The 72,089-nt window shown below is 45.1% G+C and overlaps 3 long non-coding RNA genes across 7 annotated transcripts; 2 read left to right on the forward strand and 1 right to left on the reverse strand.

Moving 5' to 3' along the window:
• Window positions 1-5,394: 5,394 nt before the first annotated feature.
• Window positions 5,395-8,066, forward strand: LOC125965453 (uncharacterized). Its single transcript, XR_007479327.1, has 2 exons — window positions 5,395-5,724; window positions 6,190-8,066. It is a non-coding gene; the product is annotated as an uncharacterized LOC125965453 (long non-coding RNA).
• A 7,088-nt stretch (window positions 8,067-15,154) lies between these two features.
• On the reverse strand, window positions 15,155-52,947 carry LOC117202381 (uncharacterized). Of its 4 annotated transcripts, XR_007479296.1 has the most exons (4): window positions 32,937-33,183; window positions 32,158-32,395; window positions 21,351-21,424; window positions 15,155-20,425 (listed from the first exon to the last, which is right to left on the reverse strand). It is a non-coding gene; the product is annotated as an uncharacterized LOC117202381 (long non-coding RNA). The 4 variants fall into 4 exon arrangements; XR_007479304.1 differs by lacking the exons at window positions 32,158-32,395; window positions 32,937-33,183 and adding an exon at window positions 52,762-52,947; XR_004484722.2 differs by lacking the exon at window positions 32,158-32,395 and having other exon boundaries at window positions 32,937-33,174.
• LOC117202382 (uncharacterized) lies at window positions 33,272-37,765 on the forward strand. 2 transcript variants are annotated; one of them, XR_007479293.1, is made up of 3 exons: window positions 33,272-33,738; window positions 34,521-34,664; window positions 35,068-37,765. It is a non-coding gene; the product is annotated as an uncharacterized LOC117202382 (long non-coding RNA). The 2 variants fall into 2 exon arrangements; XR_004484723.2 differs by having other exon boundaries at window positions 33,293-33,738; window positions 35,088-37,765.
• Window positions 52,948-72,089: the final 19,142 nt, after the last annotated feature.

The following is a 72,089-nucleotide window of genomic DNA, read 5'->3' on the forward strand; positions in this document are numbered from 1 at the left end:
TGATGCAAAGCCAGAGGAAGACTGGAGACCCAGGGCAAAGGAGAAAGGATTACTGTACTGAAGAATTCTGCCTGCTGGTGGTGGAACTGCTCTGGGAGAGAGCCAGGCTACAGGGGAAGGTGCTGGTTATCTCCAGGCTTACACAGTGCAGAGTGCACTGCTTTAGGGGCAGACACTCCTCAGATTCCAGCAGGGCTGCCCTGAAGATGCTGGGACAAACTGGTTGAGTTCGTCCAGTATGTGCCATGCGCACAACACCCAAAGAATCCCACCTTATCCTTTAAGACTCATCAAGGTTGGCTCAAATACCCATTCCAAGACCGGTGGAAAGTACAAGTCACCCCCAAAGATATCTGCAAATTCTAAAGGAGGCTTGTTCATGGGCAGCCTTGGCTCTGAGCTCCTGCTTCCCCTGAACTAATTCCATGTCTGACTCTGCTCCCTGTTCTGTAGCTGCTGTCCTGGTTTTACATCACAGTGACCCTGTGGAACGCAGCCCCTTCCCTTGGTTTCCCCTAAGAAAGCTACTCCTACCAACCTGTGTGAATGCTTGTGAAACAGACTCTCCTGAAGGCACAAGGAAGCTGTGGAGGGGATTCCATCCGAGCAGAACAACCGACTTCAGATTCTGAAGTAGACTTCCTTGTTTGTAAGGGTTTGTTGGCCTCTCAGTAATGTGGCCTGTCATCTTCCTTCTCCCTCCACAACTAGTGAAGACCAAGATGCTGATGTCAAAGGTGCGTTGGAAGAGTTTGATCAAAAGTACTGCATTGTGGGCTTCCCTGGTGGTGCAGTGGTTGAGAGTCCGCCTGCTGATGCAGGGGACACGGGTTCGTGCCCCGGTCCGGGAAGATCCCACATGCCGCGGAGCGGCTGGGCCCGTGAGCCATGGCCGCTGAGCCTGCACGTCTGGAGCCTGTGCTCCGCAACGGGAGAGGCCACAGCAGTGAGAGGCCCGCATACCACAAAAAAAAAAAAAAAAAAAGTACTGCATTGTGAGTCGGTAGAAGCAATATTTCTACATTATAACCCGGTTGTGATTTTTTAATATATGATTTAAACTATTAACCTCTTAATCGCTATTTATAAGTTAGCACATATTATGTGATTTTAAGTATGTATATGTAATTAAAACAACGCATGAACTGTTATACACAGACGTGTCTATTTCATTTATATTCTGACACATTTTTGTATTCTCATAAACCAAATCTTATCTTAAATGCTCACTGGGTAAATAGGGATACTCCAATATTCAGAGTTACCTCACCCTCAGCACTCACCCAGTGTTTTGTGTCCACTACTTCACTCTCCTTGAAGTGATAGCTATATCTTCTTTTTTTTTAACATCTCTATTGGAGTATCCAATAGAGATTTACTATGGAGTATCCAATAGAGATTTAGAGATTTACTAAACTGCTTTACTTTGGTGTATTAGTTTCTGCTTTCTAACAAAGTGAATCAGCTATACATATACATATATCCCCATATCTCCGCCCTCTTGCATCTCCCTCCCACCCTCCCTATCCCACCCCTCTAGGTGGACACAAAGCACCGAGCTGATCTCCCTGTGCTATGTGGCTGCTTCCCACTAGCTATCTATTTTACATTTGGTAGTGTACATATGTTCATGCCACTCTCTCACTTCCTCCCAGCTTACCCTTCCCCCTCCCCATGTCATCAAGTCCATTCTCTACATCTACGTCTTTATTCCTGTCCTGCCCCTAGGTTCTTCAGAACTTTTTTTTTTATATTCCATGTATATGTGTTAGCATGTGGTATTTGTTTTTCTCTTTCTGACTTATTTCACTCTGTATGACAGAATCTAGGTCCATCCACCTCACTACAAATAACTCAATTTCATTTCTTTTTATGGCTGAGTAATATTCCATTGTATATATGTGCCACATCTTCTTTATCCGTTCATCTGTCGATGGACACTTAGGTTGCTTCCATGTCCTGGCTATTGTAAATAGAGCTGCAATGAACATTGTAGTACATGACTGTTTTTGACTTATGGTTTTCTCAGGGTATATGCCCAGTAGTGGGATTGCTGGGTCGTATGGGAGTTCTATTTTTAGTTTTTTAAGGAACCTCCATGCTGTTCTCCATAGTGGCTGTATCAATTTACATTCCCACCAACAGTGCAAGAGGGTTCCCTTTTCTCCACACCTTCTCCAGCATTTATTGTTTGTAGATTTTTTGATGATGGCCATTCTGACCGGTGTGAGGTGATACCTCATTGTAGTTTTGATTTGCATTTTTCCAATGATTAGTGATGTTGAGCATCTTTTCATGTGTTTGTTGGCAATCTGTATATCTTCTTTGGGGAAATGTCTATTTAGGTCTCCTGCCCATTTTTGGATTGGGTTGTTTGTTTTTTTAATATCGGATAGCTATATCTTAACACATACCGTCCAGCCCAACATACAGTCTGTCCTCAGTCAAAGGTTGTTGAGTTGTTGCTGTCATTTTAGAGATAAGAAATAGCAACTCCAAAGGGTTAGGAGACTGGGCCAAAGCACACAGCTATTAATGAGCAGAGTTGGCTGGACTAGAACAGTTTCCTAATGTTCCAGCCAGGGCACAAGCCACTCTACCAGACAAGGAAACGTTTCCTCCTACTCCTTTGGCAACAGGGCCCCATCAGGAGGCAGAGATTCTACAAAGCTTTGGACTGGAAGCCACAGAGCTGGAGATATCTGGAGACGTGTTTTTCTTGGATGTGGCGATTGCCCAGGCCGCACATAATTATGGCCTTTTGATAATTTGTTATCAATCATGATAGCTGGCAAGCAGAGTTGGCAACATTTGATTACATGGTTTAGAAATTCCCACTTTTTTTTCATTTCAGACATTATCTCCTTTATTCTCACATTCTTTTCAATGCGTGATAGTAGCACTACACACTGCCAACAGTACACTTGTATAAAGAACACTTCCCCGGAACTCCCCACTTTTCAGAGAGGACAAGGTTAGTGGAAAATTTGCAGAGGTATGGTAATGTACAAAATCCTAGGAAAAGGGCTTTGACACAACACGCATGGCAACCAGGCTGCTAATACTGCAAGTTGCTGTGTTTTGATTGCTAACAGTCAATTTGGTTATGGTATGAAGAAGGTTTTTTTTAAAAACAAATCACAATTTATTGAGATTTTGGAGATATATTCTCACAAGTTGAAAAAATGTGGTCTCCAAATATAATTTTAAGAAAAACACTTTAAAGGAATGTTAACATTCCCCTAAAGGGGAAACGTATGGAATGTGTGTGTGTGCATGTGCACCTGTGCGCACATGTACATGTGTTTAAATCTTCGTGACTTCTGAACAAGTGGACAAGTCAAGCTCTCAAAGGCAGAACCGTCTCTGGGTAGAATCGTACTGTTGCCATAGGTTGCGTCCCGTCTTGCTGCCTTCCCACCAATCGATTGATGAAAAAGTCCTTGTCGATATCCCACCTCTCCCCCTTTTCCTTCCGTCCCTCTCTGGGTCCCAGCTAGCTCTCAGAGTTGTCCCCCATGAAACACTGTCCTAGGGAGGCAGCTGGGGAAGACATGTCTCTATTAAGTGATTAGATCACAGACTATGAGGGTGAGAAGAAACCTCAGTGGATCCTCTGGGGCAAGGCTTCATTGTACACATGGAAAAAGGCTTAAGGACCAAAGACCTCGGTCTTCAGTGTGGACATCAGGGCAGACTTTGAGAATGCTGTCTGGGGGGTCCCTCAGTGCTTTCCCAGAACCCAGGAGAGCAACCCCACATGGACAGCCTTGATGGAGGGGATCATCCTTGAGATCCCAGAACCAATCTACTCTTTGCCTTGTCTCTCTCCCCCAACCCCCTGCCCCCAAATCCACCCCTCTGAATAGGCCTTGAGGAGCCTACCTCCAAATGCAGCTATGCAGGATGACCCTTCCAGATTCAGACTGCTGGCAGAGGTGGATGAATACATCCTCTTGAGAGGATTGCTTGGGCTTAAATCATCATATTGTCAAGAAGAAACACTTGCCACGAGTCCTTTAATTGACAGTCTTTGACTTACGACAAATTTACTGTTTTAGAAAAACCAAGAGCCAAAAAGGCAGTTGTTAGTTCTCAACTTGATTTATAAAATTTGTGGGCATAGGTGTCATTCCCTTCTTCCCTGACTTATAGACACACCACCTACGCCCTACAAAGGCGTCTCATCGTTCCGAAGATAGTCCAGATCTAAAAAGGGCCCTCAAGATGGGACCTTGTTCACCTCTCTGGCCTCATACTGTACCTCTGGCCCTTTCTCTGCATCCAGCCGTCTTGTCTTCTTCCTGGGGGAAGCATTTTCTGATTCCGCATTTCCGGTCAGGACCCCCAACCCCGACCCAGGTACGCCCTGTCTCAGCAACTTTGCAATCTTTGCAGAATTGGAGGTAAGCAAGTCATTGAGTAACTACTTGGTTATTGACTCCACATTCCTGAATGCCAGCTCCCAGAGGGCAGGGACATCTCTGTCTTATCCCCCAAGACCTTAGGGCTGTGCTTGGATATAAAATGGGTATGAAACATTTGTTTGAATGAATAATAGGGGTGGGGGGTCAGAATGTCTGGGCAGCCTCCCTAAATATGGGATGAATTTGGCCAGCTGATTAGCTCTGGGAGCCAGAGAGACAGAGCCTGGGTGCGTGGGGAGGGCAGCCAGAGGCTGGGGAGAAGGAGGCCCAGCCTGGGAGCATCTCACACAAAGGCCTGCACCACCCTGCTGGCCTGGCTCTTCCAGTGTTGAGCAGAAACAGCACCCAGGGATTTGACTTAGGTTCCTTGTTTTTCTGAGTGAAACAGTATGGGAACGAAAAGCAACACACATTCAAGTATTCCTTGAAGGTCTGGGAAATCCTCACGAGGAACAGGACAAGTTGGAGTGACCAAACTCCTTCACACTTCAAAGCCCAGAGGGCCCTGGTCTTCCATGGGCATTAGACGTTTATGACTCCCGTTGAAAGAACTCCGTGGGCTCTGGAGTCAGCAAGATTCGGGTTCAAATCTCCCTGCTTCCACCTGCTAGCTGTGTGAACTCAGGCGAGTGACGTAACCTCTCCTCCAGCTTCAACATCCTGGATTACTATAGGAACTAACATCATAAATGAAGCATTTGACGTAGAGGAGACATTGTAAGTAAAGAATAGCTAAAATTATGATGGTCTGGGCTTCCCTGGTGGCGCAGTGGTTGGGAGTCCGCCTGCCGATGCAGGGGACGCGGGTTCATGCCCCGGTCCGGGAAGATCCCACATGCCGCGGAGCGGCTGGGCCCGTGAGCCATGGCCGCTGAGCCTGTGCGTCCGGAGCCTGTGCTCCGCAACGGGAGAGGCCACAACAGTGAGAGGCCCGCGTACCGCAAAAAAAAAAAAAAAAAAGAAAAATGATGTTTTGATTACTCTGTTAGCTCCTGGAGGAATGTGGACTTTGAGCTATGCAGATTTTGACTCTTCTTTTACTAGGGGTTAAATAATAACCCACTGTGAGGCAGGTGTTTATATAGCTGTTAGGAAGTTTGTTTCTCAATTAGTAAAAAAATTTTTTTTTCTTTAAACAACTCATTAGCCCCATTAAATCCAAGTATAGCGCTGACTCAGAAGCTTTATAGTTAGGATTATCTCTAGCAATTAGTACTCTCCTGACTTGGTGAGAAGAGAGAACCCCTGTTCTGCTGTCCCGGAAATGCTGCGCTCGGATGTGGAGCCCCATCGCCAGGTAACCTGAGGAAGAACACACGCGGAGGCCGCATTCCTGAACGAGGAGCTGGGCTCTATGTTGGCTCCTTATAAGGAGCGAGTTATCATCAGTCCCGCAGAGAGGTCACCGCTAGTTTTTTTCTCTCTCTCCTCAAGGGGCTGAAATCAGCTTTTTTCCTCGGAGGGTTGGGGCGGTGATTAAACAGGGTAAATATGCCAGCGCCTCAGCTGTCCAACTATGGGATGTTGACAGACACTGTAGCCTTGTTGGGGTTTTTTTTGTTTGTTTTGTTTTTTTGCCTGATCCTAGGGACTCTAAAAAGACATACTTGGAAGCCTCCCCTTCCCCTAAAGGCAAGTCAGCCTGCAGAGCCTGTTTTGCAACTGGGGCCCAGACACCAACGGTGGCCGGTGGGAGGGGCTGGAGTGTGTTTTGACTCTCCCACTGCTGTCAGTTCCTTTCTTCCCTTTCCCTTCACGGTAGCCCTTGAACCTTGATGCTGGAGCAGGCAGCGGCTGGGAGGAACAGGGGATCCAGAAAGTGCCAGATGATGCTTTTCCTCCTCTCAGAAGGATCACAGGAGCAAGGACGTAAGGTGGCCACCCTGGGATTGCCGAAGCTCGAGCCTCACCTCCTCTCTGAAGCCCTCTGTCCTGCCGACCCCTCCTCTGTCCTCGGGACGCCCATTGCACCGCCTCGCTCCCAGTGCACAGTCTGATGCTCGCTTGCCACGGTCTTTGGAGTGGATTGTGGTGCTTTCCTGGTCACGTTGGTCTTGCCTCCCCACCAAGACCGCAAGTTCCTCACAGGCAGGTGTACTGCTTCCACTTCATCTGTGACCCTGCATTAGTGCTGGGCTGTGTTCAACGGCTGCTCAGTGAAAGCTGGTTGATGGCTTGATGGAAAGCGGATTAGGTGACACGCTCCGGAAGGTCTGGATTATCACCTTTCTATGCTTCGTTGAGAATGATCCCAAGGTTGCTGAGGGCTGGCTGGTTATCTGCAGGCATCTAGGATTCCTCCACCCGACACTTCTCCTAGCTGCCCCTGGAGCTGACCAGGCCCAACAGTTTCACTTTCCCTTCCTCTTGCAGGTGTCCATTTTTAAAATCCACTCTCCAGATGCTCCTCCAGTCCCATGTGAGTGAGCCCCACTGTGTGCTAAGATATCAGTGCAAAGGAAGCAGAGCTACTGACCTGCCCCGGGAGCCTTCTGTTTAGTTCAGGAGTCAAAACACGCACTGGGGGGTACCTCCATGGGTCCCCCCAACATTTGCCTTTCTTCCATCCCTCAGGGTGTTTTTAAAGCTTTTATCGTCTATCCAATTTCCTGTTGTTCCTTTCCACAGCCTGGGAACATGGACCAACTTCTCAATGTCCTCTTTGTGGTTCCCTGACATCCTTCATGGACCTCCTTGTCTTTTTATGGGTTTTATTGTTAATCACCATAGGAGCAAATAAGAATAACAGGCATGGGAAAGTTACAAAGGTCCCCAAATCTTTACTTTTAACTCCTGCTTATGGAAGGTAAATTTGGTGCAACTTTTCTGGACAGAAAATTGGCAGTATTGCCTTTAAAAGTTCGTGTACCACCAAACATAAAAATAAACTCCAAATGAATTAAAGACTTAAATGTAAGACCTGAAACCATAAAGCTCCTAGAAGAAAACATAGGCAGTAAGCTCTTTGACATTTGTCTTCGTCATATTTTTTTGGATATGTTTCCTCAGGCAAGGGAAACAGGAAGCAAAAATAAACAAATGGGACTAGATCAAACTAAAAAGCATTTGCACAGCAAAGGAAACTACCAACAAAAACGGAAAGGCAGCCTACTGAATGGGAGAAGATATTTGCAAATGATACATCTGATAGGGGGTTAATGTTCAAAATACGCAAAAAACTCATACAACTCAACATCAGAAACACAATCAACCCAATTAAAAAGTGGGCAGAGGACCTGAACAGACATTTTTCCAAAGAAGAGTACAGATGGCCGACAGACACATGGAAAGATTCTCAACATTGCTGATCATCAGGGAAATGCAAAAACCACGAGGCAATATCACCTCACACCTGTTGGAATGGCTATCATCAAAAAGACAAGAGATAACAAGTGTTGGTAAGGATGTGCAGAAAGGGGAACCCTCATGCACTTTTGGTGGGAATGTAAATTGGTGCAGCCACTATGGAAAACAGTAAGGAGGCCCCTAAAAAAGGGTGTGCCTCTCAATTCCCACTTCCTGCCTCCTTCAGGCTAAGCCCACCCTGGGTCTAGAGGGACACTGCCTCCCTGAAAGCTCACCACTCACAGGAGGCCAAGTGCTGCTTTTTTGGGCAAATAAATATGAATTGTGGACATGCACATGCCCCAGCCTAATACTGCAAAGCCCCCATCTCCATCTCCTGTGGCCCCTCCTCCCAGTCAGCCCCTCTCCGGTCTTTCCCATGTGATGTACAGGTCACAAGGGCATGAACTCCTGTATCCTTTCTCCATCTATGGTCAGGTCCTTTGGCTTTGCAAGCTGTGAACTGACAAATTGCTGGGGGAACTCTCTTCCCCACCACTCGTACTGTGCAGGGGAGGGGGTGGAGTAGCTCGGAGGCTCCCTGGTGCCCCTCTAGCGCTGTGACCCTTGTCTAGTTGTTTAAGAAGAAAGTGCAGAAGACCTGCAAGGGCACTGCTGCACTGCTGTCAGAAGAGCTGGATCAGAATCCCAGCTTTGCATGTGCCTGCAGGTAACACACCTAGCCTCTCTGACGATGGCTGTGAAGGTCTTAGGAGCCGGTACAGGAAAGCACATTGTAAACTGTTAAGCTCTAAGTAAATGCCAGGTGTTATTACCCAGAAAGGGATAAGAGTCAAAGAACAAGACTAGGATAGCCGTGGGATTCTTCTCTGCTTTATTCACTGCTGCATCCCCATAACTGAGAACGGTGCCTGACTCACAGCTGGCACTCAGTAAAAGTTTTTAAATGAATGAACAAATGAATGCACTATCTATGGGTCCTTGATGGTTTCTCCATTCTCTCTTTTAACCTGTGACATTTCAGACTTATCTCCCAAGAAAACACGTCCTGTATGAAAGTGGGAAAAGGCAATGGAAGGGGATGGTTTGTTTCTTGCTGTGTGAATTTGGACCAGTTCTTCATCATTCTGGGCCTCAGTTTCCACATCTGGCAAGTGGGAATAATAACATGATCCACAATCTTCATCCCTGGGGTAGTGCAAACAGCTAATGGGAACACCTAGGTTTAAAGGCTTTCCTGTGTATGTGGTGCCTTTTTTTTTTTTAATGTGGTGCTTTTTTTTTTTTTTTTTTTTTGCGGTACGCGGGCCTCTCACTGTCGTGGCTTCTCCCGTTGCGGAGCACAGGCTCTGGACGCGCAGGCTCAGCGGCCATGGCTCACGGGCCCAGCCGCTCTGGGCATGTGGGATCTTCCCGGACCGGGGCACGAACCCGTGTCCCCTGCATCGGCAGGCGGACTCTCAACCACTGCGCCACCAGGGAAGCCCTAATGTGGTGCCTTTTAAAAGTACCTTGGATTACAGCAGCCCAGACAGGGACACTTAAAGGACCCATGTAGACCCTCACCTATGTTCCAATGACAAATCAGTCTCGAAGATGAAGAAAATATTTTATTTGTTAGATGTTGCCTGTACTAAAATGAGTTGAGCTGTCTGCGTGGGCAGAAATTTGTTTGGTTAGGAATTGAATTCATGATGTGTGTCCAGTCTTCCCTAATGATCTATATAAGGAAAGGGAAATACTCCCACACAGGATCAGTTTACAAAGTCTTGAGAAATCAATAACTCTCTGGGTTTACCTAACACACGTGCCCACTCCTGACTCAGCCTGCTCAAGTCAGGAGCTTTTCGGAAATGCAGCGAGCTCCCTAAACAGATATGACAGCTCTTATTTCATCACCGGAACATGTTTTCTGAAAGGCGGTGCTGAGCCCCAGCACACAGACCAGCTTGGACACAATCTCAGCGTCCAAGGCTGCTTGCAGAGATGGCCTCCCTATTATGCATATCAGATTTTCCCAGCAACCCTCCTCCCTCCTCCTCTCGCAACGCCCCGTGCCTGCTTGCTGGCTGGGCCTGCAGTCTCTCTGACGAAGACAAAGTTTTTCACTGATGGCTGGAGAGAGAGCCTGAATGAACATACGTACCCCAGGATACAGCTTACATGACTACCAAGCTGTCACCTGTCAGTACCTGGAGGAGAGCAAAGGGCCCAGAAAGGGAAACTTAGGGATAAGAACAAGGTTGACCTACTTTAGAATTCGGTCAAGCATCAGCTCTGGACCACAGTAACCGAGGCCCTTTTTTGCCCGTGTCCTCCCCCATCCATGCAGGGCACCTTCCATCATTGTCTGCTTCTTGAGCCCGGAGAGACTCGAAGAAGGTCTTCAAGAAAACACATGCCCTAATTTGCCTTTTGTCCCTGAAGCCATGGACATAAGGTTCACGGTATGCTGTGCTGAATAGGGCCATGAACTGTGTAGGCACATGGAATTTTGGACAAACCACTTAACCCCTCCAGGCCTCAGTTTCTTCATCTGTAAAATGAGTGGTTAAACTGGAAATTTTCCAAGTTCTTTTCTAGTGCTCAAAGACTGCTAAACTCTTTGGATTCAGTAGAATGTCGGGGATTCTGTATGTTGCCCTCTTGAGTGAATATATACTTGGGGCATACCCAATACAGTCCTTTGAGGTTCTTCCTGCCTACAGTTGATTATGCTTGAGTCCTAGAGAGCGTCTGAACTATCTGGGTTCTTGGTCTTTGCTGCCTCCTAGCTGTGTGTGACCTTGGAAAACCTTTGCATCTCTGCTTCTTTATTGCTAGAACAAAGTGAAAGCTCCTGCTTGGCCAGGTCAGTGGGAGGTTAGAATTGATGTAGCCAAGGAGCTGTTGGCTCCCTTCCTTCCTTCTTGCTGATGGAGTCATACTGGGCTGGATGTGTTCAGAGGAGGTAAGCTCAAGAACTGTTCCACAGATGTATTGGTTAGGCTTATTGGCTAAGCTGCTGTAACAAAGAGACCCCAAAATACAGTGGCCCAAATGTGTTCAAATTTAATTTCTCTCTTATTAACAGAGGTCATAAGCTAGAGGTAGGAGGCTAGTGAGCAGCTCTGCTCTGTGAAACCTTAATTTTCCACATCCTGCTCTTCTTTAAGACCAGCTCAGAGCCCACCTTTCTTGGAGGCCCCAGATCCCTCTTGTCCACAGGGATCACACACGGTCAGTTCTCCTCAGTGGACACTGCACGCACTGCCTTGCAGGGCTGGATAACTTTGCAGGTGAGAAAGTTGTGACTCCCCCACCAGGTTGGGAGCCCCTTGAGGTCAAGGGTCATGTGTTCTTGACATTTATTCCCATGGAGTTGGCACATGGTAGGCTCTCCGGGAGGGTTTGCCCCAAGTGCATGCATTACTGGAAACTTCAGCCAGCCACAATCATGAAAGCTGAGGTGTTTGCTTAGTCATCACCGCTACATATTTTTCAGCTTAATTACCATGCAGTTTCTTCATATCTTCCAATAAATGAAAGAAAAAATGTGTATTGGGGGTTGTGTGAAAATTAACTCTCATAAAAATCCTTGACTCACCACAAAAATTCAAGAAATGTGCTTCTTACACATGGACACAGAAATGTGGATTCTCCTGTCCTGTGCAAGTTAAGAGCCTTGGGTGCAAGAGCTGACTGGGCTGCGCAGTGGAGCAAATATTTCTATTCTGTGTTAAGTTTATAGAATCAGATTTCGTAGTGGAAAAACTTGCTCCCGTGGTTAGTTGTGGTAACTGCCCCTATTTAGCTAGTTTATGGCTAATCCCAATCTCAAATAGCAGTGTAATTCACTCATCTACCATGGTGTTGATTTTACAGTTTGTGCATTGAAGGGAAAACCACACTGCTCAAGTGAGCTGGTCAATGGGAGGCCTGTTGAGCTATTTCACAGTAGGTATGGGTTGGCGAGGGAGGATATATTTTGTTTCACCTGCTTTAAACATTTTCAGACTAACATTCTCTGTGGCTGTTCTCTGTGTTAGATCAAACTTCAAGTTCTTTCTCACTGAGCATCTTGGTCCTGCCCACTGCTGCTCCTTTAGTCTATTTCTGCAGTGAGTGAGATGTTATGTGTCCTTTTCTGGCACTGGAACCTTCATAAACATGGCAAACCTTCCTCTGCTTTGGCTGCTGGCTAAAACCTATGGCTACACATAAGCAGCCTCATAAACAGGGATGCCTCATACGGTTGTGCAGGCTGTACACTGCATGACTCCAAGGAGTGCCATTTACATGGACCACAGTGGAACCTCCAAAGCTGTATTGGTACAGCCTCCGCAATATTCCAGGAAAGCCCCATCTCCTAGATTACCTGAAAATTTCTCTATATGCCAAAAGCACTCTTCTAGATACCACCCTGAATAAAACAGACAAAAGGTCCTACACCCAGGAAGCTTACATTCCAGTGAGAGGAATACATGATAAACAAATTACATACGGGCACATATGTAATGTTATATCTGCATTACATATATGTAATATTATATTAGATGGTGATAAAGAAGTAGAAAGTAAATCAGGGAAGGCGAAGAGAGTGGGAGGAGGTGAATGTTAAATAGAGTAGGGATCTGGGAAGGATTTTCTGAGAAGATGCCACTTGAGCAAAGCCTGAGGAGACAAGGGAGTGTGCTGTGTGGATCCCTGGGGGAAGAAGGTTCCACACGGAAGGAATAGTAAGTGCAAAATCCCCGAGGCAGGAGTGTGCCTGGCATATTGAAGAAACAGCAAGAAGGCTGGTGTGGCTGCAGTGGGGCCAGTGAGTGCGGTAGTGACGTGGTCAGACAGATCCGGAAGCAGGACCATGTTGGGCTTTGGAAGGCTGTGATGTACTTGGACCTTACACTGCATCAGATGAAAAACCATGTGACGGTTTTGAGCAGAGGAGAGACAAAAGTTAAACAAAAGTCACTCTAACTAATGAGATCAGACAAAGGAGACAAGAGTAGAATCAGGAGACCAATTAGGAGACAATTACAAGGATTCAGAGGTGATGGTGCCTTGAGCCAGCTTGGTAGTAGGAGCAGATGAGAAAGGGTCGTATTCTGGATATATTTTGTAGGTAGAGCTAATAGGACTTGTTGACAGATGCAATGAGGGTATGAAAGAAAGGGAGGAGTTAAGGGTGACTCTGACGTCGTTGGAAGGCTGGAGCTGTCTTGCGCTCCATGCCCTCCCAGGTAGTAGAACATGGGGCAGCAGATTTGGACATGCCAGGATTGAGGGGCTGGTTAGACACCAAGTGAGGATGAGCGAGCTTGAGTTCTGGCTGGATGTAAACAATCTGACGGTGTTTGGAGCCAGGACACTGGAGGAGACGCCCACTGGGGTGAATGCAGGTAGAGCAGGGGCAGTCAGGGACAGAGCCCTGGGGCACTGCAAAGCTAAGAATTCACCAAAGCGTCCCACCCTCCTTTTTTAAACCTAATTTCCTAGGCCGTATTTAACAAATCTTGTTATTTTCAGTTCTATAAACCTCCTATATTCTTCTTAGAACAAGTCAAATACATTGAAACCAGTGCTGTAGCAGGGACATCATGTCATCCATTTAAGAAATCCTTATTGAGAGCCCGTTATGTGTGGGCTTTAGGAGCTGGGGATAACCAGCCAGCCTCTGGCCCCGAGAAGCTTCTGTTACCGTTGAGGAAAATGACACAACTTGACATGGAAGTAAACACACCAGATAAATTCAAATTGCAGCAGGGGCTGTGAAGAAACTAGCACGGATAAAGGAGGAGAGGGTAATTCAGGACAGGAACGGTGGTTTCACTGAGGACATGTTCTTTGAACTGAAACCAAGGTGATGAGAAGGAGGCACTCCATGTTTGGAGGAGGAAGGAGAGTTCCAGGCCGAGGGAGCAGCCAGTGTCAAGACCTGAGATGGGAACGAGCTAGGCTACCTTGGGATGACAGAAAGTAGAGAGCTGGTGTGGCGGGGATGCAGTGAAAGGGGGAGCCGTGTAGGGGACAAGGTTAGAGAGGTGGGCAAGGGGCTGGGCGGTCCAGGTTGAGTCTCGCTGGCCTGGCAAGAACATTGGGTTTTATTTCCCAGCAGGCAAGTGGTTATGGGCTGTGGTTCATCCTGACTACTGAGTGCAGCACAGCCTGTAGAGAAGCAGGGAGACTGGCATGGCCGGGGGCGGGGTGATGGGGCGTGTCACAGGGAATGAGGACAGAAATGGTACAAGTCGGGGAGGGGTTCTGGTGTCGTTTGAAGGCATGGCTGACAGACGGCGTGAAGGAGGAGGAAAGTCAAGGATGACTCCTAGATTTTGGCTTGAGCAACTGAATGGATGTTGGCACAGGTTACAAGATGGGGCAAACTGGAAGAGGGCCAGGCTGGGGGGAGAAATGAAGAGTTCCACTATGACTCTGACTGTGAGATGACGTTAAATTTGAGATGCCTGTTAGCCGCTTTGCAATTCTGCACGTTGTCTACAAAGGAAGTCACACATTCATTCAGTTAATATTTGTTGAATGAGTGAGTGGACGCCAACCCTTTTTGGATGAGGGAGGCCAGGCTGGGAGTTAAAGATTGGCGATTAGCGTCAGTGATGATGCTAACATAACACCTTAGGAAGCAGTGTCACCGATGTCATTGTGACCAGTCATCTGGGAACGATGATCTCTCTTCATAGGTGAAGGATCTATGTCAGAGTCTGCAGGACCAATGTGCCCACCCCAGGGGCAGATCCAGACCCTGTACCTGTGCTTTTTCCACTATCCCACACCGCAGGCCCCCGAGAGAGCTGTCACAGAACGTCCCACATGATGTGGAAACAGCCGTGGCCCTTGGGCACATGGTGGGTAACTCTGGCCAGTCAGAAGCTGCGGACCCAGTTCCAGCCTGAAGTGGTCAGGGCCATCAGTAGGCAGCACAAAGCCGGCCAGGGCTTCCAAACAGGCCTGACCCAGCTCTGTGACAAGAGCAATGTGTCACCCTCAGGCAATTCCTCTCCTTGTCTCTGAGTCAGAAACAAGGGGGGGGAAGGTTGGCTCAGGCTTCGGGAATGGAATCCAGGCCAGGTTTCTTCTGCAGGAGCCAGGCCTCTTTTCTGGGCAGTTGGCTTCACTGGAGTTAATTAATGAGGGGGCAGGAGGGGTGGGCATGGCACCTTGTCCAAGACTATAGCCTCTCATGTCCCCGTTTCCAAATTTACAATCTCACAACCCAGTTTGGCATTCCCTTTAAGAAAATTTATTTTTGTAAATGCTCACGTCAAAGGTAGAAATATAGATATTTACTTTGCAGATGAAAGTGATATATATTAAATAATAACTGTAACGGTGAGTCTCAAATTTAAGCATAACAATCAGTGGGGAGAAGAGGTGGTATCTTAGTTCACTTGGGCTGCAATAACAAAATACCACATATCTGGTAGCTTCTAAACACCATAAATTTATTTCTCATGGTTCTGGAGGCTGGGAAGGGAAGTCCAAGATCAAGGTGTCAGCATGGTCATGTTCTATTGAGTGCTCTCTTCCTGGTTCATAGCTGGTACCTTCTCTCTGTCTTCACATGGTAGAAGGGGCTAGGGATCCCTCTGGAACCTCTTTTATAAAGGCACTAATCCCAGTCATGAGGCTCCACCCTCATGACCTAAGCACCTCCCAAAGGCCCCACCTACCATCACATTTGGGGGTTAGGATTTCAACATATGAATTTGGGGGGACACAAACATTCTAACCATAGCAGACAGTATTGTGAAGTGATTAAGAGCTTGAAATCTGAAGCCAGACTGCCTGCATTTGACTCCAGACTCTATTACTTACTAGTTATGTGCCTTTGGGAAAGTTTCTTCATCTCTTTGTACCTCAGTTTATTCATCTGTAAGATGGGGGTAATAAGAGTACCCAATCATAGATTGTACTGAGGAATAAATGAGTTAATTAATGTCAAGTACTTGGAATAGTGCCTGCACATAGTATTCTATAGGTAAAAGCTATTATTAATAATAGTATTGTTTTTATAGCTAGACGACTTGTTAAAAATGCCAAGTCCAGAGTCATACACATAGAGTTTCTGTTTCAGTGAACCCCACTGAATTTTTGTGAATTTTTCACAAGCACTACAAGAGATTTTTGATGCAACGGGAACAAAGTGACACTTTGAGAAACCCTGGACTATAAGACAAACATGGGCATCCAGGAACAGGGCAAGGTGTGATGTACTACAGAGAGAAAAATAGGAGTAAAGAATAATGTACTCTTCCCTGATTCATAATTTCATACTCTTCAGTGTGCTGTGTTTAGAAAAGAATCCACTGAGCTCTTGCAATGGACACAAAGAGAGTAATTTAACAGTACTATTGATTTTTCCCTATTACTTTCTTTTGATATATCTCCCACCACCAGATTCTTTAATTGAGATATAATTCACATACCATAAAATTCAAATTTTAAAGTGTGCAATTCAGTGTTGTTCAGTATATTGGCAAAGTTGTGCAATCGTCTCCACTACCTAATTCCAGAATATTTTCATCACTATCCACCGAGAAAGAAAAATATACCCATTACAGTCACTCCCCAGTCTCTTCTCCTCCCAGCCCCTGGCAACCACTAATCTCCTTTTTGTTTCTATGGATTTGCATCTTCTGGACATTTCATGTAGATGGAATCTCCCAATATATGGCCTATAGGCTTCTTTCCTTTAGCTTGCTTTCAAGGTTCATCCATTTTGTAGCATGTATCGGTAGTTTTGTGGTTTCTTTCCTAGCTAAGTAACCGTCTGTTGTACGGGTATATCACATTGAGTTTACCCGTTCATCAGTCGATAGGCATTTAGGCTGTTTCACTTTTCTGGCTATTATGAACCATGCCGCAATGAAATTTGTGTACACATATTTGTGTAGACTGATGCTTTCATTTCTCTCGAGTATATACCTAGGAGTAGAGTTGCCTGGTCCATATGGTAACTCAATGTCAAATTTTTTTAAGAAGTGTTTTCCGAAGCAACTTCACCATTTTACACTCCCACTAGCAATGTGTGAGAGTTTCAATTTCTCCACATCTTCACCAACACTTTTCTGTATAATGTCTCTTTTATTTTAGCCATCCTACTGTGTGTGAAGTGGTATCTCGTTGTGGTGTTGATTTGTATTTTCCTGATGATGTTGAGCACCTTTTCATCTGTCACTTTCTGGTCCTGCCAGGTTTTGGGTCCCCAGGCTGGGGCTATCAGGACATGATGGCATTTACAACAGTGCTGTTGACTCCTTCCTATCAAGCCTAAAGAGGGGCATATTTTATCAGAGTATGAGCAAAATCTAGGCTCTTTCTGCAACAGATGTGGGTTTTGCCTGAGAGCATAGCAAAGGAAATTAACAGCAAAAAAAGTTTTAAAATGATTGATATTTCACAAACTGAGTAGCTAAAGAAAATAAACTAACATAAATAAGGTATAGGAGAAACTCTATTGGAAGAAATTTTATTATTTAAATACTTTCTAGAAAGATATTTACTTGCAGTGAAACCCACTGGCCTGCCTTACCCTCCTGTACATGATGAGTGGCACCACTGTCCCTGTGGACAAATGTCACCTGCCATTTCAGTAAACAAAGGATGTTGCGGCCATAAAGGCATCAGCCACTGCAGCTGACCCAACAGTGCATTCTGAGGGGAATTTCAGATGGAGAAAAACTGGATACTGGCCCTAGTTAAGATGCATATGGAAGGAATCATTTCAATGAGCCCAGACTTTTGTATCTTCTCATACACAGAAAAGCACTAAAATCATTAACTTGAGATGTCTGGGGTTTTTTGTGATTAGCAGTAATCTTTTTTTTTTTTTTTTTTTGCGGTACGCGGGCCTCTCACTGTTGTGGCCTCTCCCATTGCGGAGCACAGGCTCCGGACGCGCAGGCTCAGCGGCCATGGCTCACGGGCCCAGCCGCTCCGCGGCATTTGGGATCTTCCCGGACCGCGGTACGAACCCGTGACCCCTGCATCGGCAGGCAGACGCTCAACCACTGCGCCACCAGGGAAGCCCAGCGGTAATCTTTTGATGTTCGACTACACAGGGATTTTGTTTGTTTGTTTGTTTTTGTTTTTGTTTCTAGCAAAAACTCCTATATATCCTGGCTCCTCCCTTACCTCTTTGGAACAGTCCCTCAGGGCTATCTGAGAGGCTGCCATCCCGGGCTATAGTTCTCAGTAATGCCCCAGATAGAACATAATTGTCAACTTTTAGGTCGAACATTATTTTTCAGTTGACACCCCGGACATCCAGTGACCCCGTAATATGAAAAAATAAACAGGCATTTTCTTGGAACTAGGAGTTAAACTTCCTTCAGGGAGATCTCATGATCTAACCCACCCACAGGATGTTTCCTGACTGCTGAGGGGTTTATGTAGAGTCCTCAGTTTCTCAATCATAAGAATTTCTAAGTGTTCCCAGTCTGCAGTCTGGGGATTAGAAGGCTAAATTCCTGGGGGCCTGGAAAGGGGAGTATATCACTAAGAATCTCTAAGCCTAAACTTGCCGGGAAATGGATTCGATTTTCACTTATGGTGCAAACCAAGAATTCCCTAAAAATGAGATGGCAAATCCAGTGGGACTCCTACCGAGAATATTCTGGGAGGTTCCAGAACCTTTGTCGTTGCTTGGGAAATTCGGTTCTAAACTTAAATGTCCCCTCTCCAGGCACATTCTGTCATCCCGTGAGTGTCATGATGCATCACTCTGCTTTTTAGAGCTTATAGTCGTAGAAATCTCAAACCAAGGCAGATTTTTAAAAAAAGAAGTTTGCAGTTGTTTACACAAAATTCTGTTCTCTGAGGGAGTTGTGTCAAAACCTGAGTGTTAGAACATCTTTGCCACTCTGGAAAGCAGCTAACTGGAGAGACAATAAGAGAAGAAAGGAGGGCCAGTGACAGCTGCTGTAGGCGGCATTTGTATATTTTTTAAAAGGTCCAGCCTTTACCACTTAGTGGCTATGTGGTTTGGGAAAATTACTTTCTATGAACCTCCATTTCTTCCTCTGAGAAACCAAGATAAGGCTACTTACCTCAAAAGGGTGATTTGAGACATACATAAACAATGAAGAGAGCACTTGCATTGTTTTGTTTTTCTCCTCAAACTTTTCCCAGACCCCACCCCCAAACCAGGGAATAATTCCAGGCATTCAGAAGGTATTCTATAAAAATTTTCTTAGATGAAACAAATCCAGTTTTCTGGTTGAATAAAATATGGAATAGATGAGTGCATTTGGTCATTTAACAAATATTTACTGGGTGCCTCTTATGTTCCAGAGACTGTTCTACGTACTGAAGAGATAGCTGTGAACAAAACAGACAAAAATCCATGCCCTCATGGAGCTTCCATGCTAGAAAGGAGAGAGAGACTCTAAATAATGAATCATGAAAACGAAATGGATGTTAACTAGAGGTGAATGTTATAGACAAAAATAAACCAGGGGAGGAGAATGCAGAGTGGCAGGAGTGAGGTGAGGCTAGAGATGGGTCAGGGTATTCTCTCTCTCTCTTTTTTTTTTTTTTAGATACTTAAAAGTTATTGAAGTGTAGCATACACATAGAAAAGTCATGAGTGTACAATTCAGTGAGTTATTGCAAGGTGAAAATGTAAGTGTGCCCAACATATACAATATAACCAGAACCTCAGAAGGCTTCCTTAAGATACTTCTCAATCACTCCTCCTTCCCTCTTCCCTAAAGGTCAGTACTATTCTGATCTCTAATAAAATAGATTAGCTTTGCCTGTCTTTAAACTCTATATAGTGGAATCGTCAGAGGGTCGGGGTATTCTTGAGGGCTCCACTTTACAGTTCCAAAGGCTGGATTCTTTGGGGGTGAGTTAGCCTTCCAGGGCTCATTTCTAAAGAGGCGTCATCTTCCAGCTCAGTGGTCACTCTGGCCCCAGGCGCCCAGCAGACAGGCTCAGGATCGAAAGCTAGGCAGCAGTTGTGAGGATGAGTACCGACCAGATGGGCACATGGAAGGAGACTCTGGGGCAGTGCTCATTGCCCCAGGGAATTAGATCACATTGGGAAAGATTCTCCACCTTGGCTCTGTCTAAAATGTCCTGCGCTGTGTTTCCTTAAACAGCACTGGACAGAGACCAGTTTCTCACACTTCAAAGCCCTTCCCTGTTTGCATTGCACAAGTGACACATTCCTGTCCAAAATCATCCAGACAAACAGCTGCTAATTTCCTAGCAACACTGCCCTAGCCATTCTTGTATGGAATGGAATTAATCCTGGCATAGAAATAGAAGTTTATATTCCAGAAAAAAAACCTTTCAAAATTCCTTCTCCCTGTCTGCCCTAATCCATCCCCAGGGACCATCTTGGACCAAGCTCAGCAGGGAGTTCCCTCAGCAGCTTGAAAGCCCTGACTGTGTGATAGCTTTGTCGGGAGGACTCACAGAAATGCTAGTATTCACAACACTCGCATTTGTGTAGAGCCACCATGGGCTGTTTCTTGACTTCACGGAATCATCAGTTTCTCCCTTATGACAAGTTTAATAGGAAGTCTGAGCAAGCCTACAGAAAGTGATTTAGAATCACATAATGTCAGGGTAGAAAGGCCTTACCCAACTGTCTGGTGGAGGACGGAAAGTAGGTTGTATCCTGCACTTGTTCCAATGCTTGGTGTTGGCTCCCTGTAGCATGTCTGTGAAGGAGTCTCAGGCAGCTGGGTGGGAAAGGAAGTGATGGTGGGTGATCGATTAGCAATGTCTGGTGTGGATGAGATGCAGTAAAGGAGCATGCCTCTTGGGTATTTACCATGCCTGATCTAGGGCCGACTTCTCATTTTACAAATGAGGGAACTGAAATTCAGAGAGTTGAGGTGCCCCCATCAAGACTGTACCCCAGTGAGAAGCAGAACTGGACTCCGAATCCAGCCCTTTAGCTTTCCATCTGGGTATGTTTTTCAACACCAACTCTTTTGCTTTCTTTCATAAGGTCTGAAGAGGGCTGGTTTAGTGAGGCAAGGAGAGACCAGGGAGCTGGCTGGCTCTATCTAATGCGTGACACACGGCTCACGGGAATCAGCTGCTCTGGTGGTCTCTGCCTGGTTCCTGCTCCCTCTCCCCTCTCCCAGCAGGACTGCATGCCTCAAGCTATTGTGGACCCAGAAGGAAGAACGAGGGGTTCTCCCAATGCAGAAATCTACAGTGATGCCCACGGGCCTGAATTCCTGATCCAGAGCCTGAAGTTATTCCCTTCTCCCTGTAATTACAGTATATTGCCCTCATCGTTCTTACCATCCCAGTTTGGGTGGGCTTAAACTTCTAATGGTATGCACAGAAATGCTTTTATTTTTCGCTCAGAGTAATATTGACATAAATTGCATTTACTTCTATTTTAAAACTTAGCCTTGCTGGCTAAGAATAACTGATTTATTTGTTGAGAAAAGACATTTGTATGTGGATGTCACTAGAAGGGAAAAGGGACCAGAGAGGTTTTTTTGTTGTTGTTTGTTTTCATTTTAACTTATCAAGAGAAAAGCTTTCTTTTAAAAATAAAATAAAATAATCCCTGGCTCAACTGATAATATTTGCCTTTTCTTTTGGCCCAGGACCTGGTCTTACGCCAAGCTCCATGTTGGTCGTTACCTCCTCCTGAAATGCTCTGCCTTCTCGCCTGGCAAACGTTGTTCTCCCCTTTTGTGTCTAAAGTTCTCCTTTTCCTAGGGGTAAGAAGAAAAAAAATTATTTATTTCAATAAACACTTACCGAGCACCTTCAGTGTATCAGGTACTGTACTCGGCACTCAGGACTCAAAAATGAAGACACTAAGCCCCCTGCCCTTGGGAAATTTAACTGGAACTTGGAATGAGACAGAGAAACACAATGCTGAGCCTTGTGCCCTGTTATCTCGTTTCATCTTCACCCTAAATCTACTCTTCTGGTGGTCACGGGCTGTGTCTCTTGTTCTCCACTCTGTCCTCGGCACCAAGCACAGAGCCTGGCACATGGTGCTGGGAAAGACTATAACTCATTGAATAATTGTCCTTAAAACCACCCTAAAATGCAGGCATTTTTCCCCTTTTACAGAGAAAGAACTGAAGTTGACAGAGGCTAAGTAACCCCTCCTAAGGTCTCCTAGGAGTGATGACTTTGGTCATTTGTTTCCAAACCCTTGGCTTTTTCCTCCCTTATACTACCCCACACTACACTTTTCTAGACCCAGTTTTCTCATCTGTAAATTCAGAGGAGCAGACTGGATGATTCTACGATCCCTCCAAGCTCTAAATTCCATAGCCAATGACCAAAGCTGGTACTAGAATGCATATACTCATTTTCTCCGAGAGGGTTTTTATGTGTTGTTGTTTTTAACATGCATTTCTTTTGCCCTTATTATACCACCAGCTCTTGGATCTTAATATTTCATTTTATAACCTATTTGTAGCACCCTCAGATCTATGTTTGATGCTCAAAGACTTCTCATTTTTTAAAGTTCGTGACTCCCTATAAACCTGCCTTATCTATGCTAAGGAAACCATACACGCTTCACTTCCCAACACCAGATGTTTTTGTCGCCTGTTTTGTCTCAGAAACAGCAGCAAGCTTTGAGTGCTCTGTAACAGGCCTCAAAGAATCTCATGCCTTAGGATGCAGAAAATATTTATTGAAAATGATGATTCCTGATTTTGTAGGGAAAAACAGAGACTTTAAAATTTTGTGGGATCATAAAAAATCCATTGCATTTTTATACACTAACAATGAAAAATCAAAAATGAAATTAAGAAACAATTCTAGTTATAATAACACCAAAAAGAATAAAATACTCAGGAACAAGTTTGCAAAAGAAGTGCAAGACTGACAATTTTAAAACATTGTTGAAGAAAATTGAAGATCTAAATACGTGGAAAGATATCCCATGTTTGTGAACTGGATTAATACTGTTAAGATGGTCACACTTCCCAAATTGATTTACAGATCCAACACAATCCCTAGCAACAACCCACCTGGCTTTTTTTTACAGAAATTGATGAACATACTAAAACTAATATGGAAATGCAAGGGACCCAGGATACCCAAAACAATCTTGAAAAAGAAGGGCAAAGTTAGAAGACCTACTTCATGATTTCAAAACTGCAAAGCTACAGTAATAAAGACAGTGTAGTACTAGAATAAGGATAGACATATAGATTCGTGGAATAGAATTGAAGGTATAGAAGTAAACTCTTACATTTACGGCCAATTGATTTGGACAAGGATGTCAAGACAATTCAATAGGGGAAAGAGTAGTCTTTTTTTTTTAATTTTAGAATTTTATTTTATTTATTTGTTTATACAGCAGGTCCTTGTTAGTCATCAATTTTATACACATCAGTGTATACATGTCAATCCCAATCGCCCAATTCATCACACCACCATCCCCACCCCCCACTGCTTTCCCCGCTTCGTGTCCATACGTTTGTTCTCTATTTCTGCCCTGCAAACCGGTTCATCCGTACCATTTTTCTAGGTTCCACATATATGCCTTAATATACGATATTTGTTTTTCTCTTTCTGACTTACTTCACTCTGTATGACAGTCTCTAGATCCATCCACATCTCTACAAATGACCCAATTTCATTCCTTTTTATGGCTGAGTAATACTCCATTGTATAAATGTACCACTTCTTCTATATCCATTCGTCTGTCAATGGGCATTTAGGTTGCTTCCATGACCTGGCTATTGTAAATAGTGCTGCAATGAACATTGGGGTGCATGTGTCTTTTTGATTTATGGTTTTCTCAGGGTATATGCCCAGTAGTGGGATTGCTGGGTCATATGGTAGTTCTATTTTTAGTTTTTTAAGGAACGTCCATACTGTTCTCCATAGTGGCTGTATCAATATACATTCCCAACAATAGTGAAAGAGGGATCCCTTTCCTCCACACCCTCTGCAGCATTTGTTGTTTGTAGATTTTCTGATGATGCCCATTCTAATTGGTGTGAGGTGATACCTCATCGTAGTTTTGATTTGCATTGCTCTAATAATTAGTGATGCTGAGCAAGTTTTCATGTGCTTCTTGGCCATCTGTATATCTTCTTTGGAGAAATGTCTATTTAGGTCTTCTGCCCATTATTGGATTGGGTTTTTTTCTTTTTTTTTTTTTATTGAGCTGCATGAGCTGTTTATATATTTTGGAGTTTAATCCTTTGTCCGTTGATTCATTTGCAAATATTTTCTCCCATTCTGAAGGTTGTCTTTTCATCTTGTTCATAGTTTCCTTTGCTTTGCAAAAGCTTTGAAGTTTCATTAGGTCCCATTTGTTTATTTTTGTTTTTATTTCCATTACTCTAGGAGGTGGATCAAAAAAGATCTTGCTGTGATTTATGTCAGAGTGTTCTTCCTATGTTTTCCTCTAAGAGTTTTATAGTGTCCGGTCTTACATTTAGGTCTCGAATCCATTTTGAGTTTATTTTTGTGTATGGTGTTAGGGAGTGTTCTAATTTCATTCTTTTACATGTAGCTGTCCAGTTTTCCCAGCACCACTTATTGAAGAGACTGTCTTTTCTCCCTTGTATATCCTTGCCTCCTTTTTCATAGGTTAGTTGACCATAGGTGAGTGGGTTTATCTCTGGGCTTTCTATCCTGTTTCATTGATCTATATTTCTGTTTTTGTGCCAGTACCATATTGTCTTGATCACTGCCACTTTGTAGTATAGTCTGAAGTCAGGGAGTCTGATTCCTCCAGCTCCATTTTTTTCCCTCAAGACTGCATTGGCTATTCGGGGTCTTTTGTGTCTCCATACAAATTTTAAGACTTTTTGTTCTCGTTCTCTAAAAAATGCCATTGGTAATTTGATAGGGATTGCATTGAATCTGTAGATTGCTTTGGGTGGTATAGTCATTTTCACAATATTGATTCTTCCAATCCAAGAACATGGTATATCTCTCCATCTGTTGGTATCATCTTTAATTTCTTTCATCAGTGTCTTATAGTTTTCTGCATACAGGTCTTTTGTCTCCCTAGGTAGGTTTATTCCTAGGTATTTTTTTCTTCTTGTTGCAATGATAAATGGGAATGTTAAAGAATAGTCTTTTAACAAATGGTACTAGGACAAGTGTATATCCACATGCAAGAGAATGAAATTGGACTCCTAGCTCATACCATGTACAAAAATTAACTCAAAATGACCAAAAACCTAAATATAAGAACTAACATTATAAAACTCTTAGAAGGAAACATAGGTGTAAATTTTCATGACCCTGGATTGGGTAATGGTTTCTTATATGTGACACCAATAACACAAGCAACCAAAGGCAAAAAATCGACAAGTCGGACTTCATCAAAATTGAAAACTTTTATGCTTCAAAGACACTATGAATAAAGTAAAAAGACAAGCCAAAGAATGGGAGAAAATATTTGCAAATCATATATCTGATAAGGGTCTAATATCCAGAACATATAAAACCACAATTTAAAAATAGGCCAAGGATTTGAATAGACATGTCTCATAAGACTATACATAAATGTTCAATACGCACATGAAAAGATCTTCAACATCATTAGTCATTAGGGAAATATAATCAAAACTATAATAAGATGCCACTTCATGCACATTAGGATGACAGTAATAAAAATGACAATAACAAGAATAATGAGGACGAGGGAGATTGGAACCCTCCTTCATTGATGGTGGGAATGTAAAATAGTGCAGTTCCTTTGAAAAACAGTTTAGCAGTTCCTCAGAAAGTTCAACACAGAGCTACCATATGACCCAGCAATTCCACTCCTAGGTGTATATATATGAAAATATTTGATCACACAAACTCTTACACAGGAATGTTCAGAGCAGTATTATAGCCAGAAAGTGGAAATAGCCCAAATTTCAATCAACTGACGAATGGATAAGCCAAATATGGTACATCCATGCAATGGAATACTATTTGGCAATAAAAAAGGTGAAATACTGATTCATGCTACAACATAGATGAACCTTGAAAACATTATGGCAAGTGAAAGAAGCCAGTCACAAAAGAGCACATGTTATATGATTTCATTTATAATTACTGTACAGAAGAGACAAATCTACAGAAACAGAAAAGAGAATAGTGTTTGCCAGGGGCTGGGGAAGTGAGGAATGGGGGTGACTGGTAACGGGTACACGTTTTTGCAGGGGAGTGGTGAAGAAAAGATTCTGGAAATGAATCGTGGTAATAGTCGTACAACTTTGTGAATACACTAAAAACTACTGAATTTTAAACTTTAAAGGGGGTGAATATTATAAAATATAAATTATATCTCAATAAAGCTGTTTAAATTTTATGGGACCAAAGAAATTCAATAGGGAAATGAGAGGCTAATGGAGAAACCCAGGCTAGCCCCCATTCTTAGCACCCAGAAGGCTCCCCCCACCACTGTGGCAGCAGTCACAGCCACAGAAATAAATCTGCATGGATCCTTAAAGGTTGTCTTGTCTACTTAGCTATTGATTCTTCAACCGCCTCTATAATATTCCCACCAGGTGATCATCTAGCCTATGCTTGACTAGGCTCTTTTTCTTCCTCTCCAAGCATTTGTTGAGTACGTACTATGTGCCCAGCTCTGAGCTAAGCACTGCGAATATACTTTGCAATGTTGTCTCTTTAATGTAATAAACATTTATTTGAATATTGTAATGTGTAAGACATTTTACTGGTTTATATTCCTTTGTGTTTATTGATACCTGTTTTAGTTTGGGTTCTCCCAGAAGAAGACCCTGAGGCAAAGATTCAAGTGGAAATAGTTTATTTGGGAAGTAGAGGTAGCACTCAAAGGGAAGTGGGAAAGAGATCCAGGGAAGGAAAGGAAGCCAAGGAGTCAGCTACCACAGTGAGCCACTAAAGCTTAATCCTGAGGGGAAACTCTGAGACAAGGTGTAAAACACATGCCTGGAAACGTATTCCACCCAAGGGCCAGGGAGCTGGGATATTCATGTGCTAAATTCAGAGACCCTGGTTGAGCGCTCACGCTGGAGATGTGTTACTTCTTAGCATCCCTGGCTGCTGAAGGAAGCACGGATTATGCAGCCTTCCCCAGATCTAAATTGGGACGGGGGAGAACCCTCAGGCACAAATGCAGATTCTAGCAATTGGTGTTTGGCAGGACCTGTGGTCCCTGGGGATCCAGGTGGGACACTGACAGCATCAGCTACAATACCTTCCTCTTTCCACACCCTGGGGATGGTGTACACAAAATGCCACGAATTAGGTAAATGTGAAGAGAAAAAAGATGTAAAGGAAAAGAAGCCTTTCTGGTAAGGGCACGAATATCCTAGTAGACTCAGAAAACAGGTGATATTTCTCAGCGTATCCTTTGTTAAACTCTGGCTCTCCAAAAATACAGCCAAAACTACCTTTGGAAAGGCAAAACTGAGTTGCCTGCTTATCACAAACTTGACAGAGTCTCAGTAGCATCTCAAAGGTGAGAAGTTTGGTGGGTCTGAGGTCTAGTTTAAAGCAAGTCTTTCCGTGCAGGAGCCTGATTAGAACTAAGGATCTCAATGTAATAAAGATTAGCGAACACGGAAAGGCGAGGGTTTTGAAGTGAGAGTTCCAGAGTCTTGTTATTGAAAAGTCATGTGTTTGTTTAATGGTTTTGAGGGGGAAGTTCCTGAGGTAAGCAGAGTGATTTGCAACATTAATCCTCCTGAGTGAGTGTTTTGTGGGATGGGAATTCCCTGCTAATGTTGCAGTAAAACTGTGTGGGCTTCCCTGGTGGCGTAGTAGTTGGGAGTCCGCCTGCCGATGCAGGGGACATGGGTTCGTGCCCTGGTCCGGGAAGATCCCACATGCCGCGGACAGGCTGGGCCCGTGAGCCATGGCCACTGAGCCTGCACGTCCGGAGGCTGTGCTCTGCAACAGAAGAGGCCACAACAGTGAGAGGCCTGCGTACCGCAAAAAATAAAAAATTAAAAAAGCAAAACTGTGTGGGCCAAAATGGTTTCTGCTCACACCTTCAGTGTGAGCGTATGATGTCACACAGTAAAGCATGATGTAGTGAAAGTAGTTCTCTAGGAAGTCAGTCACATGCAGCCCAGGTGCCGGTAATTCTTACCGAATAGGGAAAAAATGTGCACAGGTTCCATCTTCGAGGAGGAGCAGGATTAGAGGGGGAGTCTTGGCGAGCAGGGGTGTGACAGCTTCTGTGGCTGTCCCCGGGCATGCGGCCCTGGAGCCCCGCCCTTGGGCCCAACGGGCAGGCTGAGAGCCAGGAGTCCCTGCAGAGACATTTCCTAAATGACTCCTCTGCTGGAAATGTACCCCTGCAGCGGATCCTGCCTGCCTGGCTGCCAGGTTGGGCAGCTCTCTCACTGTTGCCAGAAAGGAAGTCACAGCAGGTCTGGCCTCCTGCTCGGCGCCCCCTCCCAGCCTCTGCTTCTCCCTGACTCACCCTGCCGTTGTGGCTGCTGTCCTATTCTCTGTGGATCTGGGCAGGATGCTCTCTGTTAACTTAGCCTGGCGGGATCGCCAAAACCTCAGGGCTGCTCCGCCGCTTCTCTCCAGGGCCACTAATGCCAACGCGTGATGCAGGGCACTGTGTAGCCTCCAGCGTGCTTGTGCCACTGGCCTCATCAGGGGTTCGCTGCGCCCCTAGCTGGCAGGCGGGCGGGATCATGCTGTTCTCCCTCCTGACAGAAGGAACTGAGGCTCAAGGTCAAATCAGTGAAAGAACTAGGCTAGCAACCGGGTCTTCTGACCTAGTGCAGAGTTCTTTCTGGGGTGGGAAACGTCCACGTATACTCATCTCTAAAACAATTGTGACAAAATCGTCACGTAGGGCTATGGTTCCACATCCAAATGAGAGAAACGGGTCTCTCTAGTCGGAAACACAGTTGCATTTGACTGCTATCCACACAGCCTTGCTATTCAAGCATTTACAAATACAGGTGATTATTTTTTCCAGGATGATAGTAATAGTGCTCATTACAGAAAATGTGCTTAGAGAGTGGATTTCTGTGCTTCAGGAGGAAAACCTTTGGTCCATTTTTTGGAGAAGATGACCTCATCTTAAATGAATGAATGCTCCTGGGGGAAGGCTGGGTCACGGTCCCGATGGTTTTGTATTTCTAACGGAGGACTGGGCCCTTCTTACTCTCCAGGAGAGTAAATAAGTCCTTATGTTCCTAAGGGCTTAACGGAACATTGTGTCCTTTCCAACAAGCTGCTAAGGCTTATTGTGCAAGAAAAGAAAAAGAACAAGAACTTTTGTGTAAAAGACCTGGGGATGGTGGGCACTGCTCCAGGGGGAAGGGGGTCACTAATGGATGGCTCAGCGGACAGACTCCATAGATGAGGGTGGTCTGAATCTGGGCTCGTGTCCTCAAAGTGCCTGATGACAGGACAGGGGAAAGAGCATTAGCGGGAAAGTTCTGATGTCCAGGGGCTGCGCTGGACCAGAAGGGCCAACCTAAGCTGCTGGGTCCATTAATAAGAGAAGGGCCCCCTGACCTTAGAGTGCCTGACTGATAGATCGACATGTGAGGGAGTGAAGCTTTACAAAGCCTGCTCTTCACACCTCCCCCAGCCCAGGACACCTGTAAGTCTCGGGAACCTGGTCCTGGCTTGGGGTGGATTCCCATTTCTGTATTTGGAGGCCAGACAAGAATGGCTAGTGGAGCCTGAGCAGGGAGGGGAGGGGAACAGACGCCGGTGTTGAAACATATGGAAAGTCGTAAGGATTTCGCACCCTTCCCCATCCCAGCAGGTGGAGTTAATAGTGCTGGGCTCTGGAGAGCCTTCCACCCTAAGCCCTCCCTGAACATCAGGAGGAGTTGACTCCAACTCTTTCTCCAACACTGTCTGTGGCACCTGTGCAAATGCAGGTTTTAGCCAGAACATTCCACCCTAAGAGAAAGGTAAGCCTCAGCACTCAGGAGTGCCGGTGACAGCGCCCTTCACCACCTTTCTTCTTCCCTAAGTCAGCAGCATCTTGCAGCTCCTGAAACTGGTGAAGGACGCCTGGGATTTTGCAGTCCAGAACCTTGCAACAGAAGATGCTTATCAGTGGAAAGGGTAAGTCCAGGTGTCAGTAGAGCAGCGAGTGCAGCAAGGGGTGCCGAGCCCCTTACCGCCGGGGTGCATGCGGGGCACGTGTTCCTGCTGTTGCCCCTGCTTGGGGTCTCATTGGGATGGGACGGCTTTGGTGTGACCCTCCAGACATGATGAAAGTCCGGCCATCTCTTGGCTACTGCCTCTCTAGTTCACAGAACCCCTGTGAGGCAGGTGATGGAATGTGATTGAATCTTGGCTTGTGTATTGTGAGGATTACAAGCATTTTTGTTTAATTAAATTGAATTCAATAATGTGTAAGCTACATGTGGGAGGGGAATAAAGGCCACCAAAGCTGTCCACATCCTGATCCCCAGAACCTGTGACTGTGTTAGGTTGCATGGCAAAGGGGAATCAGGATTACAGATGAAATTACTATGGTTGCTAACCAAATGCCTTTAAGATCAGGAGATAATCCTGGATTATCCAGGTGAGCCCGATATGATAACAAGGTCCTCAAAAGTGGAGGAGGGAGGCAAGAGAGGAGGTTGAAGTGGTGCGTTGTGGGCACTCAGTGTACCCCTGCCGAAACCTTGATTGCAGCCCAAGGAGACCCATGTTGGACCTCTTACCTACAGAACTGTAAGGTGATAAAGTTGTGTTGTATTAGCCTCTAAGTCTGTGGTAATTTGTTACAGCAGCCATAGGAAACTAATACACTGTGTAGTGACACATCTTCAAGAAATAGCTCTCCAGGCATTGAGGGATGTTTCAGAGTTTTCAGATCTCTGCCTCAAACAAGGAAACCACTCTTGCTCCATTTTCTAGCTTTCTCGAGATCTTGTGTTTCAAGAAGAAACTATGTTCTTAAAGTTCCTAGAATTCATGGCTGCAAAAACAGTTTGAGGCATCTCAGCTAAGTAGGGAACAAGTGTAAGAAGGTATTCTTTTCCCCAGTCACCACCTCTGCCCATCCTGTACTGATGTCTTAAGGAGATTCCATAACTCACTGGTCACACTCAGCGTCCAGCCCAGTCAGAGGCAAAACTCCAATCTCAGATCCAATTTAAATCTCCCCTTTCCTGTCTCAATGGCATAGTCAGGCTTCAGCTCAGGACTTGAAGTAGGATGGTGTGTGTAGTCTGCCCTCTCTTTCTTCACCTTCCCTTTCAGGGTCAATTTGCTCTAGGTTGGGGGTGGGGACGGACAGGGAAGAAGGTGGGGGAGAATCAGGGCGATGTCACATGACTGGTCATCTAACTGTGCTGGGAAGGTGGTGTTAGTCTTGTCTTGGCTCGGTCGGGGTGCCTATGATACTGGAAATTTGCGCTGGTGTGCTGGTCTCCACATAAATGGGGGCAAGGTTTTCTCTGGGCCCTGTCCAGTCACACCCCTGAACTGAGCCCACCTTAGGACATCTGTATCTCCTTTTGGCCATCATTGGTCTGTGTCTTTACCCTCCTCTCCGGGTGGGTATTGCCTCACTTGGCCCGCTGGCTCATTGACTCATTGCCAAGCAACTACCAGAAAGCCCCCTCCCACCTCTACCCATGCTAATCCTTCAGGCCTCTGCCTTCAGAAACCTCCAGGCACACATGCTGGGCCCCCCAAGAACTTTCCCAGTTTCACCACATTCTGTCCCACTCACGTGGCCCCCTCGGTCTTCCAGCACATCCAACTCTCCACGTCGCTTTGGGGAGGAAGTAACCTCTCCCTGTGAACACTGCACTGGTGAAAACTTGTCCCTTCTGTCTTCCCTCCCCTGGTTCCCTGCTTATGTTGCAGGGGGAGCCAGGTGAAGGTTGGGGAAGCCAGCAGGGCCGGTTCTGAAGCCTCTTATGAAGCCTGAGTGAGTGGTCTGGCCCTTCCTTAGAATGAGGTCCCCACGGCTCCTGTTGCCAAACGCAATGTGGGCCTCCTTTTTCGTTCAACTTTCCACTCCAGCTGCTTTTCAAAACTCTCATCTTCTGGCGATGCCTTTTCTAGCAGTCTTCTTGGTCAGTTTTAACAACCACTCTAACTAGCAAGATAGACGACTTGAAATAAAATTCTCTGTGAGAAAGGTCTGTAAGAATTAGGTTTCGGGTGTATAAAGATGGAAAAAGCCCAGCCCTATCCGAGTAGAAATAGGAAAGGACTGAAGAGTTGTTCTAAATACAATAAAATAACAGCTGGTGGAGAAAAGCCAAACCTTTGAGCCTTAGGCACTCCCCAGGACACAGCCATTACCTCCTCTGGGCTTCCAACTGCTAAGAAACTGGCTTTGAGAGAGGAGCCACCCTGGGGCTTCCACCTGTGCCTCACCAGTTAGCACTGTGAGTGTAGATGAAAACACATTAACAGGAACGTGTACCGACTCGTACCTGCCTCTTACCCGTCCATACAGGGCTCTCTCCCAGCGCCCAGCTCCCAGTCCCAGGTGTCTCTGTGTCCCCAGACGATCCCCTACCTGTGGAGACCCCTGGACAGAGCAGTTACTGTGCTGGGCGCCCAACCACAGAGCGAGCGCTCGGTCAGGAAGGAAGATGTACTTTCCCTTGCCTCTACTCTCTCCTGATTAAACAGTTCATCTGTGATGCAGTTGAAAACTGAGAGAGCTGACAGGATGCTTCGGGGAGCTTCAGCCTGCTCTAGTGTGAGGATGAAGGGGGTTTACACCGGACAGCTCTCTTTGCTACACGCAGAACCTGGGGGAAGAGGGGAGGGAGTGGCTGCCAGCTCCTCCTAGGTCCCCCTGCCACCTGGCAGCCCCCCGGCCGTGCCACCCCGGAGCGGCATCACAGACTCCACCACCTGGAGGGCTGCTGACCATGTGCCCAGATGTTCAGACAAACACACACTCAGCGTCCTTCCCCAGCCCTCCCTTCCCGCCAGAGTTTGGGCTGACTTCCCCCAATTCTGATGAGCAGCTCATAAGTACTAACAAACTCCTTGGCACCCAGAATCCAGGCAGCGTCACTTCCAATGTGAACGTGGGCCACGTCTCGGCCCCAGCGCGGTCCCAGGGTTTTCCAGCCCCTGTCGAGCCTGGGTGGCGTGGGATGAGCAGAAAGGCTCATCACCGTGCCCAGGAAGCTGGCTCATTACAGCCTCTCACAGACCCATTTCTAAGTCACAGAAACTTCCACCTGCCAGATAGACGTGAACACTGACCCCTCCCTAATGCTTGGAATATGGAGCAGGTTCCAGGAGGCCCAAGATCGGACCCTGGTCTCGGAGAACACTTACGTGAGGATGGAAAGCAGGAACCACGAGACATTCCTACCCAGCATCTGCTCGTCACACTGGAAGATGGTGTGAGACAGGACACTCTGAGCCTGTCCTCAGGCTGTGAAGGACCCATGTGTAAGTTTAATTCAAACCTGTTTCCCTGAGCCCTTCTGTGTTTTCATAAAGAAACCTCTCGAGAGAGAGTGGTATGAAACAACACCTCCGTCCCCGATTCCCTACCCCCTGGTGGAGGTGAGAGGCCCACACCCATGGGGCCGCATTTCTCTCCCAGGGTTGGGCTGAGTATTCATTTCACCTTTCCCACGCGTCTGCTGGCTCTCCTCTTGGCGTGCAGCGCTGCTCCAGGCCCGGGCCTGTGGGAACGAGGCAGATGCTGTGAGGCCTCGCCCAGCTCCACTCCCACTCCCGCTTCCTCAGGCCTACACATGCTGGGACTCTGGCTGAGGGATTTCTCTGTCTGTGGAAACTTGCTGGCCTACAGGCTGGGCAGACTTGCCGGAGGTCGGTTCTCTCCACCGGTGACAGAGGGAATTGGCCAACTCGTCCCCCAGCTTTCTCACCCAGGCTGGGGGGTCAAGGCCAGGCAAGGTCTATACCATCTCCTAGAGGTCCCCCGTGGGAATGGGAGCATCTGTCTACACAGTAACCTGCCATCCCATGCACTTTGTATTTGCTTCCTTCTCTCATCAGCCACTTAAATCCACGGTGGGTAGGAAGTGTTAGAAAGAGAGAACATCAGAGAAAAAGTGCCTCCTTGAGTACCTCATCGAGCTCAAATCCAAGAGAAGAGCAGACCTTGGTGAGTCCTTTATTCGAGCAGTGGGCTGTCATCCTGTTTTTGGTTAATAATTACATCCGCCTCAGCAGCTTCAGGGTTGCCTGTCGTTTGAGGCCATCAAGGATACAAACTGTGACACCGTCTTCCTTTTCCTAAGGTGCCTGGTACAGGCGCAGCACTTAGTAGCTTCTCAGTAAACACTAAACTCAGCAGAGCTCACTCCAGGGAAGCTTGGAAAGGGCTCTCCAAAGACGCCCGGGCGAGAGAGTGGCTCTTGGACTTTCTGTCCATCTAAAGCCACCAATGAACAATAGTTTAAGCATCCTGACATCCCATTTTGCTCTATTACTGGAGCAGTCAGCATGCAGGCTCATGAGTGGATGTAGGGCTCCTTGTGTGAGGACTGTGGGGTCATCTTCAGGAGAAAGAAGCTTGGAGCCTGGCCTCCTTCCAGGGCAGAAGGCCAAGCCCTGAACTGAATATTGCCCTGTCCCCAGAACTGTGACCAGGATGTCCAGGGCTCCTTTAAGTGCTGCTTCTGCAAGGCTCACTCTGGACACTGCTCCCACGATGTAATAATATTTGGTCATAGCATTTATTTATTACACATAATTTATTATTACACAGGGAACTGGGAGGATGTTGAAAAATCCTGGTTAGATCCGAGCTTGGGAATAAGCTTTTCTATAACCCTACTGAAAAATTCCCTAACAAGTCAAAGAAGGAAAAAGAAGAAGAAGAGAAAAAAGCCCCTGGTACTTGCAATGAAGACCAGACCATCAAGTCATATTTGTCACCCACAGGTATTAGATCGTTGGTCTCCAGGGACTCCCAGTTACTGCCTTAAGATGTCAGTGTCTGTATACGTTGCCTGGCTAGTAAACTTTGGAGGAATTGATGAACCACTGTGTCTGGGCTTTTCATTTCTTTGGCCTGAGTCCTGCCAGGTAAGCTCACCTAACCTTCCCGAGAAATGTGGAGAAATGCGGAGAACATGCAGGCCTGGGAGTGCCATTGCTGGGACCCAGCCAGCCCCCAGATTCTCTGGTTGCAGAGTGGCCTGGCCAACTCACACAGGTAGTGTGCCCTTGTATTCTTGGAAAAAGAAGCATCAGAGTAAAAGGGGAGGGGGAGGGAAGGCTAGACAGGAATTTTTCCAGGCCCTTCTGCTTAGGAATTAAAAGTTTGCTGGGAAACGGTTCTGATGGCTTTAAATGTTACAGATGATATACTCCAGGGGGAACACAGTCCCCACGGGACGGGGCCCCTGGGAAGTATTTAATATCACTGGCTATTGTGTTTTTCTACAACAAAACTACATCCCTTGAGAACAGAGGCTAATTTTCACAGGTCTTTGTTGTCTCCCACAGGGCCTTTCATACATGTGCCCAAGAATGCGTTGATCTACTTTGATCTCCTATTGTGTAAGAAGATTTCCTCCGGGAAAGGACGAGCAGTGAATTCATGAAACTTGGCACGGATTTTGATCTCAATTTATAGATGGGAACACCTATAAAATGAAGAGGGTTGGGCCAGTCTGTGAGGCCAGTTCTAGCTCAAAATCCTGGCATCCTCTAAGATGTGGAAGAGTGAGGTCAGAGGGAGGCGGCCGGCTGCTGGCAGCGCCGGGCAGCTGGGCGCTGGGGCCCAGGGCTCTTCAGAGACCATGTTAGAATTCCCGTTTTGCCATCACCAAGATGTACATCCAAAGGCACATTCCACAGTACTGCCCCTGGGTGTGTAGGCAAATATTGATTTAAATCATTGAATGGGTTAGTATTTGCTGAGAACCTTCTACAGACAGTGAGCTGAGGGGCGGTGTCATGAGGGGTACAAAAGGTGACTACATCAGGACCCTTGCCCTCAAGGAGGTCGGGGCCCTGTCTGCAGCAGGCTGTGTGGCCCTGCACACACAGCCACCTCCTTATTTCCTCATCTGTGAAACGAGGGAAATGAAACCAATTTTGCTTGTTATGAGAATTAGAGATAATATAGGTAAAGCTTGTTGGACTACTTCTAGGATCGGATTGTTATTAAGAAATAGGTATTATAGGTCAAGTTCCCAGCACAGTGCCTAACACTTGGTAGGTATTAAATAACTGGTACTGTAAGGGAGCAGAATTTACCACCCCCAAATAGGTCTCTTTGGTATAACGATTATTTTAAGCTGGTTGTTTTTATTTTTTAATTTTTTCTTTTTTTCTATATCGAAGTATAGTTGATTTACAATGTTGTGTTAGTTTCAGGTGTACAGCAAAACGATTCATATATAATATATATTCATATTCTTTTTCAGATTCCTTTCCCTTATAGGTTATTACAAAATATTGAGTAGAGTTCCCTGTGCTATACAGTAGGTCCTTGTTGGTTATCTATTTTATATATAGTAGTGTGTATATGTCAGCCTAATTTATCCCTCCCTCCACCCTTTCCCCTTTGGTATAGGCTGGTTATTTTTGAAAAACAACAGACACAGGAGTAGCTCTGAAAACCAAGCAGAAGTTACGCCTTGTAAAAGATGCTTACGTGTGTGAGGGAAATCTGTATTTGTAAGGGTGTCTCCCTTGCTGTATCAGGAAGAGGGGGAGGACTCAATCTCTAGAAACTCTTATCAGTGGAGAAGGCAAAGGGCTTCAATCTGCCTAATAAGCTTACTCTTATCACTGTGCTTTTCCTGATACCCTCTCATAACTCCCTCCTCCTTTCACATCTTCTTTTGTCTTCAGCTGAAGATGGTATTTAAGATGAGGGTTTCCACCATTTCAGGGAGTTAGTTTTCCTGGGTCTCTCCCATGGATACAGGAGGTATACATGCTATTAACCTTTTGTTTGTTTTTTCTCCTATTAACGTGTCTCATGGCAAGTTCATAATTAGACCAGCCGGAGAATGCAGAAGGGAAGAAGGCAACGTTTTTCCTCCCCTACAGTAATTACTGTAGTTGCTGGTAATATACTCTCATCATTATTATCAGCACGGGCCAGCATTAGTAACGCTTTCAGCAGAGAGGAGACCTGAGAGGGACCAGGGAGGGGAGGGGCTCAGTGAATGGCAGGTGAGTTTCCACCCAAGAGCTCTTTGCCTCTCTAACGCCCAATCTATGTGCATCACATCCCCACCTGTGTCCCTACGAAGCTACTCATATGCTTGTCATTCATTCTCCAGAACCCTTAGACTCACCTTTCCACAAGGCTTTCTAACAGGAAATACAACTGTCAGCGGATTTTTTTAAAAGTGAAAACCAAGTTCAGCGCTCATGCATTTCTTCAGGCATTAACCGTAAACCGCACTGCCTCATGAGCAGATCCCCACCCGCTCTCTGAACGAGGCAAACCCTGGTCTCTGTGCTGATCCAGAGGTGGCTTTGTTATCCGCAGTTCAGTCAGGGGGGCTTTGGAGGCTCTGCCCTTAAGTGGGGCTGAGGCGGGCTAGAGCCACTCCACTGCCCCCAGAGGAATGTAAGAAATCCCCTTGATCCCTAAAGAATCTGGATTAACAAGCCTTCTTGGTGGGCAAGGAAATCTGCTACAAATTCTAGCATCTAAATCCAAAGGCTTTCAAATTCTTGCTTCTTAAAGCTAGTCCATTAATTAATTCCATACACATCACATTTTTTTCTCTCTCTCTTTTCCTGTGCTCCTGTTTTTCTCTGAAACCATAACTGTATTTGGGGGGTTAATAAACAAGTAATTGTAGAAAAGGTTCTTACTGCTTTGACCTCTCCTCTCTCCCTCCCTTTCTCTCTCCCACAAAAGCTTCACAGGCAGACCTCCTTTTACCGTACTTAGCTTTTTTGCACTTTACAGATCTTGTGTTTTTTTTTTACAAATTGAAGGTTTGTAGCAACCCTGCACCGAGCAAGTTTCTGGGAGCCATTTTTCCAATAGCATTTGTTCACTTCGTGTCTCTGTGTTACAGTCTGGTAATTCAGTATTTCAAACTTTTTCCTTATTACTGTATTTGTTATGGTGACCTGTGATCAGTGATCTTTGACGTTACAATTGTGAATGTTTTAAATGCCCGTATAAGACGATGAACTTAACCCATAAATGTGGTGTGTGTTCCCACTGCTCCACCGACCTGCCACTCTCCATCCCTCTCCCCCCCTCACCTCGGGCCTCCCTTATTCCTTGAGACACAACAGTATTGAGTTTAGGCCAATTAATAACCTACCATGGCCTCTAAGTGTTCAAGTGAAAGGAAGAGTCGCCTCTCACTTCCAATCAAAAGATAGAAATGATTCAGCTTAGTGAGGAAGGAACGTCCAAGGAAAACTGGCCAAAGTCTAGGCCTCTTGCACCAAACACTTAGTCAAGTTGTGAAGGCAAAGGAAAACTTCTTGAAGGAAATTAAAAGTGCTACTGAAGTGAACACATGAATAACAAGAAAGTGAAACAGGCTTATTGCTGATATGGAGAGAGTGTCAGTGGTCTGGATAGAGGGTCAAACCAGTCACAACGTTCCCTGGAGCCAAAGCCTAATGCAGAGCAAGGCCCTCACTTGCTTCAGTTCTGTGCAAGCTGAGAGAGGCGAGGAAGCTGAGGAAGGAAAAGTGTGAACTTGCACGTGGCACTTAGCCTTTCTGGGCCCCACTTTCTTCATCTGTGAGATGAGGCTAATCACACTACTTAACACCCCATTCCTGTGGGCATTAAAGTGTGTGCAAAGCCCACATGGTGCCTGGCACACTTCAGAGAGTCCCTAAATATTAGAAATAGTTATTCCTTCTCTCTCCCCTGCCTCCTGGACTCATGGTGCTGCTGTATTGCTGCTGAAATTTTAATAGCTTAAGATAGCTTAATATTGAAATATGGAACCTGGAAAATGCTATATTTTTATAGAGACAGAAGTAGAGTTAATCTTTTGTCACACATTTTCTAAATGTCCTGATTGATGGGGGAGGGAGATCCGGAAGAAGGAGTTGGAGACTTTGCCCTAATCAACCTGGGCCTTGAGCTTTGGTTCCAGATGCTGTTATGACTCAGAATGCTCAGGCCAGGGAGCAGACATGGTTTTACAAAATTATCTTCCCAAGGTGCAAAGACCGCAGCTTCAGAGACACCTGTGAGTCAGCAGCAAGAGTGAACTGTGAGTAGGGAGACCGTCACTGATAAGGTAGGGATGACTCAGTGACCTAGACTTTGGTTAGGTATGATGATCTGAACGAAGTACCACTTAGGTGAGTATTTTGTGCCAGGTTGCTGGGGAGAGGGGACGGAAGTCATTAAGACTATGACATGGGATGAGACTTCCCTGGTGGTCCAGTGGTTAAGACTCTGTGCTTCCAGGGCGTGTGGTTCTATGCCTGGTTGCGGAACTAGGATCCTACATGCTGCACGGCCAAAAAAAAAAAAAAAAAAAATGCTATGAAGTGGGAGCTTTCTTCCTGAAGGAACTCGGGAGGTGCTCCAGCAGACACCCACGCATCCCTTTCTGCCAACCCCTTCAGCCCTCAATTCCCTTTTTGCCCCAAGAATCACCCTCTTGGGGAAACATTTTCTCACTTTACTCATTACAGCCACTCTCCTTTTTTTCTTCCCCCAAACCACACTTATAAATGCCAGGGCTCAGGAAAAGAGTCTCTCCCTTCTCTGCTTCCCCAGAGTTAGCAGAACTACAAGGACCCACCTTAGAAGACCACGTGAATCCCACAGGCATTTCCCAGAAAGATTCTGGCCCATCCTGTTTATAAAAGAGTCACAAAAGGAATCCCATGTTGCGTGCAGAATGAACAGGTTTCATGCTGGATGGTTTACCATCTGCCTGGAGTGTCCACACCGAGCACAAATGAACCCCCTTATTTCCCTTCAAGCCCCAGCTGGTTCCCGCCTCCCACTCAGCCCCCAGAGCCTGGCACGCTAATGTGAACGATTTCCTGAGCCGGAGAGGAAGGGGCTGCAGGTTTTATTCATCAAGATTTTGGGGCCCCATCCTAGCATCTAAATCAATTCAGCTGATATTTATTCAGCAACTAGCAGGAAGGCTTGTGCCAGACTGCTGAGGCACTGTCTCTTCACTGAGGTACTTAGCGCAGTGCCTGACACTGTCTTTATGATCCTTTATGTAGCCACGTCCTGCTGTCCAGCTGACCACGTCCCTCTGTGCTCTGGGGAGACCTGCAGGCTTTGATTTGGGTTTTACTGGGTCTTGTTGGGGGCAGGGAGGGAGTCAGGGCAGGGGATTGACAGGAGAAGAGGCTCCTCAGCTAAGCTCGGGCCCAGGTGGCCCTGGGAGCCTCGCAGGCACAGATGGGCTGCTTTTCCCTTCTGCAGCTGGAGCCCTGATCTCCTGTCTGGCTGCCGCCATTCACACACAGATCCCATGCCCCGAAGTTAGCAGCACCTGATCCCTTCCAGAGCTCAAGGGCTGGCACTGCCTGCACCCCTCATTCTGTCTGTTCCCCTACTATTTCCTTGAAGATCATGTATGGACCTCACCCCCTTGGCTAATGAGACCAGGAGCTCCTGGAGGGCAGGGTTCTGGTCTGGGTGTTTTCCATCTCAGCTGTCGGCACCCTGCTTGGATCAAGGCTTAGTGTCTAATTGATTGTTTCCAAAATGCCAACTTGACCAATTCCAAGTGAATCTTGAACTTTCAAGGAGCCCTTGACTAAATGCATGTCCAAAGTTAGACCTGTAGCCATCCAGCAGATCGACAGACATGGTTGGCTCAGCCCTCCTTCTGCAGCTGGAGCGCTCGCCCTGGACCCTGCATCCTCCCCTAAATATCCAGGCAGAAGGTAGGGACCTGTCAGGCCCAAGGCCCACGGAAGAGACAGGGGAAGCAAGAGGAAGGGAGAGATTAGGAAAGAGATCCCCAAAAGAGAAAGAGGAGGGAGGGGATCAGAGGACACAGAGAGACACAGAGAAGCGGGGAGAAAGACAAAGGAGAGAGAGAAAGACAGAGGAGCCGGGGGAGCATGGCAGACAGCTCAGGAGGGCTGGGGGTTGCCATGCCATAACTTGTCCTCATTCTTGAGCACCTACTGTGTGCCAGGATCTGTTGTAGACCCTTGAGGATACAGTGGTCAAGAAGACAAGCTCTTTCCTCAAGAAGTTTATATTCCCATCGATGACTGATGACAAATAAATTAGTATATAATAAGAGTTGTTGAAGAAAAATGAAGCAGGTGATGGTCTACTCTCAAATAGAAGCTAGTTTCACTCAGAAGCTTCTGACTCCTAGTCTAGTGCTATCGCGTTAATGTGAAAGACAAAACTCCCCAGATCATGAAGGAAATGCTTTTATTCAGGTTATTGCAGTGGGGAGAACGTTCATTAAGGAGGAATGTCTCAAAGAAAAGGAAGGGGCCTAGGGTTTCACACAGGCAGGTAAACAGGGAATCATCCTGAGTCTTACAGGAGCCTTGAGGGAGGATGGAGATGTGTCTTATCTCAAAATATGTGAGGGTGGTGATCCTTTGAGGTTTAGCCTCTGGAACACAAAAGATGGGGGATTTTGAAAAGCCAAAGGGTGGGGGGTTTCTTAAGCATTGCTGTTTTCCGGAAGCACAGGGCTCAGGTAAAATTCAACTAATATCTAATCACTAATTAGATCACTGTCAATAATATCCTCCCACCTCCATTATTCTAAAAACTAAATATGATTGCTCCCCTGTGCTTATTACCTGCCCTTTAACTTTGGAGCTCCTTCAGGCATCACACAGGCCCTTTGTGACCTGATTCTCCCTTGCTCCCAATTAGCTGAAGTGGGAAGGCGCACAGGAGAGGATCTTCTGGGCCAGGCTCGCCCATCACCTCCGCACATCTGCCGCTGGCTAGAACTCAGTCATGTGGCCGCACTTACCTGCAAGGGTGGCTGGGAAGTATAATCCAGCTGTGGGTCCAGAAAGAAGGAGAAAATGGGTGTTAGTGGTCACAGCTAGCTCGCTTTGTCACGTGTGCTTTTCAGGCTATTTTCTCTCTCTCTAAGAACATCCCTCTGCCTCCTTCCTGGCCCTTCTCTGATTATATGGCACCCGTGCACCCTTCCAGAGTCATGTAAGCATGCTGTCCTTTAGGAATTCTTTCTTGACCACCAGAGTGGGTCAGGTACACACCACATGCCTCTGTAGCACCAGGGATCCGTTACAATACCAATCACGGTGATCTACAGCTATTTATTTTCTCATCAGTCTCCTTACACTAGATCTCGAAGTCCCTGGCATTAGAGACTGCCTTTTGTCTCCCCGCCCTTGATGCCTAGCACTGCCGGGCACTGGAATGGTAACGCATAACATCTGTCAAACACATGAATGGACTCTGGTTTGCTTCAAAACTGTCAGGATAATTTCAACTGAAAAAAAGACCAGAGGGCCGCCTCATAACCCTAATAGAAGGTTTCATTTGAGATCTGGGCCTGGATCAGTTCTCACAGTGGGCCCCCCACAAGAAGACACTAGGCATTGTTGATGTTAGGGATGCAAAGAGAGCTCAGATGCCTTATTTTGAGTTCAGCCCACTAACCATCTTTCACTGCCCAATTAGCCCTTAGAGAGAAAAGAGAACTGTGGCCTCAGCTTCCTGGCAGGTGAGGACGGATGTAACGGGCGCCCATTGTGTGAGTTGGGCGAGGACTGTAGCTAACTTGGAAAGAAGACAAAGAGCTGGAATGGCCCCTGTTTGCATGGTATCTGGGTAGTCAAGTAAACAGTGACACAGTGACACATGGGCACAGCTTCAGTGATCCCCACATCGTTCCCCGCCAGTTTGAGTCAAGACCGAAGACAGTAAGGTCTTATTAACACAGGAGAGAAAGGCTGAGTCATTTCCATAATGACTGGCTCACGGCAAGAATCATCACCAAGCCTGAGGATGAAAAAATGGCCTCTTTTCATGTCGGGTTATTGGCTGGAGTCTCATCTTCACAACTTCTGAAGAAGGAATTATATGGCTCACATATCCAAGAACAAAAAAAAAAAAAAAATGGGGAGATTACCTCATGGCGCATGAGTAACCAGACCACAAAAGTGACTGGGACCTAAGGCCTGAGGGGGCAGAGCAGCTACCCACAGCTACTTAGGGTTCCTACTCCGCGGCCACCGAGTTCTCTCCCGTGAAGTCCTAGGTTTGTGCATTGGTTAAGCAGGAACACTGAGCAGCCCAAGTGATAATGATGATAGCTTACATTTATTAGAATTTAAAATGTACTAGGCACTAAGCTGGGGGATTTATACATGCTATCTCATTTCAACTTTGTAATCACTCTATAAAATATATACTACATACCCTTATCATTTTAGGTGGGAAACATGCTGTGGGGAGGATGCTGAAAAACTCAGCTCCAGACACCCTGGCCTTTGTTTTCCTAAGATCATGTCTAGTTGTTTCCCACTTCTGGGGCTTTGCACGTGCTGTTTCTTCTGTCTCTGCCACATACTTTGCCCAGATCCTCCCCTGGGTTTACTCCTTACCTCATTCAGGCCTCTGTTCAAATGCCACCTTCTCCAGAGATGTTTCCCTAATTTTTCCACATAAAATCGTCCCCGACTCCCACCTGCTGTTCTCTATCTCATTACCCGCCTTTGTCTTTCTTCATAGCATTTAACAGTAATTGAAATGATACCATAGATTTATGAGTCTCCAGAGCCTTGAAGAGAGCCTGGCACATAGTAGGAGCTCAATAAATATAGGTTGGGTAAATGAATTAAAAAAGTCCCTGGAGAGCAGGGCCACCTCAGCACCTGCCCAGGGCACACAGTTCTCAATAAGAACCAACAAAAGGAGAAGGAAGAAGGAGGGGAGCAGAAAAGTCCTATTCGGATTCCAATTTAACTCTTTATTTAGTTTTGCTTGTGCATCAAACTTAGTGACCCACAGTATCTCATTCAATTCTCATATTCTGTGAAGTAGGTAATTTTAGTGAGAAAGGGGAATATAAGAATAGTGGGCAGAAATACATTTACATCAATTCCTTGGTAAACTCTTTATAACAGGAAAGAGCGTGTTATTTAAAAAAACAGATTCCCAATTGCTTATCTTTATGTAGCCCAAACCACAGAATTTTGTGTTTATTGTTTTATGGTTCAGCTTCATGAAACTTGCAGACTATTTAATTTATTGTGTTTACTTTTACTAGAACTTCAAGACAAAAGATTTCTTTCTAACATCTACCCTTCCCTCAACTCAGCGTTTAGAATTTCTTCCATGGTTTACGTGTATTGATTCAATTCTCTGGATGCCTGTGAGTTTCCTCCATAAATTGTTTTGTCAAATTTTATGGAGAAGGAGCCTGAGTTTTTCTAAAGATGTGTCCAAACTAAAATATCATTTTATGATAGCATTACAACAGCATTTTAATCACTTGATCATTTTAATCACATATTAGAACAGTGACCTGACAAAATCTTTCAGGGTCCTAATCTGGAATCCCAGGAGCCCCTGACACCACCCCCTGACAAAAAATCCTCCCTGCTTTTTTTTTTTTTTTTTTTTGCGGTACGCGAGCCTCTCGCTGTTGTGGCCTCTCCCGTTGCGGAGCACAGGCTCCGGACGCGCAGGCTCAGCGGCCATGGCTCACGGGCCCAGCCGCTCCGCGGCATGTGGGATCTTCCCGGACCGGGGCACGAACCCGTGTCCCCTGCATCGGCAGGAGGACTCTCAACCAATGCGTCACTAGGGAAGCCCCCTGCTTATTAAAAGAAAGCATTCTTCAGTGGGTTGGGCCTCTCCTTGCCTTCTTGCCTAGCAAGGCACAGGTTGATTGGTTGGTCTGTGGTTAAACCTGAACTTACGCAATGAGGATGTGGCTACTATTGCAGGGTTGTGCAAAATGGGGGAATCTGATGAGGTTTGGGCTTTGAGCTGGGTCCCAGTTAATGTAACAAGCCCCAATCTGACAGCTCCCTAGGCCAATTGGCCATCTGGTGACCCTGACTGGTCTCTCCACCCCTCCTTCTGTGTACCAGTGGGAGCCCATAAATCTGGGGTGTGTGTGTTAGGATTAGGGTCAGAGGTCACCCTATTACAGCTCAGATCCACTTAGTGCTGAAGCAGCCCATGGGCTGTTTTTCAGAGGTGCCAGGAGCTCTTAAAGGGATAGTAATGCTGAAATAATAACACATCCTTGACCAGAGGCATTTAACCCCCGAAAAATGTCAAGGAGAATGGAAATGGTAAACCAGTGACACTTCAGAGAAATACCTTGGGTGCTCATTCCCCTCTTTGTGACCTGATGAAGAGAAAAGAAATTTGCCTATGCCGTTGAGCCGCAATTCTCACCTACCACATGAAGCCCCACAGGAGGCAGTTTTGGGGAGACCCCTTCCCCTTCGAACCCTGCTGCTGTGTCTACCAGAGTTATCCCTTCCTGTAAACAGCTCCTCTCCACATGATCCAAAATGTACTTCTGATTAAATATTTGTCTAGGGCTGGAGTTGAGCCTGAGCAGGTGTTTTTTAGTTAAATGAGCTGACATGACGGCCGTGTGGCATGCGGGATCTTAGTTCCCCGACCAGGGATCAAACCCTCGGCCCTGCAGTGAAAACACAGAGTTTTAACCACTGGACCACCAGGGAGGTCCCATAGCACAATATGGCTTATGACATGCGTCAATCCTTAACCCTAGGTATTCTTACTACCATTGTTTTAGTGGGAAAACTAAGGCATATAGGAGTTGATAACTTGTCCGAGAACATATATCAAGATGAAGATTGCAGTTTGAATTGCAATCACTTTTGACATCATATTATAAGCAAGCAGGAATAATGAAAGCAAGTCTAAGCAAACCCGACTCTCTCGGGGTGGAGACCCCTACTGCCAACGCTAGACAGGGTGCCACACTTTAGAGTTTACAAAACATCCTCAGGGTCTTGTCCAGACAATGACACAGGGGCATTACTGGATCACAGCCACTAGCCCACTGAAGGCAGGGGCAAACGCCAACACACTCTGGTAGCCTAAGAGGGCAAATTCAGAATGCCCCCATAGTTGGTTTTCATAATGATGCTCTTAAGTCAGCAGGGCAAACGGGACCCAATTTCCGTTGCACTCTTACTTCAGAAAGCAATAAGTACACAAGGGATTGGGGAGAATCTTCCATCAAGAATGTTTAACACGGGCTTCCCTGGTGGCGCAGTGGTTGAGAGTCTGCCTGCCGATGCAGGGGACGCGGGTTCGTGCCCCGGTCCGGGAAGATCCCACATGCCACGGAGCGGCTGGGCCCGTGAGCCATGGCCGCTGAGCCTGCGCATCCGGAGCCTGTGCTCCGCAATGGGAGAGGCCACAAGAGTGAGAAGCCCACGTACCGCAAAAAAAAAAAAAAAAAAAAAAATGTTTAACACAGGCCTTGAGTTTCTCAAAGGATAGGACTTAAATACTTCAATATTTGATTTCTCTGAAATGCCTCATCCCCTGATGGTCCCAGATAAGTGAGGTGTTACCATATATACCTACTAATCTTCCAAACCTAAGTTCCAGCACAATAATTAAAAAAAAAAAAATCTATTCAAAGTTGCCACTAAACAACGAAAAAATTTTCAAACTTCCCACAAGCCTAAAGTATTTTATTCTGTTAAAACAAAAATAAAGTCTTCTTTTTCCCAGTAAGCCTCCAAAATTCTCAAATTGTTGGCAATGAATTACATATTGATGTGAATTACTGCTTTCATATGGTCAGTGCAACATTTTACTCTTTTTCATGTCCATGCACCATATTTTCAGCGAGTGCCAAAGAAATAAACATATTTTCTGGAGTAAATATGTTTAAAATAAAACATATTCCTAATTCTTAGGGCCGTGGGAGAGAGGAGAAGTCCACAGACCAGCACTCAGTTCCCCACAGCTGGCGGCCAGCCCACAGGGGCCCGCTGGGGAAGGAGACAGGGTTTGGCATCTTATCACATTCAGATTTTTGATTGCTCTCCTGGACTGACATGCTCATTGCTGAATCAAGTCGATACTTACTGCCTAAAATGACTCTCAGATTGTCCCTTACCAAAAAATAAGCAACACATTCTTGGGGCCTGCTGGAGTACTCCTTCAGGGACAGGGAAGGGTTACCAATAGTAAACAGATCATAAAGAACGCTGAGAGACTACAAATAAAGATGCATTTTGATTACTTTATGAGTCTGCTGTGCATCACACAGGCGACTCCTGTTGATATGTTGCTGCTCACACAAACACAGCTGCCCTGCAGCAAATCAGAGGCGTGTCCTCCCTCAGGAAGGCCTCAGGTGTCACATGAGAGGGAGATGTCATAAGTAATGTGCCTGGCTGATCATTGGGGGAGGCCGATCCCCGTGCCTCTCTGTTGATTTTTCCTTTGGGCCAGTTCCTTCTAACCCACAAGGAGGCCCAGCAAGGAGCCTCTACAGCTGGTTGAGGCTGGGCCCAGGCTGCTTCAGAAGTAGACCGGGGGCAACGGTACTGAAGCCTGGATGTAATATTCCTGAGGTCATGAAGGGTTATGACTGGAGACCCATGGAGCTTCAAAGCACGCACTGGGGTGCTTCCTGTCGAGCTTACAAGAGCTTTTCCCCTTGGAGGACTGCTCATTCCTCCTTACTCTGTCGGGGGTAATGGAGCTGGGAATGCCTGCATCTGAGCTGCCTTGAAGGAAAGATCCCAGAAAGGAATCGCTGTTCTTCCCAAGGGTCTCGCCTTGATTGTTAACTCTGCCCCAGCCCTACCGGACATTCTTCCATCTGGACCGGCACTATGGCTGCCACCACGGGGCACCCGGGGACTTACCTGGCCAGGTGTGAGCAACACATTCATCACACCTGAAACAGGGTGTTTTTAAAAATTACAAAGATTAAAATAAATAGAAATCAACGAAGAGCAAAGTATCTACAAATGGAGGGTGCTACCGAGCACAGGGTTTTCCTGGAATAACCAGCCTCTAGACATACATTGTCTGGGCTGCTGACACTGCTTCTGGTCCTGGCTTCTTCCCTTACTTCAATAGCCCCTGACAGACCACATCCCAAAGCCCAGTTTTCAGTCCAGAAAGATTATAGATAGAGTTTGGGGGAAGAAGAAGGAGTCCAGTCAAGTCCCAGTTTGAACAATAGATTTGCTTGAGGGGATAACAGAAGTGCATACGCTTCTAGGAAGGCAGTGATAAATAGAAGACACGGATGGAGACGTCCCATCCATAGGCAGCCAGTCTCTCAATTCCTCTCATCTCACAACGGCTTTTATGTGACATTCATTCATTCCACAAACATCTCCTAAGCACCTACTGTATGCCAGGGCCTGGGTTAGGCACTGTTGGTGGAAATAAATAAGGTTCAGCTCCTGCCTTTGAGAAGCTCAGATCTAAAGGGCAAGTCACTGTAATCTCTGGATTATTTTTCCGGCTTTCTATCTAGTTTTCCTACTTCTCAACTTTTCCCCTTCAGTACATTCTCAGAATAGTAATCAGGGGGATCTCATTAAAACTTAGTCACATCTTGTTATGTATTTGCTACCATGTCTTTCCATCTCACTTACAATAAAAACCAGCTTCTTTCTAATGGCCTAACAGCTGCATATAATCTGACCTCCCTATTGCCTCTCATCCATTACAGCTGCCCAGGATGCTCCCGCTTCAGGACCTTTGCTCTTACACTTTCTTCTTCCTTGAATTATCCTTTCCCACGTAATCCCCTGCATCATTCTGCTACATACTTCAGAAATGCCCTTAAATGCTATCTTTTCAGGGAGGTCTTCCCTAAATCACTGCTATGGACTGAATGGTGCCCCCTCAAAAATCGTATGCTGAAGCCCTAAATGCTTATGTGACTACATTGCAGGTAAGGCCTTTAAGGAGGTGATTAAGGTTAAGTGAGATCATAAGAGTAGAGCCCTGATTTGACAGAACTGGTGCCCTTATAGAGGTGGAGACATCAGAGCTCTCTTGCCACCGTGTGAGGGCACAGAAAGAAGGCAGCCATCTGCAAGCCAGGAAGAGAGTTCTCACCAAAAGCTGACTGTGCTGGTACCCCGACCTCAGACTTCTGGCTCCAGAACTGTGAGAAAATGCATTTCTGTTGTTAAGCCACCCAGTCTCTGGTGTTCTGTTATGGCAGCCTGAGCTAATTAATATACTCTCCTACCCTATTTAAAATTTTAATTTCTGCATCATCTCCTAACTTTGCTCCTTTATTTGTAGCATTCATCATAGTCTAAGATACTACCTATTTTGTTTATTGTTTGTCTTCCAGCACAATATAATATGAATGAGAACATAAAAATTTTTTTTAAAGAAAGAGCAAGATAGTCATGTACAGAGAAAGTCTAAGGGAGAATGTGGCAGTTGTCCCCCACCCCAACCCCAGGGAAGCAGACTCTGAGATGGAGCTGAGCACGAAGGGTGCCCTTGGAATCAACATCTGTGAAAGGGCAGAGGAGGAAGAAGGATGAGCAGAGGGAGAGGTCCAGCTGCAATGTAGGCCTGATGACAGTGTCAGTGACCCACAGGGAGCTCTAGAAAGGCCCTTCAGAGTTAGGCTGAGATCACTTCACGCTCTGCACTGATCCACCACTGGCTGTGTGCAGTCAGAACGGGGCATGACTTGGGCAGCTGGGGCAAGCCCTGGGGAGCTGGACTGCTGATGGCTGTCTGCCGATAGCACTTCCAGCAGCCGGGGCAACAAGTCCAGGGACTAGGGGGATCAGGGTGGTGTATTGCAGTGCCCACCACAGCACCCAGAGGGCTCTGAGAGCAGGGAGGGGAGGAACAGACTGCCTGGAAGAATCGTGAAAGCTTCACTGAGAAGAGTCTCAGATGATGATAAGTGCTTTCAGGCAGACAAAGAGGGGCGTAAGGGCTTCCCTGGTGGCGCAGTGGTTGGGAGTCTACCTGCCGATGTGGGGGACACGGGTTCGTGCCCTGATCCGGGAGGGTCTCGCGTGCCGCGGAGCGGCTGGGCCCGTGAGCCGTGGCCGCTGGGCCTGCGCGTCCGGAGCCTGTGCTCCGCGGCGGGGGAGGCCGCGACAGTAAGAGGCCCGTGTACCGCAAAAAAAATTAAAAAAAAGAGGGGCGTAAATTTGAACTACAGTGCACATGGGTTATTGTTGCATGGTGGACTGGGGAGGGTGTGTTGAGGGGAGGTGAGAGGGTAATTGTCTCCTCACCCACCATGAAGACCTCTGTGTGAAGCGGTCCCATGAACACTAGATGAGCATAACTATGTGGATAAACAGTAAACTCCTGCGGCCAGAAAGAAATCAAATCATGATCGGCTGGTGAGTAACTCAACAGGAGTTTTCAATCTGCAAATATTTCGTCGGTTAATGAACACCGGTACCTGTGTAGTGGCTGCCGCACTTCCTGCCCCACAGTGCTGCCAAAGTCCAGCAGCTGCAATGGACGCCGAGGAATGGGCCCTGCACCCCTGACTGAGCAGCTCGTTCTCTGTGTGATCTTAGCTCAGTCGGTTCACCTCTTGGGGTCCATCATCTGTAAAGCAGAGCTAACACCCTCTTCCCGGGGATCGGTGGCTTAAAGGCAATACTGTGCTGTATGCGGTGGGCCCCTGGTACTGCTCTGCTGCCCTGGACAGCTCACGAGGCCTGCAGCAGGTGCCCCCAGCATGCTTTGAGGCCACCGCTGATCTTGGCTGCTCTGTCACCAAGACACCATTAGGGCCAGAGCAAGCCCGAGGACATTGTTACGTAAGCCGTCTGCTCAGGCAAGGCCGGGACTGGTAATAAGCAGAGACGGGGAAATGAGCAGCCTTGATCTTTCTCCTCTTGAGGGCCCTCGGCTGGGGTTAGGGATGGTTGTTTAGCAACGGCCCTAATATATCCAGGGGACCGTCGAGCCAAGGCCCCTTGTTCCCACCAGGGAAGCAGTGCTGAACGCCTCAGTGCCGGTCAGAGCTTTCATTTGTGAGGATTTATTTGGACACTTTTTCCTGAAGGGGGTTTTGTTCTGAGGTAAACTAGGGACATTCCTCTGATGGGAATTACCACTGGGATGAAAGAAGAGCTATAAGAGGTGGTGGTGGGGGGAGGGGGGAATGGGATGGGAGCTGCAGCTTGGGACTCCTGCCCACCCTATTCATGGAGCAAATTATTCCAGAACAGAGGCAGGATGACCAAAGAGAAGCTGCAGAAATGGGCCTTTGTTTCATACTTGGCAGAGAGTACAGGAGTCCTTTTTCTCTTTTTCCTTTTAAAATTAATTTATTAATTAACTTATTTTTGGCTGCCTTGTGTCTTTGTTGCTGTGCGTGGGCTTTCTCTAGTTGCAGCGATCGGGGGCTACTCTTCATTGCGGTGCTCGGGCTTCTCATTTCGGTGGCTTCTCTTGTTGCGGAGCACGGGCCCTAGGCATGTGGGCTTCAGTAGTTGTGGCGCACAGGCTTAGTTGCTCCGCAGCACGTGGGATCTTCCCGGAACAGGGCTCGAACCCGTGTCCCCTGCATTGGCAGGTGGATTCTTAACCACTGAGCCACCAGGGAAGTCCCCTTTTTCTCTTTTTAAGTCTCCCTAAGTCCCAGCCATTGTGCTGCCCCCCGACGTGACCGGCTCCTGAGCCCCTCAGAAGTGGGGCTGAGGGAGATGAGTCAGATTGCCTGCAGGCACCTGCCCTGGCTTGTGAGTTAGGAATTTCTGGACTGTTCCCATTGAGCTGCCTCCCAGAGCTGTCCTGTCCAATTCACTCTGGGGAGGGAACACACCGTTTAGTCCTGCAGTTGCTTTTGAGGGTTGAAAGCACTAAGCAGTAAGGCCCTAACAGTCTGATTTTCCATAAGATTAAAAGAAATGAGCTGCAGCGTTTTAAGAAAACATGATTTCCTCGGTCAGTTACTTCAAATGCTTTTCAAGGAGGAAAGCAATGAAAGAAGCAGAGCTAATCAGAGCAGCCTGGCTTGTTTTAAATTCATCTCACAATGTGAGTTTACAATTAGAGGACTCTTCTTAAGGGCAACTAAAGAAATCAATTTTCAGTGAACTTCTAAGTGGAAAAAAAAAAAACATAAAGCATTCAACTGCACAGTAAAACCCCGCCTTGAAGATAGAAGGATGCCGAGCCCACTGGGACATGTCCCGGTAGCACAGGTCCTGGCAGCCCTGCCCTCAGCAGGTGTGGCACTCTGCTCTCCCTGCTCAGGGCGGAATTCATACCCATTCAGCTGGGACTGTCCCTGATGGATATCAGTCTGATCTGTAGGCACCAGGTGAGCTGAAACTGCCCTAAAGTTCACAGCTGCTACCTGAGCCTTTAAAAAATTTTTTTAATAATGTCCAACAGCCTGATATACAAAATCAAAGACTAGTCTGTGTCGTGGGGTGATGAGCCTTTTCTAGTTTCCTTCTCCTATAGTCTAGAAATCCAAAATGCCTTCTTGAGGAATTTCCTCCTCTTCTTTCTTAAAAATCCCAAGGAGAAAAAAATCGGCTGGGGGGCTTCCCTGGTGGCGCAGTGGTTGAGAGTCCGCCTGCCGATGCAGGGGACACGGGTTCGTGCCCCGGTCCGGAAGATCCCACATGCCGCGGAGCGGCTGGGTCCGTGAGCCGTGGCCGCTGAGCCTGCGCGTCCGGAGCCTGTGCTCCGCAAGGGAAGCGGTCACAACAGTTGAGAGGCCCGCATACCGCAAAAACAAAAACAAAAACAAAAACAAAAACAAAAAAAATCGGCTGGGGTTCAAGATGGTGGACTAGAAGGACGTGAGCTCACTCCCTCTTGCGAGAGCACCAGAATCACAACTAACTGCTGAACAATCATCGACAGGAAGACACTGGAACTCACCAAAAAAGATACCCCACATCCAAAGACAAAGGAGAAACCACAATGAGATACTAGGGGGGGTACAAACACAATAAAATAAAATCCCATAACTGCTCACAAACTGGAGAACACTTATACCACAGAGGTCCACCCACCGGAGTGAAGGTTCTGAGCCCATGTCAGGCTTCCCAACCTGCGGGTCTGGCAATGGGGGGAGGAATTCCTAGAGAATCAGACATGAAGACTAGTGGAATTTGATTGCAGGACTTCGACAAGACTGGGGGAAACAGAGACTCCACTCTTGGAGGGCACACACAAAGCAGTGTGTGCATCGGGACCCAGGGGAAGGAGCAGTGACCCCATAGGAGACTAAACCAGACCTACCTGCTAGTGTTGGAGGGTCTCCTGAAGAGGCAGGGGTGGCTGTGGCTCACCCTGGGGACAAGGACACTAGCAGCAGAAGTTCTGGGAAGTACTCCTTGGCATGAGCCCTCCTGGAGTCCGCCATTAGCCCCACCAAAGAGCTGGGTAGGCTCCAGTGTTGGGTTGTCTCAGGCCAAACAACCAACAGGGAGGGAACTGAGCCACATGCATCAGCAGACAAGTGGGTTAAAGTTTTACTGAGGTCTGCCCACCAGAGCAACAGCCGGCTCTACCCACCACCAGTCCCTCCCATCAGGAAACTTGCACAAGTCTCTTAGATAGCCTCATCCACCAGAGGGCAGAGAGAAGAAGCAAGAAGAACTACAATCTTGCAGCTTGTGGGGAAAAAAACGTATTCACAGAAAGATAGACAAGATGAAAAGGCAGAGTGTTATGTACCAGGTGAAGGAACAAGATGAAACCCCAGAAAAACAACTAAATGAAGTGGAGATAGGCAACCTTCCAGAAAAAGCATTCAGAATAATGATAGTGAAGATGATCCAGGACCTCGAAGGAAAATGGCAGCAAAGATTGAGAAGGTGCAAGAAATGATTAACAAAGACTTAGAAGAATTAAAGAACAAACAAACAGATGAACGATACAATGACTGAAATGAAAAATACACTAGAAGGAATCAACAGCAGATTAACTGAGGCAGAAGGACGGATAAGTGACCTGGAAGACAGATGGTGGAATTCACTGCCATGGAACAGAATAAAGAAAAAAGAATGAAAAGAAATGAAGACGGCTTAAGAGAACTCTGCGACAACATTAAACGCAACAACATTCGCATTATAGGGGTCCCAGAAGGAGAAGAGAGAAAGGACCTGAGAAAATATTTGAAGAGATTATAGTCGAAAACTTCCCTAACATGGGAAAGGAAATAGCCACCCAAGTCCATGAAGTGCAGAGAGTCCCAGGCAGGATAAACCCAAGGAGAAACATGCCAAGACACATAGTAATCAAATTGACAAAAATTAAAGACAAAGAAAAATTATTCAATAATAATTGAATAATTATTAACAAAACAAGGGAAAAATGACAAACAACATACAAGGGAACTCCCATAAGTTTAACAGCTGATTTCTCAGCAGAAACTCTACAAGCCAGAAGGAAGTGGCATGATATATTTAAAGAGATGAAAGGGAAGAACCTACAACCAAGATTACTCTACCCGGCTAGGATCTCATTCACATTCAATGGAGAAATCAAAAGCTTTACAGACAAGCAAAAGCTAAGAGATTTCAACGCCACCAAACCAACTCTACAACAAATGCTAAAGGAACTTCTCTAAGTGGGAAACACAAGAGAAGAAAAGGACCTACAAAAACAACCCCATAACAGTTAAGAAAATGGTAATAGGAACATACATATCGATAATTATCTTAAACATGAATGGGTTAAATGCTCCAACCAAAAGACACAAGATTGCTGAATGGATACAAAAACAAGACCCATAAATACACTGTCTACAAGAGACCCACTTCAGACCTAGGGACACATGCAGACTGAAAGTGAGGGGATGGAAAAGATATTCCATGTAAATGGAAATCAAAAGAAAGCTGGAGTAGCAATACTCATATCAGATAAAATAGACTTTAAAATAATGTTACAAGATACAAGGAAGGCAACTAAATAATGATCAAGGGATCAATCCAGGAAGAAGCTATAACAATTATAAATATATGTGCACCCAACACAGGAGCACCTCAATACATAAGGCAACTGATAACAGCTATAAAAAAGGAAATCAACAGTAACACAATAATAGAGGGGGACTTTAACACCTCACTTACACCAATAGACAGATCATCCAAAGAGAAAATTAATAAGGAAACACAAGCTTTAAATGACACAATAGAACAGATATATTTAATTGATATTTACAGGACATTCCATTCAAAAACAGCAGATTACACTCTCTTCTCAAGTGCACACAGAACATTCTCCAGGATAGATCACATCTTGGGTCACAAATCAAGCCTTGGTAAATTTAAGAAAATTGAAATCATATCAAGCATCTTTTCCGACCACAGTGCTATGAGATTAGAAATCAATTACAGGGAAAAAAACTTAAAAATACAAACACATGGAGGCTAAACAATACATTACTAAATAACCAAGGGATCACTGAAGAAATCAAAGAGGAAATCAAAAAGTACCTAGAGACAAATGGCAATGAAAACAGGACGATCCAAAACTTATGGGATGCAGCAAAAGCAGTTCTAAGAGGGAAGTTTATAGCAATACAATCCTACCTCAAGAAACAAGAAAAACCTCAAATAAACAATCTAAGATTACACCAGAAGGAACTAGAGTGAGAAGAACAAACAAAACCCAAAGTTAGTAGAAGGAAAGAAATCATAAAGATCAGTGCAGAAATAAATGAAATAGAAACAAAGAAAACAATAGCAAAAATCAATAAAACTAAAAGCTGGTTCTTTGAGAAGATAAGCAAAATTGATAAACCATTAGCCAGACTCATCAAGAAAAAGAGGGAGAGGACTCAAAACAATAAAATTAGAAATGAAAAAGGAGAAGTTACAACAGACACCAAAGAAATACAAAGCATCCTAAGAGACTACTACAAGTAACTCTATGCCAATAAAATGGACAACCTGGAAGAAATGGACAAATTCTTAGAAAAGTATAACCATCCAAGACTGAACCAGGAAGAAATAGAAAATATGAACAGACCAATCACAAGTAATGATATTGAAACTGTGATTAAAAATCTTCCAACAAAGAAATGTCCAGGGCCAGATGGCTTCACAGGTGAATTCTATCAAACATTTAGAGACGAGTTAACACCCATCCTTCTCAAACTCTTCCAAAAAATTGCAGAGGAAGAAACACTCCCAAACTCATTCTCTGAGGCCTCCATCACCCTGATACCAAAACCAGACAAAGATACTACGAAAAAGTAATATTAAAGACCAATATCCCTCATGAATATAGACGCAAAAATCCTCAACAAAATACTAGCAAACAGAATCCAACAACACATTAAAAGAATCATACACCATGATCAAGTGGGATTTATCCCAGGAATGCAAGATTCTTCAATATACGCAAATCAATCAATGTGATACACCATATTAATAAATTGAAGAATAAAAATCATATGATCATCTCAATAGGTGCAGAGAAAGCTTTTGACAAAATTCAACACCCATTTATTATAAAAACCCTCCAGAAAGTGGGCATAGAGGGAACCTACCTCAACATAATAAAGACCATATAAGACAAACCCACAGCCAACATTGTTCTCAATGGTGAAAAACTGAAAGTATTTCCTCTAAGATCAGGAACAAGACAGGGATGTCCATGCTCACCACTATTATTCAACATAGTGGCTGAAGTCCTAGCCATGACAATCAGAGAAAAAAAAGAAATAAAAGGAATACAAATGGGAAAAGAAGAAGTAAAAGTGTCACTGTTTGCAGATGACATGATACTATACACAGAGAATCCTAAAGATGCCACCTGAAAACTACTAGAGCTAATCAATGAATTTGGTACAGTTGCAGGATACAAAAGTAATGCACAGAAATCTCTTGCATTCCTATGCACTAATGATGAAAAATCTGAAAGAGAAATTAAGGAAACACTCTCATTTACCATTGCAACAAAAAGAATAAAATACCTAGGAATAAATCTACCTAGGGAGACAAAAGACCTATATGCAGAAAACTATAAGACACTGATGAAAGAAATTAAACATGATACAAACAGATGGAGAGCTATATCATGCTTTTGGATTGGAAGAATCAATATTGTGAAAATGACTCTACTACCCAAAGCAATCTAGAGAGTCAATGAAATCCCTATCAAATTACCAATGGCATTTTTTACAGAACTAGAACAAAAAATCTTGAAATTTGTATGGAGACACAAAAGACCCCAAATAGCCAATGCAGTCTTGAGGGAAAAAAATGGAGCTGGAGGAATCAGACTCCCTGACTTCAGACTTTACTACAAAGCTACAGTGATCAAGACAATATGGTACTGGCACAAAACCAGAAATATAGATCAGTGGAATAGGATAGAACTCCCAGAGATAACCCCACTCATCTACGGTCAACTAATCTATGACAAAGGAGGCAACAATATACAATAGAGAAAAGACAGTCTCTTCAATAAGTGGTGCTGGGAAAACTGGACAGCCACATGTAAAAGAATGAAATTAGAACACTCTCTAACACCATACACAAAAATAAACTCAAAATGGATTACAGGGGCTTCCCTGGTGGCGCAGTGGTTGAGAGTCCGCCCGCCGATGCCGGGGACACGGGTTCGTGCCCCGGTCCGGGAAGATCCCACATGCCGAGGAGCAGCTGGGCCCGTAAGCCATGGCCGCCGAGCCTGCGCGTCCGGAGCCTGTGCTCCGCAGTGGGAGAGGCCACAGCAGTGAGAGGCCCGCGAACCGCAAAAAAAAAAAAAAATGGATTACAGACCTAAATGTTAAGACCGGACACTATCAAACTCTTAGAGGAAAACATAGGAAGAACACTCTTTGACATAAATCACAGCAAGATCTTTTTTGATCCACCTCCTAGAGTAATGGAAATAAAAACAAAAATAAACAAATGGGACCTAATGAAACTTAAAAGCTTTTGCAAAGCAAAGGAAACTACGAACAAGATGAAAAGACAACCCTCAGAGGAGAAAATATTTGCAAATGAATCAACAGACAAAGGATTAATCTCTAAAATATATAAACAGCTCATGAAGCTCAATTAAAAAAAAAAGAAAAAAACCCAATCCAAAAATGAGCAGAAGACCTAAACAGACATTTCTCCAAAGAAGACATACAGATGGCCAAGAAGCACATGGAAAACTGCTCAGCATCACTAATTATTAGAGAAACGCAAATCAAAACTATGATGAGGTATCACCTCACACCAGTTAGAATGGAGGTCATCAGAAAATCTACAAACAACAAATCCTGGAGAGGGTGTGGAGAAAAGGGAACCCTCTTGCACTGTTGGTGGGAATGTATATTGATACAGCCACTATGGAGAACAGCATGGAGTTTCCTTAAAAAACTAAAAATAGAACTCCCATATGACCCAGCAATCCCACTACTGGGCATATACCCAGAGAAAACCATAATTCAAAAAGACATATGCACCCCAATGTTCATTGCAGCACTATTTACAATAGCCACGTCATGGAAGCAACCAAAATGCCCATCGACAGATGAATGGATAAAGAAGTTGTGGTACATATATACAATGGAATATTACTCAGCGATAAAAAGGAACAGAATTGGGTCATTTGTTGAGACATGGATGGATCTAGAGACTGTCATACAGAGTGAAGTAAGTCAGAAAGAGAAAAACAAATATTGTATATTAACATATATATGTGGAATCTAGAAAAATAGTATAGATGAACCGGTTTGCAGGGCAGAAATAGAGACACAGATGTAGAGAACAAACGTATGGACAACAAGGGGGGAAAGCGGTGGGGGGGTGGGGGGGGTGTGACCAATTGGGCGATTGGGATTGACATGTATACACTGATGTGTATAAAATTGATGACTAATAAGAACCTGCTGTATAAAAATATAAATAAAATTAAATTTAAAAAAAAAGTCATGTGGGCTTCCCTGGTGGCGCAGTGGTTGAGTGTCCACCTGCCGATGCAGGTGACACGGGTTTGTGCCCCGGTGTGGGAAGATCCCACATGCCGCGGAGCGGCTGGGCCCGTGAGCCATGGCCGCTGAGCCTACGGGTCCGGAGCCGGCTCCGCAACGGGAGAGGTCACAAGAGTGAGGGGCCCGCGTACCAGAAAAAAAAAAAAAAATCATGGGATGCAACAACCTCTATTCCCCTCAGTTGTTTCTCATCCGGAAGGAGAACCCTGTGTACAAACTCCTAAGGGAATTGGAGATGAGGGGAGTGAATTATCATTATTCAGTCCCGTAATTTAGAGATGAATCAGCGTGAGGCCTGGAAGGTTTGTACGGTCACTGATGAGTTAGCAAACCCTATTAGCAAAAAAAAAAAAAAAAAACCCTATTAGCACTGAGAATCCATTACAAGAATAATGTGAGATCTTCCTCCCCACCTCACCCCCAACACCATGCCAATCACTGGAAAGAAGGAAGGGTGGAGGAGGGAGTCGGGCATCTGCTCTGACTCTTCCAGTTTGGAGTGCAAGAAATAAATATTTATCCAGGTCAAATCAAAAGAAGACAGGTTTATTATAAGAAGTGCACAGTAACCTTGGAAAAGAAACAGAATATGCAGGGAATGTTCTCAGCTACTCTTCTTCTGCTCTTCTACCTTTTACCATGTTCTTTCCCTCTGTTCAGTCTTATTTTTGCTCCTGGCTTCATGCTTTGGGTTTTACCTCCCCCTCCTACCACCTTAACTTTGGATTCTAAGACCACGGACCCTGCGTGGTCCAAGCTTCATCTGCTTCTGAATGTGCCCCTTCTGGGTTCCACTCCTGGTGCTAACTTAGCCTCTCGATATTTTTAGTTGAAACTCCTGGGTGAGCCCATCATCTTGAACTAGGTCATGTCAGAGTTTGCTGGACAGACTATACATGACCCTGAGTCAACAGCCTGTCCTGGGCCATTTCCTGTGGCTGGAGGAGAGCCTTGGGGAGGGGCAAGAGAAAGAGAATCCTGTGTATCAGGTATGGCTAAGGTGGACCCTTTAGCAGAAACCCCCAATTGTCTAGTGTTTAATGTGAACAGCCCTTTGGCCCTGGCTGAATAAGACAGCACCAGTTTTTGGCAGTCTGTATTGGATTGTAGGCAAGCATCCTAAGAAATTATTTCATTTTGCATGAAATCTGTTTCACATCCAAGGGTACAGACATGGACAAACTGAAATGCTTTCAGTGTTCAGTGAATTGACCGTCTTTGGGAAGGACCAAATCTAAGTGAGGCGCTAGTTTGGGCAGTTGCACAGAACTAAAAGGCTTAGAGTGTCTCAGCTTTTGACGTAGGAGCCCTGGTCCTGCTGGAAGGAGCTTTCTAGCTCTACTTTGGATCCAAGGAATTTTGGAGAAATAAGAAGACCTCTGGGTCAGGATCAAGGGAGAGAAACTGTCAAAGCTAAGGGTCCGGCCAAAGGAGAGCACCATGTGCTGTGCCAGACAGCCGGGGCTCTCCCCACCCTGCCCCTCCTCTCACTCCCACATGCCACATACCCTCGTTAGATGACTTCATCCATTCTTAAAGGAAGGTCTGACTATGACAGTTTGTTCTTTTAGAAAAATCACATTTGGGGGCTGTAAGTCCTAGCCTCCTTGTAGGAGTTATGCTCTCACACTTCTCAGCCTGGTCCCCACAAAGAAAGGAGAAAAACCTTGTGCTTCATAAAGGAGAAAAACCTCCTGTGTTTCTCCTCTCCACATTCTGCTGTCAATACTTCACTTCTGACACTCAGAACACTTCCCTTCTGGTCACTTCCCTTCCCTTGGTGTGTAGGTTTTTTCCCACACCAAGAAATTCTCAGACACCAGCTGGGTGTCCTACAATTTACTCAGTTCTGACACTCTCTCCCTGGAGATAGCGTCAGATCCCAAAGGTTAAGGACTCAGTACCCCACTTCAAATACCGATCGCAAGTCCGGATTGTTACCTGTGCTTGTGAACAATAGGCTATAAACCAGAGGTTCCCATGACCCCCTACTCGGGTTCACTTAATTTGCTAGAGTGGCTCAGAGAACTCAGGGAAACAGTTCACTTACTGTTTACCCATTTATTAGAAAAGGATGTTATAAAGGGTACAGATGAATATCCAGACGGAGAGATGCGTAGAGCAAGGGATGTGGGAAAGGGTGTGGAGCTTCTGTGCCTCCTCTGGGTGTCCCACTCTCCCAGCAACTCCGTGTGTTCACCCCAGAAGCTCTCTGAGCCCCCATACATTTGGGATTTTTATGGAAGCTTCATCACATAAGCATGACTGATAACTCTATTTCCAGTTTCTCTCCCTTCTCTGGAGAATGAAGGGGTGGAGCTGAAAATTCCAAAGCTTCTAACACATGGCTTGGTCTTTCTGGTCACCATCCCCCATCCAGGAGCCCACCAAGAGTGACTTCATTAGAAAAAAGATGCTCCCATCACCCAGGAAATTCCAAGGGATTTAGGAGCTCCGTGTCAGGAACTGGGGTCAAAGACCAAACATTAGATCAAAAGATGTTCCTAATGCTTTTCTCACTGAGGAAATTAAAAAGGTTTTAAGAGCTCTGTGCCAGGACAGAAACCAATATATATTTTTTCTATTACCTCACACTGTGCTTCTGACCACTGGCTATAGATTGGAGGTTCCCATTGCCCCCTCTTTGGGTTCAATCATTTGCTAGAGCTGCTCACGAAACTCAGGAAAACAATTTACTTACTATATTAACAATGTATTATAAAAGGATACAACTCCGGAACAACCAGATGGAAGAGATGTATAGGACAAGGTGTGTGGGAAGGGGGCACGGAGCTTCCATGCCCTCTCCAGGTGCACCACCCTCCCAGCACCTCCAGGCGTCCACAAACAGGAATTTTTCCGAACCATGCCTCTTGGGTTTTTATGGAGGCTTCATTCCAAGGCACAATTGATTAAATTATTAGCCATTGGCAATTAATTAACCTCCAGCCCCTTTCCCCTCCCTGGAAGTGGGAGGGGAGGAACTGAAAATTCCAACCCTCTAATAGTGTGGTTGGTTCCCTTAACAGCCAGCTCCCCGGCTCGTGTTTATCTAGGGGCTTTCCGAAATTCATCCCATTAACATAAACTCAGAAGTGGTTGAAAGTAGTTTGTTATGAATAACACAAGATATTCGTTTCATGTTTTTACTCTGACGCTATTTCAAGAGCTGAGGACAAAAATCAAATATTATAACAAAAGATACCAGGACTTCCCTTGTGGCACAGTGGTTAAGAATCTGCCTGCCAATGCAAGACACACGGGTTTGAGCGCTGGCCCAGGAAGATCCCATATACCGCGGAGCAACTAAGCCGGTGTGCCGCAACTACTGAACCTGCACTCTAGAACCCATGAGCCACAACTACTGAGCCCGCATGCCACAATTACTGAAGCCCGCGTGCCTAGAGCCTGTGTTCCGCAACAAGAGAAGCCACCACAATGAGAAGCCCGCGCACTGCAAGGAAGAGTAACCCCCTCTCGCCACAACTAGAGAAAGCCCTCGTGCAGCAACGAAGACCCAACATAGCCATAAATAAATAAATAAATAAATTTATTAAAGAAAAAAAAAGCTGTAAATCATTAGGATTCCAAGAACCACAACCACCTGATTGTGTTTGCCAGAGAAGCCATCATGGAAAATTTTGAAAAGTCTTAAAGGGTTTTCCCTCCACATAAATTGTAAATGCAGAAAGGGCAAAAGCATAAGTGGGGGGACTGAATGCAGAAAAGAATCTGCACTTTCCATATATCCCATTTTTAAAAAAGAGCTTGCTTCTTAATTAAATGAAACGTACAGAAAGTGTGCATATTATCAGTGTACAGGTGGACGACTTTTTACAAAGAACACGGCTGTGTAACTGGCACTCAGAACAAAGAAAACCAGATTATCACCAACTGCCCGGAAGACCCACTTAGACTTCTTTCCCAAAGGGCAATCCCAAACTGATTATTTTGCCTGTTTCTATGTTTTCTGTAAAAGGAAGCACATAAAATGACCTCTTTAGTATCTGTCTGCCTTCACTCACCCTCATGTTTGAGAGTCACCATATTGATGCACCAGTGAGGGCTGTTCCTTCCAACCCCTGTAATGCACTCTCCACTGTGGGGAACATGCCCCAGATAATTCATTCTATTACTGATGGGTGTTTGGGCCATACACTGTGAACCAATGGTTATTGTTTGGTTTGGGAAAGTTTTAAAAAAAATAATCATGTATTTGAGAGAGACAAGTCAAGCTTTTTTTTTTTAAGATAGTCATTTTTAATTTATTTTACTTTTGGCTGCCTTGGGTCTTCTTTGCTGCTCACTGGCTTTCTCTAGTTGCGGTGAGCGGGGGCTACTCTTCATTGTGGTGCGTGGGCTTCTCATTGTGGCGGCTTCTCTTGTTGTGGAGCACGGGCTCTAGGCATGCGGGCTTCAGTAGTTGCGGTGTGTGGGCTCATTAGTTGTGGCTCATGGACTCTAGAGCACAGTTGTTGTGCACGGGCTTAGTTACTCTGCGGCATGTGGGATCTTCCCGGACCAGGGCTCAGACCCATGTCCCCTGCATTGGCAGGTGGATTCTTAACCACTGCACCACCAGGGAAGTCCCAAGTCAAGATTTTTATGCCAACATAGACAAAGAAAATAGAGGGGCCACTTCACTTGCTTAGATCTCTAGCTTTGTTCTGTTCTGCTTCCCCGTTCCAACTGCCAGACCCAGGAGAAAAAAGTGAGTCATGCTTCTGAGAACATAACTGTTACAAGGAGGATGAGATTTGGAATCCCAGAAAATGAGGGGAAACCTTGGGTCTGTAGGAGTGGACATAGGAAGTTGCACATGTGTGTAAACTTCAGAGAAGCCCTCTGGTCCCTGGAAAATCCTCTGCAAACATCTCAGAGAAGCTGGGATGCTTCACTCCACCCCAAGTTACTGTAACTTCAGTCTCCAGTGTGTCAACAAGTGAGGATATCCTTCCACCTCCCTGCTGCCGCTCCAAAACTCTCAAGAGAAAGTGAGATCATGAGATGCGTATTTGATTCAACAAACAATGAGGCTTAATGAGACAGATTTACCTTTCTATTTTCAATATAACTATGGCCAAAACCTTCCCTAGCATACAGCTCATATCTTTCTCCCTTCTTCAAGAACACAACAGTCACCCTGCTGGAGATCTCTTTTGGGAACTTGCTGTTCTCTGCTCACCACGTTTCCAGTAACTTGAGGTCAAGCTAGCTTATTTCCACACAGTTTCTGTCTGGGCACAACGATTTAATATATTCCTAAATGCTTTAGTGAGGAAACTCTTAAAATTTTACTCTCTGATCACCAGTATGTAAATTCAAAGTGCCTTTGGGATCTAAAGAAAACAAGAGTGCTAACTTGAAGGAGGGAGACTGGGAAAATACAAGGAAGTGTAGTGTTTAGGTTCACTGGAAAGACTTTTAAAATATTTATATTAGTATCAAGAACTTATTTATGTTTCATTTCTTGGCAAGGCTTTGAAGAAATTATATGTATATCCTCAAAGATTTTAAACATTATTTCACAAAGAATATGTTACGGTTTATAAGCACAGATGTATGAGATGACTTCTTAAAGAATTAAGGCTTTAATTGTATTTTTTCTTTTTCCTGCCTCTCTTTACTGCATATACCTTTTTTTTTTTTTTGGCTGTGTTGGGTCTTCGTTGCTCCATGTGGGCTTTCTCTAGTTGTGGCAGTGCACGGGCTTCTCATTGCGGTGGCTTCTCTTGTTGCGGAGCATGGGCTCTAGGTGCACGGGCTTCAGTAGTTGTGGCTCGTGGGCTCTAGAGAGCAGGCTCAGTAGTTGTGGCACACTGGCTTAGGTGCTCCACAGCATGTGGGATCTTCCTCGAACCCCATACATCTTTTATACTTGTTTTTTTTCCAAACTTTGTAAGCACTCCATTGATGCATTGGTGGTTTCTAAAAGGACATCTGAAAGACAAATTAATGACTTCTCAGGTTGAGCGGGTACCTATTCCATGGTTCAGGAGCTTCAGTCTCCTGATAAAGTCCATGGAGGGGCTTAAAGTACAAAAATATGATGATAAGGTTTTTTTTCCCAGTTTTACTGAGAAATCATTGGCATACATCACTGTATAAGTTTAAGGCATCCGGCATGACAGTTAGATTCACATATATTGTGAAATGATTACCACGATAGATTCTGCTAACAGTATCTTCTCATGTAGATACAATAAAAAGAAAAGAAAGAAGAAAAGAAAAAAAGGAAAAAAAGTTTCTCCTTGTGATGAGAACTCTTAGGATTTACTCTCTTAACTTTCCTATATATCATACAGCAGTGTTAGCTATAGTCATCATGTTGTACATTACATCCCTAGTACTTAGTTATTCTGTAACTGGAGTTTGCACCTTGCCACCACCTTCTTCCAATTCCCCCTCCCTCCACCCTCTGCCTCTGGTAACCACAAGAGTCTGATCTCTTTTTCCATGGTTCTGTGAGTTTGAGATCACATAGCATTTGTCTTTCTCTGTCTGACTTACTTCACTTAGCATAATGCCCTCAAGGTCTATCCATGTTGTTGCAGATGGTAGGATTTCCTAATTTTTTTATGGCTGAATAATATTCCATTGTGTATATATATGTGCCACTACTTCTTTATCCATTCATTCATCAATGGACACTTAGGTTGTTTGATGATAAGATTTAGAATAGTTATAATATTGAAAAGAATTATAAAAATGTAACAATAATTTATAATGTGCTGTGTGGACCCTGAAAACATAAAAGAAATAGAGAGTTCTCCTTCCTGCCCATGACTGTCAGTTCTTTAAGCCAACATCTTCTGTGCTTTTAACTTTCTGTGCCAGTCACTGTGTACTTTAATGCATTTTCAAAATTAATCTTCACAATGACTCTATGAGGTAGATAATAGTATCTTCCCTATTTTACAGATGAGGAAACTGGGCTTAGAGAGGTTAGCACCTTGCAGAAGTTACGAGGTCATGAGTGACAGAGCTGGAACTTGAATCCCACCCTGGCCTGCAGCTTGCACCTCCACCTCTGCTATGTCCACTGCCCTTGTACATGTAAACTGCCCATGAAGACTGACATTGAGGCCAAATTGGACTGAACACAGAGGCACCACCATGCCCGGGAAAGTCAGAAGCTTAAATTGCTAACTCTGAAGGTGAGGACAACTTCCACTGAATTTATTGAAAATAATGAAACCTAGTTCTCTAACAACTTAGGGAACAATGTCAGTATTAAAATTTGGTTGTTTTGTCTCTCTTTTTTAAGCAGGTGACATGAAGGGAATTCCATTTGGAGAACAAGGACTATTATGTCCATTGAATATCTACTTTGTGCTGCTAGGTGCTAGGAATAGAGAAATTAACAAAACTGGTTCCAACATCAAAACATATAAACGTGGACTATTGCATCTGTGACACTGGGCAAATGATTGTTTTGCCTCTTAAGACTGCATTTACTATGAATACCTAGTCAATCTCCTTAGAAAATAATTCACGATGGACCCCTCTTTGTTTAAACTGCTAAAGTGAGTTCTTTCCTACCATTTGTGAGGTATTCATGAATAACACCATCAAATGACAGTATAAGAATGCAAATATTTTGTTCCTTTAAAGGTTTATTTGCAAGTTTTCTGAGTGAACTATAGGATTAATTTTCTCCTGCAAAGTTTTCCCATATTTATGTAACTCTCTCCTCCCATCTTGCCAGGTAGAGCAGCCTTGAGGTAAAATCAAGCTCAAAAATAAACTTTTCCTTAGGCAGGATCCACCCTCCACTCCCAGTGAAACAGAATCCTAGAAGATGAGAGCCAAAGTAGTAGAACTAACCATGTAGAACAGCTGATCCCATTTCTTTTTTTTTTTTTCTTTCCGGTACGCGGGCCTCTCACTGTTGTGTCCTCTCTCATTGCGGAGCACAGGATCCGGACGTGCAGGCTCAGCGGCCATGGCTTACGGGCGCAGCCGCTCCACGGCATGTGGGATCTTCCCGGACCGGGGCACGAACCCATGTGCCCTGCATCGGCAGGCGGGCTCTCAACCACTGCGCCACCAGGGAAGCCCCCCATCTCTTCTTTAGAAAATGGAATTACTGATACTCTGAGAAGCTAAGTGGCTTGCCCATTGTCAGAAAGAAATAGCCAACAAATCCAAGATTTAAACCCAGGCCATCTTTTTTTCTACAACCCTATAGTTCACATCAAGTTCAATCCTATGGTCAGAAAAGCCCCTGGTGTGAGCTCTGACCCATCACTTTGCACAGTACTGGGAGCAGGCAGATTCTTAGTGAAAGTTGGTTGAGTAAATACAGGTGAGGGGACTCCCAGCTTCTGGTCTAATCTCAGCTGCCTCCCCATTAGCCCTCTCCTGTGCTGCATCTCCCCTACTTTCTTGGACTAAATTACTCAACAATGTTAATACCATCTTGCCTGAGCAGCCATAGCAAGGACAGCATCCAAAGAGGTACATATATCACCTGGGCAGAGGTGGAGACCACTCAGAGCTATTTAACCAGTTCATTTACAAGGATATATTGACCCCTAGACATGCCACACAGATGCTGAAACAAGAATTTTTCAGCAGTAGGGGTTGGTGGCAAATCCAGGGCATAGACAATAGAGAGAAGTGAAAGAGAATTGGACCAAAGCACCCAAGAATGCAAAAGCTGGAGACTTAACTCACTTGGTCACACAGCTGGTTGGTACCAGAGTGGGGATCTGAACTCTGGCATTAAGATTAGTCTGGGGGCTTCCCTGGTGGCGCAGTGGTTGGGGGTCCGCCTGCCAATGCAGGGGACCCAGGTTCGTGCCCCGGTGGGCACGTGAACCATGGCCGCTGAGCCTGCACATCTGGAGCCTGTGCTCCGCAACGGGGGAGGCCACAGCAGTGAGAGGCCCGCGTACCGCAAAAAAAAAAAAAAAAAATTAGTCTGGCAGCTTCACATGCTGCTGCTCTCCCAATAGACCAGAAGCCATAGTGCCGAGTTTGTGAAGCGCTTACCGAGGGGTAAAGGATGGTACAGAAGTATAAAGGGCAAGGGACAAAAGAAGATGCACATAATCAGTGAAAATGTTTATGGAGTGTTGGACCCTTGATGTGGACTAAACTGTGTCCCTCCCAAATTCATATGTTGAAGCCCTAATCCTCAATGTGACTGTACTTGGAGACAAGGCCTTTAGAGAGATAATTAAGGTTAAATGAGGTCATCAGTATGGGGCCCTAATCAAACAGGAATGGTGTCCTTATAAGAAGAGGAAGACACAACTGGAACACGTGTGCACAAAGGAAAGGCCATGTGAGGACACAGCAAGAAGGTGGCCATCTCTAAGGCAAGGAGAGAGGCCTCAGGAGAAACCAGACCTGCTGGCACCTTGATCTTGGACTTCAAACTTCCAGAGCTGTGAGAAAACAAATTTCTGTTGTTTAAGCCACCTAGTCTGTGGCAGTTTGTTATGGCAGCCCGAGCAAACTAATACAGCAAAGATGAACAACAGTGAGGGACTTCTGTGGACAAATTCTATCTCAGTCTCCTTCTGCTCCAGGCTTGCCTAGGCCCATGGAGGAGATGGGGAACTGACACATGCAACTGAACCTTAAGCAGGTATTTTCAAGTTAATCAGGTCCATGCTGAAACAAACAAGTAAAAAGACATAAGTAATGATTCATCAGTAGAAAGCCATGAACAATTTACCTTTTTTCTGTGGCTTATCTGTTTGAACATACTTTAATTGCCTTGTCTCCTTGGTAGTTTTACAAGAACAAATATTTGTCTCAGAAAACTCATTTCTTGAAAACTTAGAACAAATCTAAACTATTTGGGGCTTTAGATCGTCAATGTTTAGAAAATAATAGTTTATGTCAAGAAAAGGATGATTCCATTGGAAGAATCTGTAGGAGATGTCAGCAAAAATGGCAGAGAAAAGACCTCTGTAATAATCTTTTCTATAAAAGCAATGAGAACACTGGCAAAAAATTGTCAGAATTAACTTTTTTCAGAACTCTGGAAATTAATCAAAGACTTGTGGCAATCTGAGAAGAGTTTATTCAAGAAAAAGGCTGAATCTCAGAAAGAGCAGCAAGCTTTGTAACATTTTAACTTGCTCTGTTTCCCCAACTCAACGGTAACTTGATAATCAATAGCCCACAAGCACAGTGGCAACCACTGGAGGGGGCAGAATGGGGCTGGAACTCCTTCAAAGCCCTATTCCTGGAGAACTGTTATTATTTGATCTATCTGGAGGTTCTTGGAAGACCCCACTCACAAAGCTGTCTTTATTTAAATTGACTTAGATCTTATTCATTATGAAAAGCCTTTCCCCAGAGGCATTAGTTGAAAACATTATAGCTGTCTCAGGTGGCAAATAACATTTGGGTCAAACAGTAGACTAACCAAATAGCTTAAAAGAAAAATCTGGGGAATGACATGTTTGAAAAGCTCTGGCATGTTCCTGGGAACCTAGAATGTTACATGCATGCCCCAGGCTGTGCACATGCTCAGAAAAGACCCAAGAAGGCCCAGGCTGACCTTGAGGCTCTGCACAAGCAGGAAGTGAAGGCTAAGACAGAGTTGGAATCTTCCTGTTTGAATGTTGAAGGTGTGCCCCAGAGACTCACACAGAGCTCCTCAGCAAAGACTGTGAGACATACCGGTCCCAAGGATTTAGTCACGTTTCTGTTCAATCATTAACTGACCATGAAGTTAAGTGACCAGAAACTTTAGTAGCCACACAAGACAAAGTATACAGAATTAAACTACAGAATTATTTCAGAAAAGTCACTAAACAAATCAGCAACAACAATAAATGCTGAGAGGGGAGAGAATGATTTCTAGTTATCACATTATATTTTTTAATGTCCAATTTTCAACATAAAAATTACGAAACATGCAAAGAAACAAGAAAATATGGCCATACTTAGGGGGAAAAAAGTAGTCAATAGAGACTGTCCCTGAGGAAGCCCAGATGCTGGACTTACTGGACAAAGGCTTTAAGTCAGCTATTTTAAATATGTTCAAAGAACTAAAACATAACTACATAATAAATATAAAAGACAGTATAACTGTGTTTTTTGTTTTTAACTATTTTTTCCTATTTGACATAAAAGACAACTGCATGAAACAATAACTATAAATTTGTGTCTACAGGCATACCATGTATAAAGATGTGATTTGCATGATAACAGCAAAGGAGGTGGAAGAGAATGGAGCTATATAGGAGTAAACTTTTATATACTTTTAATATTAAGTTGTTATTAATTCAAACTAGATTGTTATAAGTTAAGATGATAATTGTAACCCCCAAGTCAACCATTAAGAAAATAACTTTTGAAAAATCTGTGGTACAGATGATTAAATCCAGCAAAGCCTCACTAGTATATACAAAACAGTGGTAAAATTGGTATGAATTAGTGAAATCACTAAGGAAAGGAAATTCTTCATTGAGGACATCATTTTATTCATTTCTCAATACACAGTAACTAGAAGAGCATACAAGGTATTCTTTCATTCACTTTAGACTGAGGGTCTTTGATGTGTCAGGTACCATTTGATGCTGCAAAATAGAGGCTTAGCTGAATCTGTATTAATGAAGGGCTTCTTCATGGACCCATAACTTCTAGCAAGTTGTCTATTTCTGTTCTTTTAATTTCCTAATGGCTCGGGTCTCCCTTGATAGTCTTTCTCATTAACCATCTTCAAATCTAATCTAATCTATTTATTCACTCAGCAAATATGTGTTGAGCTCCTGCTATGTGCCATCCATCGGCGATACAGTGGTGAACAAGGCACATGGAGTTCTTGCCCTCCGGGCCTCAGGGAACTTGCATGTACTGTCATGTTGTGCAGTATATATAATGTAATGGCAGCAGGTGAATGTGCTAGGAAGAAAAACAAAACCCAGGTATAGGGAGGGGGTGCTTTTAGATAAGCTGATCAGGAAAGAAGGTGACATGAACAGAGACCTTAATGCAAAGATCTGGAGAAGGAGAGTTTTAGGAAGAGGGAACGACTGCAAAAGCTGAGGCGGAAATGAGCTATGCCTGTGAGGATTAGGAAGGAGGCGGGTGTGAGTGGAGTCTCTTCTTTCAACATGTATCTTGGATTCAACCTGCCTGCTGTGCCTTCTACCGCAACCCAGTCCTTAGCTCTAGCATCACATCTAAGTCACTTTGAAAATCTTTTCATTTTTCTTGCCCCAAGTCTGTGTCCCACATAATTCATCCTAAACTCCACTACCAGAAAATTTTCCAGAACACTTTCCTCTTGTCACCTCACAGTCAAGGAGTCCCAGTGACCTCCTACAGCAGCCGAGCCCTCAGCTCCTCCACAGCATTTACTGGTTTACAACTATGTGCTGGACACTTTTCTAGGCACCATGGCGACACCAATGCACCATGAAGACCAGCTTCTTGCTCTTATAGGGCTTAACGTTTCCAAAGGATAAGGCAGACACTAGACAAATACCAAGATAATTTCGGATGTGAGTAAGTGCCAAGAAGAAAACAGAGAAATGGTGACAGAGGGGGTGATCTGAGGAGGTCTGAGGTGGTCTGGAAAATCTGGTCTGTTCCAAGAGTGGGAAGATCAGGTGCCTAGGCCCTAACATGGGGCTCTGCAGGGGCTGACCTCAACGCCACCTCCTTGGGGAAGTGTCCCCAGCACACCAGGGAAACGAGCCACCTCTCCTCTGAGTGACTAAAGCGGCATCCATTCTTCTGTCCAGTGACTCTCAGATGGACAAGTTTGTCTCCCTTCTGCAGACCACAAGTCCATCGAGCAAAAGAACCCTACCTAATTCTTACCAGGCCACATGGAGTACTGTGAGCCACTGATGACCACCTGGGGAACTGAACCGAATTAAGCCCAGTGTCCTAATCTGGCAGGTGGAGTCACGGAGTGTCGAGGTCTAATCCAACATTAATTCACATTCCCAGCTCTTGTTAGGACAGTATCCTGTCTGCTCCCGCCCTCTCCGGGGAAAACTTGGCAAAGTTTACAAATTTTAACAAATCAATATTACGTGAATATAAATTTCTGGAACACAAGTTATTGTTTGCCTAGTTAGATAATTCTCTCAAGAATGAACATGCTTTACCTGCTGGATCGATTTAGTCAACTCTTTCAAAAATCGTTTAAACTTTTGAAATTGATATTGACAACAGTGACTTGTGGACAATGCTTTATCTGGACTTAGTAGTTTTGTTTAAAGATGTTTACTGAAAGACTATCACTGATCTATTCATTGAATTAATATTATTAATAATATTATTTTTAAGCACTTCTTTGTGTTAGGTATGGTACCTATTCCTGGGTATACAAGAGGGAATAAAATATACACATTCTGTTGCCCCTATAGAGTTTACAATCTTGTCAGGAATACAGGTTAGGAAACAAGAAAAGAGACAAATAAATGTATAATTATGGCTTGTGATGCATACTATTAAAGAAACAAACAGAATACAGGACAGAGAATAACAGGGAGAATTTTGCATAGTGTGGTCAGGGAACACCTTACCTTTAAACGTTCACTCAGCTGTGCAGAAAAAGGGATGGATCTCACAGCTTTTATTAAATTCTAAATAATTTTCTTAATTCTGACAGGTAGCTTCCAATGTCCTGTGGCCATTCTACTTT

Source organism: Orcinus orca, chromosome 1, assembly GCF_937001465.1.
Source record: "Orcinus orca chromosome 1, mOrcOrc1.1, whole genome shotgun sequence".
Lineage (NCBI taxonomy): Eukaryota > Metazoa > Chordata > Mammalia > Artiodactyla > Delphinidae > Orcinus > Orcinus orca.